The sequence below is a fragment of the Marmota monax genome, unplaced genomic scaffold (assembly GCF_021218885.2).
Source record: "Marmota monax isolate L192 unplaced genomic scaffold, Marmota_monax_Labrador192_F-V1.1 WCK01_AAM20220418_F8-fsc00279, whole genome shotgun sequence".
Lineage (NCBI taxonomy): Eukaryota > Metazoa > Chordata > Mammalia > Rodentia > Sciuridae > Marmota > Marmota monax.
Genome location: NW_026693587.1, coordinates 597,117 through 669,205, shown reverse-complemented (window position 1 = coordinate 669,205; position 72,089 = coordinate 597,117).

Genomic DNA, 72,089 nt, shown 5'->3' with positions numbered 1-72,089 from the left:
CATGAGAAGCAGGTACCTTTGCTTACTATCTCAGAACATGTGTCTATAATTCCCTTACATGACTCCTGGGTCACTGAGGTCACTTACTACTGCTTGCTATCTCTATATGAAATAAGCTGTCTTAATTGAAATAGATCTCATCTTTTCCTTACTGGTCAAATCTGTCAATTTCTCCTTGACAAGCATTCAGCACAAGAACATGATGATACTCCAGCTATTCTTATTAATTTCAGTTGTAACAATCCTTTGTCTCTGAGCTAAAGACTTGTTTCTTTTGCTAGCATCCATGAAAATGTATCAGGTACATTCATTGTCTTGCAAGTTGTATAAAATATTAGGTCTTTCCGAGTTCATAATCATGACATTGGTTAGAATTATGTCAAACATGTACATCCAGCTGGAAAATGGTGAGGAAAAGTGTGGTATCTATATCTTGGCTTCTCAAACAATAGTGCCTATCATTAATAGCTAAATACCTGAAACATAAAGGAGATAACTGTAAAGCCCTCATTTTAATTTAGCAAATTTATAGCTTTTACCATAATCTTTCCCTATCTCTTTACCTGTCACAACAACAACAACAACAACAAAAAGAAACCCTATATCAATTACATAAACAGTTGGCTATTTTCCATGAACATAATCTAGAGGGGATCCATAAATATGGTTCAGAACATTTGGTTTCTTCTGTGCTTAGGAAGTCATTCTCTGTCGAAGTTGGGAGTACTTAAACTGTTTTGAGACTTTAAAATACAGATGTTAAAAAAGTTATTAGTTTAAAAAATGATCCTTTTAGGAGTTGAATGTACTTCAGTGCTAATTATAACTTTTAATGATTGTAAAATGTCCTGGGAGACTTTAATGCAAAAGACTACGTTTTCACTGTAAATTTTCCTTTCCCATACACACTGTAAGGATAAGGAAAATGTGTTTGAAAACCCAAAGGACAGAGCTAATTGTGTAAAGTTCACTAAATGCTAACAGTTTCTCAGTGACCCAGGAGTCATGTAAGGGAATTACAGACACATGTTCTGAGAAATCTTTGGCAGTATTAGTTCTCTAGAGTTAAAAAAAAAATGCACTGAGAAAAATTTCAACACTAATATTGCTTGCCTAGCCTATAATAGATGTTAAGTCAAAAAGAATGGGAAAAATATCCTATAATTTGCAATTCTAATAGGGGAACTTCCTGATTGTTTCTAATTGACTTGTTGAAAACTGTGTGGTTTGCCAGAAACTTACCTCTAAATTAAAATTGCTCACAAATTCTAAGAAGTCAGGGTCATTGGCACTGTAAGTTGTGAGTTACATAATTAGTGGTTAAAGTAATGCTCACTAAAAACATTATTTCTCATTCTAGACTTGAAATACTTTATCAGAATTGCTTCATACAATAGTTCATTTGTACTCAATAATTTAACATTTCTTTCTCTAATTCTTTGCTCTCTTGTGGTTGCTGCAGTTCAAGGGGCTTAGTGGTGCCACTTTTCCTAATTATTGTCAGATGTGTGAGCATCATGTTATTGCTACAAGAATGAATGAAACAGGGCAAGGACCTTTTAAAAGTAAGTTATCTCTTCCACAGAATCCAATGCTTGTCAAAATTAGGTAATTTATCTCCAAAATAATTACTTCTGATAATTAGTATGTCTTTCCTCCCTTGTTTAACCATTTATCCTTAAGACATAAGAGTCTTGATGTATGTCCCAAAGAATTTCTTATGGACTTTTTCTGATTTTTTTTATTTTACATGTATAAAATGAAGATTAGGGAAGTGACTCAGTGGTAGAGAGCTTGATTACTATGCTCATGGACCTAGGTTCAGTTCCCAGCCCTGCAAAAATAAATAAATAAACAACAATTCAATAAAACCTATAAAATGATATGGGGCAAATGTATAGATGAATCTTGACAGAAATTAAAGTCCTAACTGAATTATAAGATGGTCAGTAAAATTTTTGAAATACATGAATTTGTCACTACCAGGGGCCCTTGCCTATGTTCTTGTAAGAGTTTACAGAATTAAGTATATTAACTGCTACAATTTAACAAAAAATTCAACTCCGAGAAACTTTCTAAAGTTCATTTATTGATGTTAGGGTTCTAAGAATTAGGCCAGATTTATGAATTGATGATTAAATTCAGGTTTTCTACAATTCCTACATTAGTGGTAAAGTACAAAAAAACCTTTTCTATAACTCAAATAATCCATTTCATAGAATTAATTTGAAAAAACTAATTAATGAATCAATGTTTTGATAAAATAATGCAATGGCTCTTCAAGGATGACATATCCTAAGATAATCTCAATCCTGAATATTTGTTCAATGGTACCATGGATTTTCATAAAAACAAAAATCAATCTAATACAATAAAAATCAGGATTAAGGTGTAATAATAGTTTTATGATTCTTCACTTCTCTTTTCTCTTCAGGTTTTCTTTCTTTTTAAAATTTGCTTTTCTGAGGATATATGTGAAAAAAAACTGTGTCTGTTGGTTTATGATAAATGTCTATATCTTATTTTTGCAGGGATGTGTAGGAGCTATGTTTTAAAAAGGGAGACTGACATCAAAATTTGAACAAAGCCCAAATATATTATGCCAAATAAACACATTTGGCTCAAATTTTTCTTAATTATATATTTATTAATGTATAAGATTTAGATAGATTAGGAAAGGTATCACTTTTGCTTCATAGTCCTCTTGAAATTTGGCTTTGATGACCATCTGTATTGCTTTATTTAAACCTATTTGTTGTGGTGAAGGTTTTTAACGCAAACATGTTGGTACACCTATCAGATTTCAAGATATCAAGTCATAGATAACAATGGAACAGACACACACACACAAACACACACAAAATTGAGATAATAAATTCAAAAGATGTGGAATGGAACCATCACATAACACAGATACCCCATTCCAAGGTATTTATTTAAAAGAATTAAGGCCAACAATCTATAGAGATTCAGATATGCCCATGCTTAAAGAAGCGTAATTCACAATAGCAAAGTAATAGAACCAGACTAGTGTCCATCAATAGATAAATGGATAAAGAAAATTTGGCATATATGTGTACATATATTCATATATATATATATATATATATATATATATATATATATACACACACATATATGTGTATACATATATACACATATATGTGAAAATGAAATTTTATTCAACCACAAAGAAGAATGAAATTGCCCCTTGTAGAAAAATGGATGAAACTTGAGAACATACTGTTAAGCAAAATAAACTAAACTCAGAAAGCCAAGAGTTGAATGTTTTCTCTTGATATATGGAAATTGGAGAGGAAAAAAAAAAGATATCATGAAAATAAACGAGAGGCCAGTATGATAGAGGAAGGAGACCAAGGGGTGGTAGAAGGAGAGGGCAAGGAGAGGTACTAAGGATTGGCATTTATCAAATATGTTATTTAGAGTGAATATATGCCAAAATGGAGCAAATTATTCTATAAAATTATTATGTATCAATAAAAATATTCAGAATATATAAAGAACTTAATAAACTTTAGAAAGAACATATAATCCAAATAAAAATTTCACACTAGTGATGCATGAGGTGAATGCTTAGTCTTGTATTGAAGCTTTCAGAGATGGGTGGGTATTAATATCTTCTGATTAGAAATAACTTGATTGAAGGGATTAGCAAGTGGTCTAGTTCTTATTACATAAAAGGGGAAGAATGAAGGTTTTGTGGGCTGAAGTTTGCAGGCTTTGAACTTCCATCCCTGTTTAAGTGAAGGAGAGAGAAAGCAGGCATCCTTATCTGCCTCCCTTATCTGCTTCTCCATGTGTGGGGCAAAGGAAAGGGTAGAGAGCAGGGCCAAAAAGTGTCATCACTCCTACATAAAACAGAGTAAGACAAAAAAGATAGATAAGGAAATACTATTCTATTTGAAGACAGAAATATTGGGAATTAAATTAAAAGTTGAGCTCTATACTACTGTTTTCATTCTGGTCATGAACTCTAAAAAAAAAAAAAACTTTTATAAAATGATCCCCTTCTCCAGATCCAAGTGAGGTATACCTACACATCCTCCACAATCACTGCAAATGACAAATGTTTTCTATTCTAAAATAACCTACCTTGAGTGTCCAAATGGAATTTGATTTTTTTCTGCTATGTTTCTTTAGTGACTTTTTATATTTGTCATAACATTTTCAATTTTGTGTAATTGTTTGTTATAGGTTGTTGAATTCCACTTTTTTACTTTCCAGATTGTTGGATGAAAGCTTAAAGCTAAGAAAAAAAGCATTCCTAAGAATTGTGTTGGATATCTCTCATTTGTCCCCTTCACCTTCTTCATCTTTCTCTATTCTTCTCTCTACCCCATGGAAACACAGTGGATTCTCTTACCCTCTGGCTCTTGTTCAGTTTTGCTCAGTGGGGACACTAGCAGATATAGAAGGGAATAGAGTGAGGTCAGATCATTTATTCATCTGGTTCCATCTCTATGGTTCACCTAGGGGTCACTATAGCCTTCATGAAAGTTCACAACTCCCCTTCAGGGGATCTCTCTGAACTTTCTTCTCCAGTTTCTGAGAAATGCTTCCTCTTCTCATTTATCAGAGGCCTAGCGTGCTACACCAGCATTTATGATTCCCTTCACTCTGCACATCTATGTCTATAGTCCTATTATCAAGATGGTCTTAAAAAGTCTTGAATATACCACTTATTAGCTTTTGAAGATATGTATAAACACATTCCCAAATTATTGAAAAGTCCTCTACACACTTATACAGGGATGAGCAAGGGATGGAATAATTGGAATTGGAAACTTCATCTTTATTATTCTGTCAGACTTCTTAAAAGGGTACCAGAAATTCAGAAGAAGATTCATACATTAATTTCATAAGAACAGAAAGAGTTTGCCATTTGTCTCTACTTTCCAAAATATAGGTATATAACTTGATTACAAAAAGGGAAAAGCCTGGCAATTCAGTTTTGAGTAACAAAATTGTTATGTTGCAGAGCTTCTCAAACCGTCTCCACATAGCCTCTTGAGTATGGTGTTATGTACTTATTTTCTATTTCTGCTGTAGCAAATTAACACAAACTGTGTGCCTTCAAAAATGCATTTTTATTATGCATTTTTTGAAGCTTAGTCAGGAGTTTAGACATCCAACAAGAATTCCACAGGGCTAAAATCAAGGTATCTCCAGAACATCCCTCTTTATAGAGGTTTTTAGAAACCGCTTGCATTCTTTTCAGTCTTCATAATTCTTAGTTTTACAAATTCCTCAGAAAACAAAGTGCTTACAAAAAAATAACTTTCTTTCCAATATTCATCATTCATCGAAGAGAACATTGGTGAATTACTAATTTAAAATACACCTTTTCATGCGCTAAAGGATGAAGAGCGGGAAACAGAGACCTGATCTATCACACTAAGATGACTAAAAGGAATTTCTGTTCTTTTTGGATTTAGAACCTATAAAATATACAGGTAGATAAAAAGAGACTTGCTAACCTGTCTAGTTTTATTTTATTTTATTTAAAAATTATTTTGGTTTGATAGGCCAAAAGCCATATATAACTATTTTTTTTTCAATATCCATTGCCTTAAAATATGCACACTCTGATTTTCTATCCCAATCTCTGAGCTTGTTTAGGCTGAAAAATGGTGCCTCAAATATATCTATGTCTTAATTTTAAGACCCTGTGATTATGTTGCCTTATGTGGAGAAGAGATTTTGCAGACATGATTAAGGATCTTGAACAGATTATACTTATTCAGTGTAATATTGTTTCTTTTAAAGAGTCAGTGAAGGAGAAGAGGATATGATAATGAAAGCAGAGGTCAGAATGTTGCCTGTCAGGTGCCATCAGTAGCTTAGAGAGAAATTGTCTTAAAACTCCTTTCTTTAAAAAGATAAACAATGAAATAAAAGTTAATGTGTTAAATTGAAGAAAACTGCTGAAGAAGCACTGGGATTTTGTTGTTCATCTTTTACATGTTCAAGAGACTGAAAGACATTTTTGTCATTGCATTGAGAATCAAAATTATAATTCTATTTATTCATTCTATGTTTTCACACATGAAATACTTAATCAACCTTCATATATCTGGGTTGTTGCTCTCACGCAAGATTATACCACCTACTTGCTACCCAATCATTCTGTGCTCTGAATTAGGTGTCTAAAATTGCCTTTTATCTTGTTTTCAACATAATGTTTAAATTCTCTGCTAAGCATGCCCACATCTTCTCTGCTAATTGCTTTCTGGCTTTATAGTAAGTTCGGGATCATTGTGAATGCAAAGACTAAGCAATCTTGATTCTTAAATAATGTACTAATTTCACAGGAAAGGAGTCAAGGAAGGAATCAAGATCTTTGTATGTGTAGACTTCTCTCTAAAATTAAATGACTGGCAATTTTGAAAGCTATAGAGTGAAGCATAGTAATTTTCTTCCTCTTGGTCAGAGCAATCTTGGGCCTCCTACTTCCAATACTGACCCTTTCCCTACTCCAGATCACCTTCAGTCCTCCTTCAGGTCTCTTTTATGTGACCTTGTGCTGACTATGATTGCTACATTCTTTATACTTCAGTGGTCTGAAAGGTTAGATTTTGTACAGAGGGAAAATGATATTTTGATCTTCTCATACCTTGCACCAATATGAAATGATAGCCTCCCTTACTAGATTGCTTTTCAGACCAATGAAAGCCATTTGCTCCTTTGCTCTTTTTCTTCATTTTCCTCATTTTTAATATGAGAATAACAGTCTTGTTTTATCTATATCTCAGCATAGTCTTATTTAGTTCTACTAGTCAATACTGTTATAGTGTTGTGAAGCCTTTAAAGATTCTATCATGTTGATGTTTATTTTGTTATCATAAGTTCCACAAATATATATAATTCATTCCTTTTTTCTGCATATAAGATATCTTATGGGAGTTATAAATTAGTGCTTGTCTTCTCATTCTATTCTGTATTAGATTATGATACTCAGTTCTTATCAATGGTAAGCAATGAGATCTGAATATTACGTCTCATTCGTGTTTGAAAATGAGCATCCTGTTTAGAGAATACCAGTGAACATAAATCACATTGCTGTACACATAGGTCAAAGGAATAATAAGAAAACTAGAAAATGTACTTTATGAAAGCTAAAGGATGAGGATTAAACCTTGAGGACAGTTATCTCTAATTCAAAAGCACACAGAATCTGCACAATATATATGCAGCATGTATTTAAATATAAAAACATTTGTAAATGGTAGCAAAGGTCTTTCTTTACAAAGTTTTTGTTTAGTAATATGATTAAGTGGTGATATGAATCAAAATATCCTACCAATTCTTCTATTGAATAAGAGAATGCTTTTTATACAAAATTTAAAAATCCATGTTTAAATAGTTTAAACAGCAATTCCCAGGATTTGAGGATTTTGCCTCTCATCCCTATTTTATTATAATATCTAATATTTTAAAAAAACCCTATTAGCTTTTCCTATTTTATAAGTTGAAGTGAATAAAAATATTTCAGATATCTAACAAGTTCTCTTTATGTAACTGTGGATATCTGAGTTCCAATATGTAACTGAACAACATAAAATATAAAACCCTGGAAGTTCAAAGTTGAAATTATTTCTGCTTCTTTCAAATTTTTTTCAAGTCGCTACTTTTACTTTGTTTTTTGTTTGTTTTATTTTTCAAATGCACTATTTGTGCTGATCCAGCAATTGTGAAGGTGGCCTTTACAGACAGTAGCTTAAAGAAACTATAATATCAGGAAGTTTAAAAATCCAGCCGAGCAGAAAACACTCCATTAATTCTCATAGAGAAGCAAAACAACAACAGCAAACTTTAGTGAGAGAAGTTTCTTGTTTAAGAAGCCATTAGGAATGCTGTGCTTTCTGATGAGTTTTTTTTCTAATACACAAGTGGTTTTTAAAAAATTAACCTGATATAATATCAGTCAAAAACATTAAAATAAAAATTACTATCCTATGATTGGAAAAAAAAAATAGTTTCTAAAAACATGAATTATAGTTTTTAAAATACCACATATATATAAATATATAGAATTTTATCTTACTAATACACACTGTAAATGTACTTAATGTAGTGCCATTGCTTTTTTATGGTCTTTATCATGAAACTGCCTTGAACTGGAATGAATGCTTCATATATTTAGGCAGTTAAATAGATGGGCTGCTTTATCCTGACCTTTGGAGAGTCTATATTGAGTTGGGGGCTCATTTCACTGCTTTTACATTTACAACTCTGTCTTCCAATGGCAAGGGTATTTCAAATGTTTTCTAATCAAGCATGCACCTTTACTAAAAGGTCAGCGTACTAAAATGCTATATATCAGGGATTAAAATTATGATTCATCTCTCCCATGCAAGAAAGTATAATTAGAAATGCAGTACATTCATTCTCTTGGGTCAAAGTTGTCCTTGAATATCACAACTCTACATTGAGGGTTATGGCATTCTCTTGATCAGGAGGCAACATATTCTCTAAACCTTTGTTGACAATATCATTTCTCTTAGTATTTTGTACTTTCTCTTGTGAACTTTGAAATGCCCTTTCAGATTGTTCGTCAGAGGGTCTTTACTGAAAGGCTAAAACAGCAGCAAACCAAAAGAGTATCATGCATTATTTTGTAAGGAACTCATTTCCCTAAAGGAATACATCATTTTACAGTTTTACTCAATTCCACAAACAACAACAATAACAACAACAACAAATTGAGCAATACATGTGCTAAAAGCAAAGAAACACAAGCCACAACCCTACTGGAGAGAGGCAAGCAGATGAAATGTTGGATGTCATAATGATGTTAATACTCAACAAAATAAGAAGCTTCTGTACAATCATAGGGAACAAAGATTTTAATAGTTACATTTTATGGACTGAACTTTCTTACTTAAGATATATTATGTAGGTAATTCTATAAATTACATATAGAGCTGTCACACTCTTTTTTAGATTCTTAAAAGTATTGAATTGTGTGGCTCTACCACAGTTTACTTATTCTCACCCTTCCCAAGAGGCCTGTGTTATTTAAGACTTTCAATATTATTTTTAAAAGTGAGAGTAAATGTTGTAATGTGTGTTTATTTAAATGTTTACTTACATGCACTTGTATTTGGGTAGACAAATTTTCAGAAATAGATTTATTATCTCAACAACAATATAATCTGAAAATATTGCCACATATTACCAAATCCCCTCCCAATAATGCTAAATAATGGGTTTCCATTTATAATTAATGAATGTTCATTTCTTTTGCCTTGGCCACTTATTGTTACCTTTATTCATTTTATTTTTGTCAGGACCTTATTAGAAAATTGTTCAAATGCCATTTATAATGCATAAACATGCGTAGTATACCCACACTGCACATTGTTCTTTGTAAAAACACGAGTTTATATTTCAATAGAAAACTATGCATTGCCTATAGTGTACCCATCCAGGTTATCAGTCTCTAGCCCTGTTCATTATCTTTGGGCTGCTGTGCAATTTTTTGTAAGTCTTAATAATTAAGAGGTATGTAACTTCTGTCTTCTCTCTTAATAATTTAATTGACTTGCCATTCCCAAAAGTCAGTTTTGCCTCCATGGCAATTCATCTTGATATTCTTTTACTCTATATAAATATGGGCTCTTTTGACTTTTCCTTTGAAACTAATTAAATATTCTGCCTGGTTCTGCAACATCATTCAATGCAACAAATTCTTTAATAGAGTTCACTTTTATATATTCATATGAATCATGATTATACCTTTTTTGGAAAATGTCTGATACATATATATAAGAATATATATATATATATATATATATATATATATATATATATATATATATATCAGACATATTATACTTATATTGAATTATCTGCATTTTAATTATTTTTGTCAAAGAAATGATATATCAGATGGAGTTAAACTTGCAAAGAAGATTTTATTCAAGACTAGTGCAATGGAGATTCATCATAGAGACTGAACTCTATTGAGTCAAGTGAATCAAAACTGGTTCGGTTTTATGTGCTATAATGAATAGTGTAAAAGTACTAGAGCATGTTGGGGGCAGGGTCAGTGTGTTTAGACCATTTTGGTTTGCTTAACACTTGGCTCCTATCCTCCTGTAGAGACTGCCATATAGAATCCTATGTTATAAATGGACAGCTTTCAGTTTCTTCAAAAAAAGGCATCCTGGGTTGTGAAACTTGTGGGATGCTGAAAGAAGATAAGCTTTTCAAAGGGAAAGTTAAAAACTTTACATTTTAAAGTTTTATAAAGCAAGTACTCTAATCAAAGAGAGATATAGGTGCTGGGATCAGAAGGAAGCCTGTCTAAAATTTAATTAAACCGAGGGAAACATTAATGCCATCTTGGTCATTGGCCCTTTGTACCATTCAGCAAACTAGTAATAGAATCATAATTCCAAACTAACTTGCAGATCATTTTTCAGTCCTGACTGCTGCTGTTGACATCATTCGTTTCACTGACCAACATCTGATCTCCAGTTCAACATTGGTGATTCTATACTTTCCATCATTAAAACTTATGGTCCCAGTTCTTTTCTCTCTTAGTCAGTCTTCCACATTTGTAAGACTTAGTACATTATAAATGCTTGACAAATCCCTTATGCCTATCCCATGATCGAAGTAACAACTTAGGTGGAGAAGCAGAGGATTTCTTTCTCTTTTTTTTTTTTTTTATTAGTTGTTCAAAACATTACAAAGCTCTGAATCAGTCCTAAGAGGCAGCAACAGGAACCATGTCTAACTGTGAGTAGGCATGGTATGGTGGCAGAAGAAGATCAGCTTTGTTGCTTAGTGTCTGGGAGGTGGTGCAACACATCAGGGCTGAACTCAAGGATGATTTGATGTTACTTTAGCAATTTTCCTAGCAACCTATCCTTTAAAGTTGATTCTTTGGTTCTGCTAAATATTGGTGATTCAGATTTCCCCTTCAAAAATTTATGTGTGTTTAAATTAGCTAGAGTAAGTTTCTAATACTTGCAGTTATGAAACCAACACTACTCTGCATAGCAACTGCATTCACAACAAAAAGGAAGATAAAAACTTCTTTTTCACGAAGGAATAAGAAAACATCTACATAGTTTTCCTTAAGGGATTTATGACCTTAAGGGAGGCAAATCTATACATGAATTCCAAAACAATTTTTTTTTATTTATGTAACATATTTAATTTTTATAATCATTTTGCCTGTCTAGATTTAAAAACAAAAATGATTTACAGGTAACTTCTATAATTGTATTTTTTAAGAAAGTAACACAATATCAGGATAACAACTTGAATAGCCAATGTTGCATTTAGTAATCAATTTGCTGGTTTATTTTTAAAGCACAAAGAACACAACAGACTTCTACTAGAAAGCAAATTATTCACAGTGTTGGCTCTTGGTAAATAAATCCTTCATGTGAAATCTTATAAGCAATCTTCAAAGTTGTAAATATGGGCAATTCTCCTGATGACTCAGCCATTCAGCAGTTACTGGGTTTTCTAAAAAGCCAGTAGAGAGACTATTTGAAATGAAACCACCTCTTGGAAGCTTAATTCTATTTTAATTACCTAAGGACCTGAGAGGCTTCAAAACATTGACCCATCTATATTCCACCAGCTTTGAACTCTGTGCCATTATAAATGCTTATCTTTGCAGTATTTGATATTTGTTGTTTGAATATTTTAAAAAAATAAATTTCTATAAATATGTAACATAGAATTTAACCTTTACCATTTGTAAGTATACCATTCATCTCCATGAATTAAATCCATATGTTTGTACAACCATTGATATCATCTGGAGTTTTTCATCTTACAAAATTGAAATGTATCCATTAAATCATGACTCCCCATTTTCCTCCCCTTAGTCCAACATTTCATTTTCTCTCTCTTACAGTTTGGCTATACTATCTGTATAAGAAGAATCTTATATAAGATTTTTATGTATGCAGAAATATATAGTGTTTGCCCTTTTGTAACTCATACATTTAAATTAGCACATTGAAAGGATGATAAAGTTTTACTCTTTAATATATATATATATATATATATATATATGTGTGTGTATCACAAATATGGATATATACATATTATATATACACATATATACATGAAAAATAATCAAAATTCAAGTTTTAATAATATTTTTCTATGTGTATAATGCATTTTGCTTATCCTTTTGTTCATGGAGGGATACTTGGGTTGGTTTCAATTGTCAATTGTGATTAATGCTGCTATAATCATGAGCATACAGATATTTTTTTCATGTCCCTCCTTTCAGTTTTTTGGGGTACACACAAGAAATGGAATTTAGGTATCATATGGCAGTTATGTTTTAAAGTTTTTGAGAAACAACCTTACTGTTTTCTATAGCCACTGTACCATTCATTGTACATTCCCACCACGGTGTACAAGGTGTCCTAATATCTATATTCTTACCAACACTTATTGTTTTTCCTCTCTCTCTCTCTCTCTCTCTCTCTCTCTCTCTCTTATAGCCATCACAGTTGGTATAAAGTGGAATCTCATTGTTTTCCATTTACATTTCTCTAAGGCTTACTGATACTTTTCATAGACAATTGGTATATCTTCTTTGAATAAATGGTTATTTCCATTTTCTGATTGTGTTTTAATAGGGTAGCTTCTTTATTTTGGTTTTGATTTTGAGTTTTAGAGATTCTTTGTATATTCTGTATATTGATCTGTAATCAGATATGCAAGTTATAAACATCTTTTCCCATTCTGTGGGTTGCCTTTTCACTTTATTGATAGTATCCTTGAAGGATAAAAAGCTTTAATTCTGATGAAGTGAAATTTCTCTATTTTCTTCTTTAGTTGCTTGTGTTTTTCATGTGCTATCTTAGAAATCATCAAATACAAGTCAAGAACTTTTCAGCTGTTTCTTTCTAAGAGATGTTTTGTTGTAGCTCTTGAGTTCAGGATTTTGACCCAATTTAAATTATTTTCAAAGATCCTATTAGGTAAAGTTCCAACTCATTCTGCATTCTGCATGTGAGTATCCAGTTTTTCAGCTCCATTTGTTGAAAAGACTATGCTTTATCCATTTAATAGTGTTGGTACAATTTTTGCATATTATTTGATACACACTATGGTATATTTTCAGTTCTCTGTTTCATTTTCTTTGGTGTTTATCCATCTCATTATGCCTATAACCACACAGCTTTAATTAATATAGCTTCATAGGAAGTTTCTGTATTGCAAATATAAACAATCCTATTTGAAATTCTTTTTCCAAATTATTTGGTTATTCAGGGTTCTTGTTGAAGAACAAATTTTAGACATGGTATTTTTGTTTCTGTAAAATATCATTTTGATAGAAATTTTATTGAATCTGTAGCTCAAGGAGTTCTACAATACAGTATTGACATCTTCCCAATAGGAAGTCTTCCATTTAATGGACATGGTATGGATTTGTATTTACTTCTGTATTCCTTAAAGTCTTTTAGCATTTTTGAAGAGTTTTTTCTTCAAGTCCCTTACGACTCTGGTTACTGTAACTCCTAACATGAATGCTGTCTGGTTCATGAACTCCTAAGTTTTTGCTGTATATTATGAAATCAGACTAAATACAAGTTTATGAATTTCACTATGAATTTAATAGATGTCTCTGTAGTTCAGCAACTCTAATGCAACATAGAAAAATAGAGACATGACACAAAAATTGAAGTTCAAGTTTTCTAAACTGTAAACCACTATGTCTCCATTGAGAAAATCCTTAATATTTTGGGGTGGTATATTCAGGAATTATTTCATTCTTAGTTTAATTTTTTGTTATTTTTGGGGAGACAGAAGCCCAGTGGAGGTGGATTTGGGCAGAGAACGTGGATTTCCCCAGAACGTGATTGTAGAGGGCTGGTGTGAGTTCGGGAATAAAGAGTTGCTGTTTGAATCTACAAGCTGTGTGGTGGCTCGTGATTGTGTGCCCAGCCAGACTTCGGCATTTGTGCCCAGCAAGACTGCGGCATTTGGCAGCCCGTGCGGGGAACTTCCGAAGCTTAGAGGTAAGTGAAATTGCTCGCCCCTGAGGAAGAGCGAAAGAATGGGTGACCAATTCAAAAAACAATGTGTTATTGTTTTGATTTATCTTGTTTTTGTTTCAAGCTGCCTATCCCTAGAAATTTCTCAGGCAAATTGGAAAAAATGGTTGACTAAAGGTTTGAAGTTTGTCAGCCCTGAGGAAAAGAAAATTGATACAACGATTTTTTATTCCATTTTTGTTTCATTCAGTTTTGGCTTTGTTTTGTGTTATCTTATTGGGTTGCGTTATCTTTATAGTAGATTAGAAATTAGTAAAAAACAAACCAAAAAGATGTTAAGTAAATTGTTAGAGGTTCAGACCATGGAGAAAGACATTTTAGATCAAGCAAAAGAGAAGGTCTCTCGAGCTAGTCAGACAGAGGAAGAAAATTTAAAGGAAAAGGGGTTGTTAGGAAAAAGGCCACAACAGGAGGCTGTTACTAACTCCGTTTTATCACAAGAGGGCGTAATTCAACCAACAGCCTCACCGATGGAGACAGCTGAGTGGCCCTCAAACCCCGTAGTTGATAAATGGGATCCTGAAACAGGACCTCAAAGATTAGCATGCCCTGTACTTGAACAGGCAGGAGGGCAGCGAATTCACCATGCTTTAGATTTTAAAACAGTGAAGCAGTTAAAGGAGGCTGTAACAACCTATGGTCCCCAAGCTCCCTTCACAGTAAGCATGGTCGAGTCCATTACTAACTTGGACATGACGCCAGCAGATTGGGCTAGCATGTGTAAATCTGTACTAAATGGAGGACAATATTTGTTATGGAAGGTTGCCAATGAGGAATTTTGTGCGGAGACAGCTAGGCGAAATGCAGCAGCCGGTTACCCTCAAAGAAATCTAGATATGTTGTTAGGAAAAGGACCTTATGAGGGTCAACGGCAACAAATTGAATATGATCCTGCTATATATGCACAAATTGCTGCAGACGCAGTTAGGGCATGGAAGACTTTACAAGGACATGGAGATTTACAAGGTCAGCTATCTAAGGTAATACAGAGAGCTAATGAACCTTACGCTGACTTTGTAGATAGGCTAATTGAAACGGCTGCCAAAATTTTTGGGGATACAGAACAAGCAATGCCATTAATAAAACAACTGGCTTATGACCAAGCAAATTGTTGCTGCAGAGAGGTTATTAGACCATGGAGACATGAAGATTTAAACACATATATTAAATTATGTAGAGATATTAATGAACAAGGGCAAGTCTTGCAGCTGCAGTACAACAGGCTTTAGATGCCAGGCCAAAAACATGCTATGATTGTGAACAAACAGGACATTTTAAAAGGAATTGCCCCATAGGAGGAGGGTTTAACAAAAGTAGGTATCAAAGGAGTAGAATACTGGGTATTTGCCCACGATGCCTTAGAGGGAGACATTGGGCTAATGAACGCCATTCTCAAACCACCATAGAGGGTACTCCCTTATCAAAAAAATGGACAAAGACCAGGTATTTGTCCACGATATCGTGGAGAAAGGTATCAGGCTCCATTGCCAAAAAACGGACAGGGGGGCCCAATGCTCCGGGGCCCACAACCACAAATCTACGGGGCAGTGGAGGAACCCAGCAACACCATCAGGGTAGTGCCCAGGACACATTGTCCATTAAATCCCTCATCAGACAAACCCGAGGGAGCGCAGGGTTGGACATCTGCGCCTCTGCCAGAGCAGTATTAACTCCAGAGATGGGAGTTCAAATCATTCCCACAGGAGTAAAAGGATCTCTTCCCCAAGGAACAGTAGGCTTATTATTGGGAAGTAGTTCATCTACATTAAAAGGACTTATGATAAGTCCTGGGGTAATTGATCCCGATTATGTAGGTGAAATAAAAATTATAGCTAGTTCTCCAAGAGGTATATCAGTAATTTCACCTGGAGATAGAATAGCACAGTTGTTAATAATACCCAGCCTACATAATAAATTTCCTAGTCATAGTGTAGAAAGAGGTTCCAGGGGATTAGGCTCCACAGGTGTAGATTGGGCTATGTTGTCTTTAAATTTAGATTCTCGCCCAATGCTAAAACAAAATATTCAAGGTCATGAGTTTAATGGGCTACTGGACACATGAGCTGACCTTAGCATCATATCTCGTCAAGAATGGCCAAAACATTGGCCATTTCAACAAGCCACTCAAACGCTTTGAGGCCTAGGAGTGGAGACTAATCCCCATAGAAGTTCTATGATATTAGATTAGAAGGATCCTGAAGGATGTGAAGGAACTATACAGCCATATGTATTGGATCATCTTCCTATAAATTTATGGGGAAGAGATGTCCTAGATCAATTAGGTTTGACATTAACAAATAATATCAATCCTAATGCGCCCACTACTAGAGGTAGAAAAGGCTTTAGGAAAGAAAAAAGATTAGGAAAACAAGGGCAAGGTATAGCAACACCAATACAAATAGATCAAGGAACAGACAGACATGGGTTGGATTTTCAGAAAGGGCCACTGAGACAATCAAAATTACTTGGAAATCAGAAAGACCAGTGTGGGTTCCTCAGTGGCCCCTGACTAAAGAAAAGATACAAGTAGCCCATGATCTGGTCAAACAACAATTAGCGGAAGGACATATACAACCTTCCATATCTCCCCATAATACTCCCATTTTTGTCATCAAAAAGATATCTGGTAAATGGAGATTATTGCAAGATTTAAGAGCCATTAATAATGAGATGGTTATTATGGGACCTGCTCAATCAGGGATTCCTCAATTGTCTGCTTTGCCAAAAACCTGGCATGTTTTAGCTATAGATATAAAAGATTGTTTTTTTTCAATTCCAATTCATCCCGAGGATAGTCCACGTTTTGCATTTACTATCCCTGCATTAAATCATGAAGGTCCTGATCAGAGATATGAATGGAAAGTACTCCCTCAAGGGATGGCTAACAGTCCAACTATGTGTCAAATATATGTTAACAAAGCAATCCAGCCACTTAGAAATCAAAATCCTGAACTACAAATATTTCACTATATGGATGATGTATTATTGGCACATAAAGATAAAAACATATTGCTGGAATGTTATGCCACACTTACAAACTTATTAAAAATTATAATCTAGAGATAGCAATAGATAAAGTACAATTAAATTTTCCAATTAATTATTTAGGAGTTCTATTATCCTCAACCATGGTCCGTCCACCAAAAATTCAAATACGAATAGATCAACTCAAATCACTTAACGACTTTCAAAAGTTATTGGGAGACATAAATTGGATAAGGCCTTATCTAGGTATACCAACAGGAGAGTTGGGACCTTTATTTGATATTCTAAAAGGTCCATCAGATCCAAATTCACCCCGCATGTTAACTCCTAAAGCAAGAAAGGCATTAAAAATTATTGAAACATATATGGAAAATATACATTTGGATAGAATTGATATGTTTCCCTTTATTATTTATTGTACTACCAACAAAAAATATTCCTACAGGAGTATTTTGGCAAGAAGGTCCATTATTGTGGATACATTTATCTTATTCTCCTAACACTATTCTTACTAGGTATCCTGAGGCTGTAGGACAATTAATACTCAAAGGAATAAGAGCAGCAAAGGGAGTGTTTGGAATTTCTCCCAATAAAATTATTACTCCATATACTATGGATCAAATTGATGAGTTAGCTAATGAGTTAAATACTTGGGCAATAATCATGTGTAAATCTAATGTTTCATTTGATAATCCTTTACCATCTAATCCTTTGTTGTCTTTTTGGTCTAAGCATCCTGTAGTTTTTCCTAAGATGACAAGAAAAACACCTATCATGAATGGTCCAAATATATTCACTGATGGGTCTAATAATCGTACAGCAGCAGTAGTTACCCCAGATCGAACTTTTACATTTTTAGTACCCAAACAATCAGCTCAAAAGGTAGAGCTTAATGCAGTTTTACAAGCTTTTTTGATGTTTAAAGATTCTGTATTTAATTTATTTTCTGATAGTCAGTATGTAGTTAATGCTATAGTATCTCTTGAAGATGCTGGTAGGATTTCCCCTTCTTCTACTGTTTTCTCTTTGTTTTCCACTATACAAAGTCTAATCTGGGACAGAAAAGATCCATTCTTTATAGGACATATTAGGGCACATACAGGATTGCCTGGAGCCCTTAGTTTAGGCAATGATTTAGCAGATAAAACTACACATGACATACATATTTTCTCTACATTTGAAGAAGCTACAAATTTTCATAAAAGGTTTCATGTTAATGCTAATACTTTACAAAAGCGTTTTAAAATAACTAAGGAACAAGCCAGACATATAATAAAACAATGTCAAAATTGTGTGACATTTTTACCACAAGTTAATCTTGGAGTCAATCCTAGAGGACTGATACCTAACCATATTTGGCAGATGGACGTCACACACTTGCCAGAATTTGGAAAATTAAAATATTTACATGTTACAGTCGATACTTCTTCTGGATTTTTGATGGGCTCCCTTCATGCCGGAGAAAAAACTAAAGATGTTATAGCTCATTGCTTACAAAATTTTGCCACTGTGGGCGTTCCTAAACAGTTAAAAACAAATAATGGTCCTGGCTATACCTCTACCTCTTTTAAACAATTTTTCTCATCATTTGGTATTACTCATATAACAGGAATCCCATACAATTCACAGGGTCAAGGCATAGTTGAAAGAGCTCATCAAACTATTAAAACATACTTATTAAAGCAAAAAGAGGGAATTGGAAGGGGGTATATATCCCCCAAAGATAAACTTAAAATAACGCTTTTTACTCTAAACTTTTTAAATTTGGATTCATCAGGACTTAGTGCTGCGGAAAGGCATATGTATCCAAAAAATGTACATAAGCCTAAAGTACTTTGGAAAGATATTCTACCAGGACAATGGAAAGGTCCTGACCCAGTGATTGTTTGGAGTCGGGGCTCTGTTTGTGTTTTTCCACAGGGAGAACAGCAGCCCATTTGGATTCCAGAGAGATTAACTAAAACAATTTCTACAGATCTAAAAGAAGATGATTTGACTCAAATCCATAACAGCTGATATCCAGAACTCCAGCTTGGCCATTCTTACATCTGCGACAGTGATTAACCAGGATGCTTTTTTCAATATCTATTTTATTATTGCATTTTTCCACATCATAAGGTTCTATTTTTATTTTTTGAGCTCATACAAACCTAGGTTAATGTTTTTCTGATCAGTTTTATTTTTTGACTGTGGAGTTTTTAAACATTGCAATGGAGATTTCACCCAGGTAAAGCTACAAGGCCTTTACTATTTTCTTATGTGTTGTACGTTTGTGTGCACTCTTGTGTTTTGTGTTGTATGTCTGTATGTGCGTATGTCCATATTTCTTATATGAGGAGCGCTCATGAAAAAATGGATCCGAATTATTATTATTATTTTATTCACGTGATTTAAATGGTTTAATTTAAATTAGGTAAACAGCTGTTAAGGATTGTTTTTAAAGGTGGTTAACAGATCTGTTTGTTTACTAATTTAAATTAGGTAAACAGCTGTTAAGGATTGTTTTTAAAGTAGGTTAACAGATCTGTTTGTTTACTTTCACCTTTCCTTTTCATTATATTTAATAATTCTTTTCAGGATAATGTCTTTTTAGCATCATTGCCAGAATTCCTATCTTCATCCCAGTGCCGGTGAAGACAAAGATAAAACCAAACTACAGCTTCTATAATAGCTATCACAGTAAGCTGTATAAACTGATGCATCAATGAATATAACTCAACAAGTAATGCTCAATCAAGGAGTCAACTTATTTTGGGAGGAAACGGATTTTGGGAGGAAATGGACATATTGATAGATTCCTCCGCTTTGAACTGCTTGCAAAACTTGCCTGGACTATGTAACTATCGTTTGGTGCAGCGAATTGTGGTAATGCTGGCATATCTTTGCTGATGGTGTCACCAGTGATGCAATTTTTATTTCCTTGCCAGCGCACCCCATGTTAATTGTGGTAGTGCTGACATATCTTTGCTGATGGTGTCACCAGTGATGCAATTTTTCCCAAGGAGCCGTCAATTGGCTTGGTGTTGTGGCATTTCTGTATCCTCCTCCCTTCTGCTAGTGATGGTCTAAAATTTGGGGGCCAATGGCTGTATGCTGGACCTGTAGTCAGTGACGGGTATGATCCAATTGCAGTGGTATCAACCTAAGACAGGAGGCTGACGCCTAAAGGTCAGTTTTCCGATGACGGGTAAGAACCATATTTTGAATTGGACAACCTACCAGGCACGGTCCTTAAGCCATATTGCTTGTTGTTTAATTAATTAGAAGGGGGGAGATGCTGGGAGCCATTAGCCAAGTAGGTATGACAATTTCCTTGCCAGCGTACCCCATGTTGCTGACATTTTGCAGTGACATTGAATGTAGGTGACCTTGCTCAAGGACCAGGGCTGATTAGGGTGTTCCAGGTTTAAGATAATCGTGTTTAGGGCGTTCCCAGTTTAGGTTCCAGGTTTAAGGTTTAAGATTATTCCTGCTGGGAATAGGGCGTATCCTGCTGCCTGAGTTCCCCTTGAGTTCTCACGGGATTCAGACAGTATTTTTTGGGAGACAGAAGCCCAGTGGAGGTGGATTTGGGCAGAGAACGTGGATTTCCCCAGAACATGATTGTAGACGGCTGGTGTGAGTTCGGGAATAAAGAGGTGCTGTTTGAATCTACAAGCTGTGTGGTGGCTAGTGATTGTGTGCCCAGCCAGACTGCGGCATTTGTGCCCAGCCAGACTGCGGCAGTTATTATTGGAATACAAACAATGCTACTACAAAATTTCAATTACATTACAATATAATTGATTTTACTTATCTCTGTACTAAAATGAATAACATATAGCACAATGGGCAATTTAGAAGTAACATTTTTCAAATGCTCCAGAACATATTAGAAATAAGTAAAATGTGTTTTAACAGTTATTAATTTAAAAATAAATGCAAATCTTTTGTCACCTACAAAATTGTCAAATACATCTGTAAATGATCATATGCCATGTTTGCTATTGTTTGCTGAGTTTTTGTCAGTAAAGCCAGTGAAAATTAAAAGTTTGCAAACTGTGCTAATATTAACACGGAAATATGAGTCAAGAGACTTCATAAAATCCAATAACTCTGAGAAACACAACATTTAGAAATATTGAAAAACTGATTTTCTGAACTAACTGCCTTTTATGGGAAACATAATGGTTTCTGTTTTGGAATAACATAAATTGGGAACCCAGAATTTGAAAGAGATTATGCAGTTATTAAAATGATGGTGTTTAAAGAATCGGCAGGGGGAAAATGACGAATTTATAATTAGGCAAAAAAAATAGAATACATACAGATTATTCTATTTTGTAAAAGAAGTTAAAGTAAACATACTACGCTATATGAACATAGAAACCCATGTACTGAGGGAAAAGACCTGGAAATTGAATGTGAACAGGATGACAGGTATATTTAAAACATAAAATTATATTATCTTTTTATATTGTGTCTATAGTTCATGCTAATTTTAGGTTAGTCTAATACATTTTAGAAATCTATTGAAATAATTATATCCTATGTACATATCTGAAAATTTTATATGTAAATTTTTATTTCATAAGTAAATCTTTTTATATTTAATCAAATTAAATTCATCTCAGATAATCCTAAAATCCTTTCATATATTACGCAGAATCTCCTTATAGGAGGTTTTACTCTAAATCAATACATAAAATGTATAGTTTGGAAACTAAGAATACATTTATTTCCCATAAATATAAAATACAACATGGTGAATCTTTAGTTCTTGACTTTCCCCAATATTATTTTGATGTTAATTCAAAGATTTTATTAAAGAATAGTTTTCTACATTAGTTATTACTCTTTTCATACTTTTTCCTCTTAAATATCTAATTGCTAAGAGATATGCAGACATCATGCTATTTATTTTTTCATACTAATACATTTGTTCCTACTTAATAGTTGGCTGATTGTGGTTTTCTCTAAGGAGGAATCTTACAATTTCCCTGAAGGGTTTTAACAGCAGTCCTAGGATTCAGTATTTTTAAATTGAGGTTTCTGTGCCAGCCCATGCAGAGTAGAAATTCTGAATATTTAATAAGAAGAGCTGATTAGTTGCAAATTGTAGTAAGCTTTAAAATACCTTTAGAGTCTTTTATAATATATAATTAATTATCTTTCCTTACATTGCATTTAAATTTAAAGTCAACTTAAGAAAAATATAGTATTTTAGACACTTCTATATATGAGGAGAAGGGAGACAACAATAAAGAAGCAAGTAATTCCTTTTAAAAGAGTTAGATTTTCTCCAGTACAATTGTGTGTGATTGAATGAGAAGGCCTCACTTAGGTGAGGCATTTTTAACTAAAAGACAAAGAGAAAACCAGACATGAAAGGGATGATCACATGCTAGATTCTGAATTAGCTGGCATCCTCAAAGTTCCAATTTTAGTACTTCAAAAACTTTGTCATTCTGTATAGACAGGGACAAAGTCATGATACGTGAGAAATGGAGCAGAGCTCAGGCAGTGTGCATTTCACGTACTTTGTCCTATAGATGAGCCAACTGAAGTTCCAGAAAATAAAATAGCTTGCATTCTTTAGTATTAGTGTTCTAAAGAAAAACAAAGCTTTATTTGCAATTTAGTTTTGAAGTTTAGTGGTAAACCTAGGGAAGCAATTTATGAACATGGTCATTTTAGGCACCAAGCATTTCTATCTTATTTGATGCAGTTGAGATATATTCAGTGAAAACACTCTTGCTTCTGTGCAGTTTTATCTCCACATCCTACTGAAAAGAAAACTTACAAATGATTCTAATTGAGAAAAGGAGTACTGATCTGAGCAGCTTTTGAAAGACAAAATATAAAAAGTAACAATGACTTGACCATACACATAATCAGAACTCTGACCCACATCCAGCTGCACCAGTTACGGAGATCAAGTCATGAAGCCTCTAAGTGGTGAGGACTTGGTGTGTAACCCATAACTACCAACTTCCCTAATCCCAACCTCCACTTCTTTCTATTTAGGACCAACCAGGGAAAGTCAAATAGACTTGGCTAACCAGTCTCATAGGTATTTGTTCCTGTTCTGTTTACCTCATTCTTCCCCAGCCAACAACCCTCAGTCAAAGCGGGACTGAAGTCTTTCCCATTTATTTCCACTTTAAAATTTTTAAACTCCCCTGCTACCTTTGTATCGCTCCTGAATGCAAATGACAGTGATTGCTCCTTTGCTATAATTAACAATCTCTTCTTATTTTCATTAAGGTGGTCTTCATTTATTTCCACATTATTTTTAAATGACCAGATAGTTGTCAAATTCTGACCAGTGATGACAGTAAATAAAGAATGTTATTCATAATGACATTGGGACAGTAGGTGTAACCTTGGAGAATCTAAATTACGTAGGTTGGTTTGTCTGACCTAGGTAACAACCAGAAGCTTGAGGCAGATCCACATTGTGTTTGATTACATGGGGTTAATCATAGAAGTTTTAGAGTGAATAAATTTCTCCACATGCACAGATTTTCTGGTTGGCAATCTTATGACTGTGTGTCTTATACCCACACGTGTATCCTCTTTCATTTGCCAATGCATGTTTGTTGCCTGAACAAGTCTCTTGAATACCTTCCTCTTGGTGTCTCTCTTTTCTTTTCTCTTTTACCTACACCATCCTTTCTCAGTTTGTTTCCTTCCTCCTCCCTGCTAGCCTTCTTTTCTTTAGCAATATTATGTATACTTTAAAAACAGTCTACTGTTTTTATTGAATAAAATTAAATACTCTATTGTGGAATTAAAATATATTTGTACTAAGTATTTTATTAATAATGGTATGAATTTTTAACAACAATAAGTATTTGCATTTACATTTTTGCAAATAAGAGTCAGTAGAATCCAATCAAATAATGAAAGAGAAACTGAAAGAGAGAGGAAGACAGAGATGAAGAGAGAAAACTCACTATACTATGAAATAGTAATGTAAGCATCGTCTGTTCTGTGAATGCACATACCACGTTCCTTCTACACTCTGAATTCAGGGTAATATTATGTTTCTACTCTTTTGCTTTGCTTTTTTTTCTATAATCATTTTAGGCTATAGTGAAGAAAAGTACGGACAAACAATTCTGCCATACTGCTTGTCCATGAGTCCACTTCCACTTCTTGTGATAAAAAAAAATACTAGCTATGCATTATAGCTGCTTATAGCAATGCTTACATTAATGAGAGGGTTATTACAGTCTAACTCTTCTGTAGAGTCCTATTCAATACAAAGGTCATCAGCACATTCTGACACTCTAATTAGTTTAGAGGACTGAAGTTTACAAAAGCACTAGGGTCAGCAGGAGAACTTCCAGGGCTTGGCTTTGCAAAAGTAACTCCCCTTAATTAATCACCATCTGTTACAGAAATAAAATGTTGGGAGATGGAAAAGGAAATGATTAAGTGAAGTAGGGTCACGTGGTATACAATTGAATTAGGATCTATTTTCAGACCAACTCAATCAAGGGTTCTAGTTTATTTTATCATCTCTGAAAAAAAAATGTTTATCTCTTCAGACCATTACAGGATTTTCAGAAGATGTTATCAAGAAATACATGTGAAAGAGCTGCCACCAAGAAGCAATTCATATTTTTTGCTTCTGGCAGTGTTTCAAAATGTCAATTATTCTGTGGGAAATAAAAGTCAAGTTTCAAATACTTCTATTCAACTTACTTTGACAATTATTTAATTCTGAAAGTAATATATCTTCTCTATATAATTTTCTTGTTTTCATAAATAACATAAGCTTTAAACTCTAATTGGATAAGTGAATTACATAAAAGAAAGTTTGCTTTTTATTATTATTGTCAAGCAATACTTAATAAGAGAAAAAAATGAACATTTCATAGTAATTTTATTTCTCAAAACTGTTATAGAATTGTTACGAAGATGGTATACCAGATATTACCACGTGAGTAGGATGATTTTTGATTTGTAGGGGAATGATCAATTTATGTAAAAATTAGAAATTAAATACTGAAGGGTAATATCTGTCAGGCACTCATCTTAAGTAGAGATATTCTTCAAAATTATTATTATACTACTGAACCCTGCTGTATTTCTTCATAAATGCTGGAGAAATACAAATAATTCCTAAGTCTTTATTTATTGTATTATTGGGATATGCAGAAATATGTAAGATTCTGCCCCAAGTTTTGAATTACTGCAAAGCTGTTTTTTCCATATACAAAAACAAATATATTTTACATGTAATGTGAGTATTAGGTCAACCTTTCAGATTCTTTTTTCATATGGAATTTATGAAATATTTTCAAAGTTAAAAAATGGAAATTACAGATGAAAGCATGCAGTGAATGCCAAGTTTTATCCTCTTCTTTAATCTGGCACAACTCCCATAATGTGGAATTGCTTTTGCAGTCAATACTTAATGCATTTTAGACCAGCTTCTCTTTTAAATCATGCCATGAGTAAATCACATTAACTCTTCAGAACTGTTCAGTTAATTCAAGGTCAAGAACTCATGGTATTTACTGTCTAATACACCAGGGTCTCAGGCACACTGCCAGGCACACCAACCAGTGTATTGTGGGTCAATTGAAAGAGAGTTTAGAACATAATGCTTTATCTCCCACTCCCTGTCCTATTCTCCTGGGAGATCTAAACTTCTGTAATATGATTTTGGAGGATCCTAGAAAGTCTCTAAATGGACTCAGCCTACATATATTTTATGAAGTAAGTAACATTGATTTTTAATAAAAGAAATGACCTTTCTTCTCTAATGTACCTGAGATCATTTAAGATTTTCATCCTCAAAAGAGCCAGATGTACTTCAAGGAGACATTTGGTTCAGCCTGTTTCAAAAACTGAAAACTTGCTCTCAAATGGATGTTCTCATGACCTAGAGTTCATATGTACATTTTTCAGACCATGTAATTTGATAAAGCTATGATTTTGTTATTTATTGAATACTCTAAGTAGCTAAAAGGACTTTGTGGCCTTTCAAAAGATTTGGAAGCTATTCATTTATTACTTTAAATAAGAAATGAAAAACAAACTATGGTTTAAAGTAGAATTTTCAAAAATTACTTGTTAGCTAATTTTATTTATAAATCAGAGCTTTAAACATATATATAATTTATGAATATATATTATATATGAACAATATTTGGTTGTGACTTCATTTTCTATTCATTGTATTATTATTTATAACATAAAGCAATATTTATTTATTAATTCATTAGGCTAAGAAATAAAAAAGGGATGTATGAATTAAAGAAAATCTATTTTTTTTTCCTTTCATGCATCAATTTTTTCTTTCATTTTATTTTGTAAACCATAGTTGGAAAAATATATCAGACATATGTTATGGTTTAGATATGAAGTGTCACTCAAAAGTTCATGTGTGAGACAGTTCAAGAATTTTGAGAGCTTGCATAATCAGATGATTAGATAATTGGAGGTGTAACCAAATCAGTGAATTGATCCACTGATATGGATTAGCTGGGTGATAACTGTAGGATGAGTCTAGATGCAAAAGCTGACTAAAACAACATACATAGATATGTTATTCCATTATATGTCAAATATGCAGGAAATATCCAGTATAATTTATATTTTATCCTAATATGCTATAAGCTTTTAAAATCTAGTTATTTCACCTGCTCATTGTAGTGCCATCATCTACTACAAGTTAGACAGAGACTTTGCAAATGAGGCCCTTCCCTTTGCAGGGAGGAGGATAGAGAGGGGAATATACTATGGAAGCCTAATTCATAGAAATTGGAGATTAAAAGACTAAGATTTTATTGTCTTCCCAATGGACACGGTGATGAGAAAGCATATCATTCCTGTGGTGTTTCTTGAAATTTATAGCATATCCATGTTTACTATTTTTGTTGATTTGTATTCAGTAGGAAAAAAATTATTAAAAATTCTAATTGACTACATAATTGTAGTGATAAAGATATATTTCATTCAGCAACTGGGTTCTGCTCAGAAACAAGGTAGTATTATGAGGTTTTTTTGAATGCTATTTAAATGCAATCTATTGGTTTGGTTTTTGTTTGTTTCATAGAGTTACAGTGTGATATATTATCATATGATTATAGTACATCAAATATACTTTCATATTTTAGTCTATAATGAGGTCTAATTATATTAATGTAATATACTTGAATTAATGAAGAAAGATTGAAAGTAAAATGATAGGTAAATGATACCTATATACTATGGAAGGTGTTAAGACTTAGATGTGAGGTGTCTCCCAAAAGTTCAGGTGTGAGGTAATGCAATAAAGTTCAGAGGTGAAATGATTGGGTAATGAGAGCATTAATCCTCTTGAGCAGATTAACTGGGAGATAACTGTAGCCAGATAGGTTGTGGCTAAAGGAGATGTGTCATTGCTGGTGTGCCTTTCTAGGTTCATATTTGTCCCTGGTGAGCAAAGCACTCTCTGCTTCCTGTTAGCCATATCCTGAGCTGCTTCCCTCTGCTACACTCTACCATCATGGTCTTCTCCCTCATTTGGGGACCAGATCAATGGAGCTGGACATCTATGGACTGAGACTTCTGAAACCGTGAGCAACAAATATAATTTTCCTCCTCTAAAATTATTCTTGTCATATGTTTTGGTCACAGCAATAAAAAAGTTGACTAAAACAGAAGCTAAATTGTTTGGTCATACAATTAATTTTCAACACCTGTAATTCTAGTGGCTTGGTAGGCTAAGGCAGAAGAATTGAGGGTTCAAAGCTATCCTCAGAAATTTAGCAGGGCCCTAAGCAATTCAGTGAAATCCTGTCTCTAAATAAAACACAAACTGATTAAAACAAATAAAAAAATTAAAATAAATAAATAAAATACAAAAAGGGCTGAGGAAGTGGCTTTATGGTTAAAAAATCAACTCTCATGGCAAATTAAATTTGTAAAGTTGAATTTTACCTATTTATAGTTTTATTTCATGTGCTGACTTGTTTTAATTTTACCACTGTCAATGATTCTTTAATTATAAAATTAGCTTAGGTAATATTTTACATGTACAAATAATAATATGATACTATCCACATAATATATTTGGATTATATTTTTCTTTTTGATTGAGGATGCTACTGAAGTACTCTAAAAATAGATTAAATAGGAAAAAAATTACAGAAATACTCCAAAAGATAAAGTGGACACTCTTTACTACCACAAAAGAAGAAAACAGTGGGGATCTTAGGCTTATTATAAAGGAATAGTAGCACAGAGAATTGATTTGATCTTCAGAGGGGTCCCTGTAGAAGATATCACTTTATTTTTGAAAAACACTTAAAAATTTATCCACAATCTACTGCTTACTTTTTAATTATTAGAAAATGAAAAAGTTACTCATTAGTAGTCTTAAAAATTGGGGAAATTAAATTTCCATCATTTTACTGTGAGAAAATCCTAGTGATTCTCTGAAATAGAAGGTCAGCATAAGAGATAAAATCTCAGGAAAAACAACGAAACAATGACAGTTTTCAGGAAGTGATTTGAAGTTTATGCTCAGTTTTGTTGCTTTCTTCTTTAACTTGTATCATCCTGCAGTTGCCTCTGAAGCCAGTTACCAAGAAATAAAACAAACTTCATTGGCCCAAGGTATAGTTCTCAAAAGTTTGACTTCCTTTCAGACAACTGCTAAATTATTTTGGTCATGCCTACGTTTTCATATGGCTACAAATTTGGGGTTCCTGCTTTCCACTCAAATTTAATAATTTGCCAGGAGACCTAACATAACAAAGGAAAAATTTGTACTTAATAATACATTTGTAAAATAGACTTTAATTTTAAGCAATTTTGCATTCACATCAAAATTGAGCAGAAAGTGCAGAAATTTCCCATATGCCAGATGTTCTTCACCTACATACAACCTTCCTCATTATCAAAATCCTGCACCATAGTGCTTCATTTGTTATGACTGATGAATCTTCATTGAGCTAATGTTATCACCCAAAGCCTATACTTACTTTTAGGATTCATTCTTGGTATTATACATTGTATGGGTTTTGAAAAATGCATAAGGAGATGTATCCATCATCATAGTATCATACAGAGAAGTTTCACATCTATAAAACTTTCTATCCTCCACTTATTCATTCTTTGTTGTAACATACAACCACTGATATTTTCATTGTCTGCATGATTTTAAATTTTCAGAATATAATTTTAAATTATAGTTGCAACAGTACAATATTGTAGTCTTTTCAGATTAGCTATTTTGACTTATAAATATGTATTTAGGAGTTTTCAAAATGTTTTTATATATCTTGATAGATTAATTTTTGCATTAAGTAATGTTTCATTGTATGTATGAAATTTAGTTTTCTTTATCTCCTCCTTCTTTTTCTTCTTCATCTTCTTCTTATAACTCATTTACCTACTGAAGGACATCTTGGTTTACTTCCCAGTTTGGGAAATTATATATAAGTCTGTTTTAAATATTCATGTACAGGTTTTCGTGTGTACACAATTTTCTAACTTCTTTGGTAAACACTAAGACGTATGATTGCTGGATATAATTGAAGATTACGTTTAATTTTGTAATAAACCACCAAAATTGCCTGTATAAGGGAATGTACTATTTTGCATGCCCATCAGTCTATCTTTGTCAGATTGTATGACCTCTGTTTGTAAGTCAAAGAACGATTGAGCATGTTTATGGGAATCTGTTTGGGCTCTTTATTCTGCTACATCATCCTATTTGTTTATTGTTTCTCCAATATCATGCTATCATGATTACTGTGGCTTCTTACCAATTTTTGAAGTTATGTAGTATCAATTCTCTGATCTTGTTTTTCTTCAAAATTGGTTTATCTATACTGGGTCTTTTGCCCTCCATGATAATTTAAGATTGGTTTGTTGATATCTATAAAATACAATTGTTTCCCTTTTCTGTGATTTTTACTTTTCATGGCTTAAGCTATCAACAATGAAACACAGTCCAAAAATATTAAATGAAAAATTCAAAAATCAGCTATTCATAATTCTTAAATTACATTATTTGTAATCATGAAATTTCTCAAAATCAGGCTGCATCCCACCTGGGACAGGAATTTCCCATTTGACTGGGGTATCCACATTGTATAAGCTGTCTCCCCATTAGTCAGTTTAGTTCCCAACTTCATAGCAGATTAATTATAGAGATATTGCAGTGTTTGTGTTCAAGCAGCCTTTATTTTACAGATTAATGGCTCCAAAGTACAAGAGTAGTGATTTTGGCAATTTGAAGTTACCAAATAGTTAAGGTACATCCTTTAAGTGAAAGTACAGAGATACTTTAATAGAGAGAGGGAATGGGAGAGAGAGTTATAACATTAATACAACTTTTATTACATTGTAGTGTTATAACTTTTAAATTTTATTATAAGCTATTGCTACTAGTTTTTTATTGTGCTTAATTTAGTAATTAAATGCCATCATAGGTATGTATGTTTAGGAAAAAAATCAGTATATATAGTATACTATATATACTATATATAGGACTTGGATTCACGCATCCACTGGGGAATCTTGAAACCTATCAAGGATAAGGGGAGACTACTGTAACTTGCCAGGTTTTTATTGGGATTACATTGCATTTTTACATGTTGAGAAGAATTGACACCTTCACAGTAAGTTTCCTGATAAGTGTTTCCTGAGAACATGAAATATCTCTATTTTTATTGGGCTCTTTGATTATTTGATTTTCATCAGAGTTATAGTTTTGCTCAGATAATTGAGAAACATATATTGTTAGATTAAACTTAAATATTTGGCTTTTAGGTTAGTGAAGAAGTGGTAGTTTGGTCTTCATTTTCAAATTTCACTTTTGCATTGCTGATACATAGGAAACCAATTGACTTTTGCATATTAATTTTCTATACTTCAATTTTGCTATAATCAATATTTTATTCTTAGAATCTTCTTATTGATTTTTAACATGCTTAAAATTTATTGTATATAATAATTATATATAATAGTAGGATTCTGTGATATATTTATACATGCACATAATATAATTTGGTCAATTTCATCTCCCACTACATCCTTTTTCCCTTCTTTTCTCCTCCTTCCCCAGACCATCTTCCTCTTCTTTACTGGTCTCCCTTTGATTTTTGTAACATCCTCACCCACCTTTTTTTCCCTTTCTTTCTAGTTTCACTTATGAGAGGAAGCATATATGACTCTTCTGAGTCTGACTTATTTCACTTAACAAGATACCAATGTCTTCTTAGTGGTTTTTTTTGTACATAGTTTTTTGTCTTCTGCAAAGAATAATAATTTTCTTCCCCTCCCTCCCATGCTCCCTCCCTCTCTTTCTTTCTTTTCAATCAATATACCTTTTATTAAATCCTTGACATATTGTGTTAGCTAGGACTCCTAAAAAGATGTTGAAGAGCGGTAAGAGGGAACTTTCTCATTCCTTGCTCTTGAGTTTATAGTAAAGGCTGAAAGTTTTTCAGCTTAATTATTCTATTGGCTTTAAGCTTTTTTGTAGATATTATTTATCAAATTAAGGAAGTTCCCCGATTACTGTTAGATTGCTGAATTTTTTTAATCATGAAAGGTTATTGGATTTTCTCAAATTATTTTCAGTATCAATTGATATAATCATGTGATCTTTTCATGTCCATCTTATAGATATGATGGGATATATTAATTAATTGAATATTAAACCTTTATCTTTCTTACCCAGGATAAATCTAAATTGGTTGTAATATGTATTTTTTAAAATAAATTGTTGGATTATTTGTTAATATTTTGCTGAAAAATTTTTAATTTATGCTAATAAGGCATGTTGTTGATTTGTAGCTTTATTGATTTTAGTATTGGGATTATGCTGGACATAAAATGTACTAGAATATATCCTTTGCTTCTGTTTTTTGGAAGGATTATAGAAAATAAAATGATTTCTTCTACAAATATTTGGTAGAATTCACCAATGAACCCATCTGGACCTGGTGCTTTCTATTTCATTAGGCTATTAATTATTTATTCAATTTATTTTATGGACATAAAACTATTCAGGTCATCCATTTCTTCATACTCTTCTGGTTCTGATATTAGTATATTTAAATCTTTTCTCTTTTTGTTCCTCAGATAGTATTTATAGAGGCTTCCTGATATTATTGAACATTTTAAGGAAAGAGTTTTTTTTTTTTTTTATTTTGTTGATTCTTATTGATTACTTCTTTCAATTTTATTTATTTTCACTCTTAATTTTTATTTTTTTCTGTTTATTTTAGAATTATTTTAATATTTTTCTAGCTTCCTAATATAGAAACTTTATTATTAATTTTAAATGTTTTTTATATAGTCTATGGTATAAATTCCCCTCTTAGTGCTGCTTTTGATGTGTTCCACACATTTTTTTTTTCAGGAAGTTTGGATTTTTTTTTTCTTTTTTAATTTATATATGACAGAAGAATGCATTACAATTCTTATTACATATATAAAGCATGATTTTTCATATTTCTTGTTGTATACATAGTATATTCACACCAATTCTTGTCTTTGTACTTGTACTTTGGATAATAATGATCATCACATTCCACCATCATTAATTACCTCATGTCTGGGTGTTGGAGGGGAAGAGAGGGGGCATAGGGTAATTAATATTCCACACATTTTGATAGGTTCTCTTTTCATTTTTATTTAGTTCAATTTTTTTCCCTTGAGATTTTTATATTTGACCTTTTTGTTTTGTTTTGTTTTGTTGTTATTGTTGTTTGTTTGTTTGTTTGGAGTGAGTTGTTTAATATCTAGATGTTTGGCAAATTTTATATCTATACTTCTGATTTCTAGTTTAATTTTCACTGTGGTATGAGAGAAGATGTTGCATATTTTTTTAGTTCGTTAAGGTATGTATTATGCCCCAGAATAAAGCCTACCTTTGAAAGGGTAAAATTTCTAAGCTGCAAAGCCTGAGTTAAAATGTAAAGGACCAGGCATTGTAAACCTGCTTCTAAACTGCAAAGCATGGGTTAAATTCCTGAGGCCATTAAGACAATGCCCTACTGGCCATTTAGTTGATTTATAGCCTAAGATCCTGTGCAGCTTGTCACGTAGACATTCAGGGCCCGAACCAATCAGTTTAAATGTAACCCCCTCCTTAGGAATGACCTATCACTCCAGCCAGCCCTGTTCCCCCCAATGAATGTACTAATCAAGTCTAGGTGTTGTTGTTTGATTTTCCCGTGGTGTAAGGTGATTTGTTAAAGGAGACTGTGATGTATGCAAAGCCCCTGCCCTCCCCAAAAAGTGTACTTAAGCATTGTTCAACCCCTGCTCTGGGCTCTGGGCTGCTCTCCCTTCCTGAGTGAGCCTGGAGCCTCAGCGCTGAATCGGATCCTCAATAAAAATCCCCTTCTGCTTATTGCATGAAGTCAGTCTCTTGGTGGTCTCTTCCTCCAACATTTCGCCGGTCCCTTACACCTTGATGAATATTACAAATAAATTGTGATTGGGTGAAGTAGTCAACAGGCCTCAATTGTATCCATTTGATTTATAGTGCTGTTGATTCCATTCTTATTCCAGCTTTCCATAATCCCCACAGACCATGGTGTTATTACCTAGCCCAAATACCAAACCTTCTAATCATATTGTTGGCATTGCTGGCATGAGAGTCCCAGATTTGACTCTTCCAGTTAGCACTAACTACACAAGGGCTCACCAGGACCATTTTGGCATAAACCATCAGGGCCCACCATGAATAACAAAAATGCTCTTATTACCAAAGGAATTACAAGGACTGAGAGGTAACCTTGTAGTTATTACAAACAACAATATAATCTAATAACAACATTCTAACAGATATTTGTGTAATCCTTACTGCAAAATTAAAATACTAAATAAATAAATAAATAAATAAATAAATAACCGAGACAGTAACATTAGTGCAGCAAAGAAAACTGTTCAAGAGGTAGTTCTGGTACTTAGGTGGGTGAAGTAATGAAATAAAGTGGATAATATAGCCAGAAATTTATAAAGTTAAGGGTAGTCACTAAAAGTGTACAAAAATGGGTATATGAAATATTTGAGTACTGGAAAGGGCAGAATAAATAGAGATGATCAAAAGACAAGCAAGAAATAATTAATTTATTTTATACAGGCTTATTGAGATTGAGGACTTGATTTGAATCATACTGAATGGTCATCACATATAGTAAAATAGAATAAATTTAATTAAGGTTTTTTTTTGTTTGTTTCTCTTACTCATTCTGTATGATCAACAGAACATCATCCCCTTCCGTTTTTATTCCAGAGAAATTTTCTTATTTATTATAAGCTTGTTGGAAAATATAATTAAACAAATAATATGACATCTGCACTTGAGATATCCCAAAAGTTGAAATTGGTATAGGGACATTAAAGCAACTATTTTAACCCTGCCTGACTAACTAAGGGGGTAAAAACTATTATTTTTGCAATAATAAACAGAATATCTCAGCAGAAAATGAAATTAAAGGTTAAGGGCCAAGCAAAAAATATATAAATTAAAAACATAATATCTGAATTTAAAAAGATGGGCAAAAACACAGATGAAGCAGAGAAAAATTACCTATGCAGAGGAAACCAAGTGAGACTGACATCAGAAATAATGTAAGACAGCATCTTTAAAGTGATGAAAGTAATATACATGTGTCAAACTGTGGTTCTGTATCCAGGGAAATATATATGAAGAAAAAAGGTAAAGGAAAACACTCTCACATATGCCAAAACAAAGATTTTGAAGTCCACATTACTGTGATATAAAAAGTGGTTATTGGATCAGGCAAAAGTAAGAACAGGTAGAAATTCACATCTTCCTGTAAGAATGAAGATTCCAGAAATGCCTTTTTTTTTCTTTAAAAATATCATTTTTTAAATACATGACAGCAGAATGCATAACAATTCTTACTACACATATATACCACAATTTTTCATATCTGTGTTTGTACATAAAGTATGTTGACACCCAATTCAAGTCTTCATATATGTACTTTGATAATGATGTCCATCACATTCCATGGTCCTTGCTAATCCCCTGCCCCTCCCTTTGCCTCCCACACCTCTTCCCTATCTAGAATAAAATCAACAAAACTAAAAATAAAAAAAAAAAAAATTAAAAAGTTACATGGTGGCCAGTAGGGAGTGGAGGTGTTACAAAGAAGCCAAAGAAAACTTCTGGAGGGAAGAGAACTGCTCTGTATATCTTGATTGTAGTGGTAGTTACATGACTATGTGTATTGGTGTAAAATAATACCAGGGGCAAAGACAGAAAGCTATTGTTTGATGGATACAGAGTTTATGTCTGAGATGATGAAAAAGTTCTGAAATGGTGATACTGTGAAACATGATAAATGTAAATTAATGTACACTTAAAGACAATTAAATTAGTAAGTTTTATTATGTAGATTTTACCTAAATAAAAAAATAATGAATAAAACACTGGAAGAATTAAAAAATATAATTTTTACCTTTATATTTAACCATAAACAAACAATTTTTTAGGTATTCAAAAGTAATATGTATGTAGATAAAACAAGATAAAGATATTCTTATCTATATAGGGTGAGAGGGTCAGTTTGATGATTTTCATGCCACTCCCACACAGAAGGTCTGTTGTATGAATATTACTTTCTTCTCCTCTTGCATTTTCTTCTTCTATTTAAAAAAAAATACCCTTTAAGGTCTGAGATTGTGGCTCAGCAGTAGAGTGCTCGCCTTGCATGGACAGGACCCAGGTTCGATCCTCAGCACCACATAAAAATAAAGGCATTGTGTTGTGTCCATCTACACCTAAAAAAGTAAATATTAAAAAAATACCCTTTAAAACATGTAGAGACTAATCTTAGCCTGAAGCCCTACAAAAATATATCACAGACCATAACATGTGGGTTATAATTTATGATTTAAAAATATTTAATTGATTATTTTATTTAAAAAAAACATGACAGTGGAATGCATTACAATTGTTATTACACATATAGAGCACAATTTTTTATATCTCTATAAAGTATTTTCACACCAATTCATGTCTTCATCCCCAACTTTGGATAATGATGTCTATCACATTCCACCACCATTGCTAATCCTCTGCCCCCTCCCTTCCCTTCCCACCCCTCTGCCCTATCTAGAGTTACTCTATTCCTCCAATGCTCCCCCTTCCTACCCCATTATGGTAAGCCTTCTTATATCAGAGAAAACATTCAACATTTGTTTTTTTTTAGGATTTGCTAACTTCACTTAGCATTATCTTCTCTAATGCAATACATTTATCTGCAAATGCCATGATTTTATTCTCTTTTTTTGCTAAGAAATATTCCATTGTTAATATATGCCACATTTTTAATCCATTCATCTACTGAGGGACATCTAGGTTGGTTTCACAGCTTAGCTATTGTGAATTGTGCTGCTATAAACATTGGTGTGACTGTGTGCCACAGTCCAGCTGCAGCAAAATAACCGGGGGTTGACGAGGAACTTGTGTAGATTGATACAGCAGGAGTGGGAGCCCTTTATTGTAGGAAAGGAGGGGTATATATACATTACACACAGCTTATCTTAATTAACATAAACTAGATACAACAGTCAACCAATAAGGAATCTCCACACTTAATGGCTCTCTGGTGTTACTTCACAAACCACTCCCCCTGGCAAAATGCCAGGCGCCATCTTGACTTGTTTACAGACCCTAACAGTTCCCCCTTTTGTTTAATTTAAATAACGACCATAGTGGATTTTACACAAACACCATAAATAATCTGCTACAAGCAGAAGGGGACAATACAAAATGCCACAATACCAAGCCAATTGATGGCTCCATGCAAGAAGCCCTTGGAAAAATTATACCAGCAATGACACCATTAGCAAAGATACCAAGTTAGTTACAATTTGTTGAAGATTACAGTTTGTTGTCTCAGTCCAGATAAAACAGTGTCACAATAGATTAACTCACAGTCCAGGTAAATCACAGTCCAGGTAAGTTCTGCAGGCAGCTAGCTTGATCCTAAGTCTCGTCCAGTTCTCAGAAACACTGGAAATTCTTCCACCCTCTTCCTCACCGGCACTGGGATGAAGGGAGGAACTCCAGCAATGATGCTAAAGAAAATCCTGTAGTATTCCACTAATAAAACAACCTTCTGAACAATTTAGTACATTATCTCAAGGTTTTTTACATTTGAAATAAGCCTTAAGAGTGCTCATTACTCATTAGCTTCCAGGTGTGGGAGAACCATTGTAGTTTAGTTATTGGCATTGAAAATGACCAAACATCAAGGAGTAGTTTGTGAAGTAACTTGCCAGCGAGCCATTAAGTGTGGAGATTCCTTATTGGTTGACTGCTGTATCTAGTTTATGTTAATTAAGATAAGCTGTGTGTAATGTATATATACCCCTCCTGTCCTACAATAAAGGGCTCCCACTCCTGCTGGATCAATCTACACAAGTTCCTCCTCACCCCCCATTATTTTGCTGCAGCCGGACTGTGGCAACTGTGTCCCTGTAGTATGATGTTTTTAAATCCTTTGGGTATAGACTCAGGCATGGGATAGATGGGACAAATGAACATTACATTCCCAGTTTTCCAAGGAATCTCCATACTGCTTTCCATATTGGCTGTACCAATTTGCAGTCCCACCAGCAATGTATGAATGTACTTTTTTCCCCACATCCTAGCCAACACTTATTGTTGTTTGTCTTCATAATAGCTGCCTTTCTGACTGAAGTGAGATAATATATTAGAGAAGTTTTGACTTGCATTTCTCTAGTTGTCAGAGATGAGGAACATTTTTTTTCAAATATTTGTTAATTGATTATATATTCTCTTCCAAAAATTGTCTGTTCATGTCCTTGGCCCATTTATTGATTGGGTTATTTTTTAATTTCTACTTATTTATTTGTTTATTTTTGGTGCTTAGCTTTTTGAGTTCTTTATATACCCTAGAGATTAGTGCTCTATCTGATGTGTGAGGGGTTGAAAATTTGTTTCCAAGATGTAGGCTCTCTATTTACCTCACGGATTGTTTATTTTGCTGAGAAGAAACTTTTTAGTTTGAGTCCATCCCATTTATTGATTCTTGGTTTTAATTCTTGCACTATAGGAGTCTTATTAAGGAAGTTGGGGACTAATTCCACATGGTGAAGATTAGGGCCTATTTTTTCTTCTATTAGATGCAGAGCGTCTGGTTTAATTCCTAGGTCCTTGATCCACTTTGATTTGAGTTTTTTGCATGGTGAGTGATAGAGATTTAATTTTATTTTGTTGCATATCGATTTCCCATTTTCCCAGCACCATTTGTTGAAGAAACTATCTTTTCTCCAATGAATGTTTTTGGCACCTTTGTCTAATATAAGATAATTGTAATTTTTTAGGTTAGTCTCTGTGTCCTCTATTCTGTACCATTGGCTTCCAGTCTGTTTTGGTGACAATACCATGCTGTTTTTGTTACTATTGTTCTGTAGTATAGTTTAAGGTCTGGTATAGTGATGCCACCTCCTCAATTTTCCTGGTAAGGATTCCTTTATCTATCTGGGTCTCTTATTTTTCCAGATGAACTTCATGATTGCTTTCACTGTTTCTATGAAGAATGCCATTGGAATTTTGATTGAAATTGCATTAAATCTCAATAGTGCTTTTGGTAGTATGGTCATTTTGATAATACTAATTCTGCCTATCCAAGAGCAAGATAGGTATTTCTATCTTCTAAGGTCTTCTTTGATTTCTTTCTTTAGGGTTCTGTAGTTTTTATTGTATAGATCTTTCTTTTGTTAAGTTGATTTCCAAGTATTTTTTTTAGGTTGTTGTAAATGGCGTAGTTTTTGTTATTTCCCTTGCTGAGGATTTGTCACTGATATAGAGGATTGTCTTTGATTTTATATCCTGCTACTTTGATAAATTCACTTACTAGTTCTGGAAGTTTTCTGCTGGAGACTTTTGATTCTTCTAGGTATAGAATCATATCATCAGCAAATAGTGCTAATTTAACTTCTTTTCCTATGCATATTCCTTTAATTTCTTTTGTCTGTCTAATTGCTCTGGCCAGTGTTTTAAGAACTATGTTAAGTAGAAATGTTAAAAAAAAAGGCATCCCTGACTTGTTTCAGTTTTTAGAGGGAATGCCTTAAATTTTTCTCCATTTATAATAATGTTGGCCTGGGGGTTAGCATAGATAGCCTTTACGATGTTGAAATATGTTCCTATAATCCCTTGTGTTTTCAAGTGTTTTGAACATGAAGATGTGCTGTATTTTGTCCAGTGCTTTTTATGCATCTATTGAGATGATCATATGATTCTTATCTTTGCATCTATTGGTGTGATGAATTACATTTATTGATTTCCTTATGTTGAACCAACCTTGCATCCCTGGGATGATTTCCACTTGACATGGTGCATGATCTTTTTGATATGTTTTTGTGTTTGATTTGCCAGAATTTTATTGAGAATTTTTGAATCTATGTTCATTAGAGATATTGGTCTAAAGTCTTATGTAGAAAAATGAAAGTAAGGGAGTGCACTAGAGGAAAACCAAGACCTTTTATCATAAATCCCAAGAAAACACCTAGTTATGAGGATGAACAGATTAAAAGTCATCTATGATTAAAACTAGAAAAGACCAATAAGATAATAAAAGTTGGAGTAAACTCTAAGTGAGATAGGATATTTCAAGTAAATTGTAGTTGTCAAAATATCATGATTTGAAGGGTCTTACTTGATTTCTCTTCCAACTTTTATCTTGCTACAATCTAGATATACCACTTGAAAATCATCCTTACTCTGTCTGTTCTGTTAGTGAAAATATAATGTAAAAAATACAGAAATTGTTTTCTGGTAAAATTGCTGTTATTTTCTCATGTTAATTTTATCAGAAACATGAAAATTCTAAGAAAATGGACGTTATTTTTTTTAAATAAATGAGAAACTATATTTTAGTAAATGCTTACTCAACTCCACATTAAGCTCCACTTCTGTAATATCTCATTTTCTCCAATTTGTAAGTTTGAAATCACATCTCCTTTAATAACCCACACAAAAACATTGAAACTTCAATTATTTTTGAACTTGAGAGTTCAAAATTGAAAGAGATGTTTTGACAGATTCTTCTTAGTAAAATTTTTTTGTTGTTAAAATATTTTAAAATTTGTGTTTGAGGCATTGTCAATTTAATTGTACTGTATTGTTCAAGTACATGCATATATCAGTATTTGGGGGGTAAGAGAATGCAATTTGGACTATAATACTTTTGAAAATAAGAATAGATCTTTAATTTATTTCCAATATTAAGCAGTTGGATGGAGATGTGGCTCAATGTTAGAGGATTTGCCTAGTTTGTGTGAATCCTCAAGTTTAATCCCTAATACCCTACCTTTCAAGTCACACATTAAGCCATTGGAAATCTAATCATATAATGTTATATGTCTTGGAGAAAATGAGAAGTAAACTCACTACCTTTAAGTTTTTGCTGTCCTAAGTATCTTAAAAAAATACATAAATAAATATGTATGTATGTATACATATATGTGTATATCTGTACATATATGGATATCTGTACATATATCGGTATACATACATTTAAGAAAACATATGAAACACTATTATGCTAGAGTCTGGCTGGGCACAAATCATGAGCCACTTGAAGATTCAAGAAGGAACTAACTTTATTGTTAGAACCCACACCACACTCCCCCCACTGGAACTCTCCAGGAACTCCCCAAGCTCCACCGGAACTTCGGGAACTTTTCAAGCACTCAACTGGAACTCATGTGAACTCTACCCATGTGAACTCTCTAGGAGCTCTGAGAGAGCTCAAAAATAGCGGGCACCCAAGGCAGCAGGAAAAGCTCCTTCTGGCAAAATGCCAGGCACCATCTTGACCTGGCCGTGGCTCTCAACATCTCCCCCCTTTTGTTTAATTTAACAACAAGTATGTGGCTTAGGGACCGTGCCTCTCTTCGATTGTCCAATACTACATATGGTCCTTACCCGTCATCGGATGAGCTGACCTCAAGGCGTCAGCCTCCTGTCTTAGGTTGGTACCACTGCAATTGGATCTTACCTGTCATTGACTACTGCCCAGCATTTAGCCACACTTGTGGATAGTGGTTTTTACACAAACACCATGAACAACCTGCTAAAAGTAGAAAGGGGAGGATACAAAACACCATGACACAAAGCCAATTGACGGCCCCTTTTGGAAAAATTGTACCACCGATGACATCATCAGCAAAGATACCCCAGCACTACTACAATTCACTGCACCAACAGATAGTTCACAATGCATACAAGTGATACAAATCCAGGCAAGTTATGCAAGCATTTCAAAGCAGAGGAATCCATTAATATGTCCTTTTCCTCCCAAAGTAAATTGACTCCTTGATTGAGCATCACATGTTGAATTACATTATTCATTGATGCATCAATTTATACAGTTTGTTGTGATAGCTATCACAGAAGCTGTAGTTTGGTTTTATCTTTGTCTTCACCCCCACTGGGATGCAGATAGGAATTCTGGCAGTGATGGCTAAAAAAAAAAAAAAAAAAAATTATGTAATATTCCAGCAGACACTAAAAAAAAGCAATTTTATAAACAATTTAGTATCCTGAATAGAATTAGATATAATGAAAAGGAAAGGTGAAAGTAAACAAACAGATCTGTTAACCTCCTTTTTTGTTCACATTTTAAAACAATCCTCAACAGCTGTTTACCCAATTTAAATTAAACCATTTAAATCATGTGAATAATAATAAAAAATATTTGGATCCATTTTTTCATGAGCGCTCCTCATATATGATATATGGACATATGCACATACAGACATGCAACACAAAACACAAGTGTGCACACATAACACAATACATACAACACATAACATAATAGTAAAGACCTTGTAGCTTTTTATAGGTGAAATCCCCATTGCAATGCTCAAAAACTCCAGTCAAAAAATAAAACTGATCAGAAAAACATTAACCTAGGTCTGTATGAGCTCAAAAAACAAAACAAAACTTCATGATATGGGAAAGGGCAATAATAAAATAGATATTGAAAAAAGCATCCTGGTTACCACCTGTGTTTGACTCTTCTTTTGATATCCCATCCTTTTTCCTGTAACTTGCATATGGGTCTGAAGGTATTCCCACAAGCAAGCCCCAAGGTTTCTTACATTTGAAATAGGCCTGAATGGTCTTCATTATTCATTAGCCTTCTAGTGTGGGAGAACCACTGTTGCAGATGTAAGGATAGACAAACTGGAGTTCTGGATATCAGCTGTTATGGATTTGAGCCAAATCATCTTCTTTTTGATCTGTAGAAATCACTTTAGTTAGTCTCTCTGGAATCCAAATTGGCTGCTGTTCTCCCTGTGGAAACACACAAACAGACCCCCAACTTCAGACAATCACTGGGTCAGGACCTTTCCATTGTCCTGTTAGAATATCCTTCCAAAGTACCTTGGGCTTATGTACATTTTTTGGACACATGTGCCTTCCCTCAGCACTAAGCCCTGATGAATCCAAATTTTAAAAGTTTAGAGTAAAAAGGGTTATTTTAAGTTTATCTTTGGGGGATATATATCCCTTCCCAATTCCCTCTTTTTGCTTTAATAAGTACATTTTAATAGTTTGATGAGCTCTTTCAACTATGCCTTGTCCCTGTGGATTGTATGGGATTCCTGTTATATGAGTAATGCCAAATGATGAGCAAAATTGTTTAAAAGAGGTAGAAGTATAGCCAGGGCCATTATCTGTTTTTAACTGTTTTGGAATGCCCACAGTGGCAAAATTTTGTAAGCAATGAGCTATAATATCTTTAGTTTTTCCTCCAGCATGAGGGAGCCCATCAAAAATCTGGAAGAAGTATCAACTGTAACATGTAAATATTTTAATTTTCCAAATTCTGGCAAGTGTGTGATGTCCATCTGCCAAATATGGTTAGGTATCAGTCCTCTAGGATTGACTCCAAGATTAACTTGTGGTAAAAATGTCACACAATTTTGACATTGTTTTAATATTTGTCTAGCTTGTTCCTTAGTTATTTTAAAATGCTTTTTAAAAGTATTTGCATTAACATGGAAGGATTTATGATAATTTGTAGCTTCTTCTAGCATAGAAAAAATATGTATGTCACGTGTAGTTTTGTCTGCTAAATCATTGCCCAAATTAAGGGCTCCAGGCAATACTGCATGTGCCCTTATATGTCCTATAAAGAATGGATCTTTTCTGTCCCAGATTAGACTTTGTATAGTTGAAAACAAAGAGAAAACAGTAGAGGAAAGGGAAATCCTACCAGCATCTTCAAGGTATATAGCATTAACTATATACTGACTAACAGAAAATAAATTAAATACAGAATCTTTAAACATCACAAAAGCTTGTAATACTGCATTAAGCTCTACCTTTTGAGCTGATTGTTTGGGTACTAAAAATGTAAAACTTTGATCAGGGGTAACTACTGCTGCTGTACCATTATTTGACCCATCAGTGAATATATTTGGACCATTCATGATAGGTGTTTTTCTTGTCATTTTTTGGGAAAACTACAGGATGCGATGAGCAAAAGGACAATAAACGATTAGATGGTAAGTGGTTATCAAATGAAACATTAGATTTGCACATGATTATTGCCCAAGTATTTAATTCATTAGCTAACTCATCAATTTGATTCATAGTATATGGAGTAATAATTTTATTGGGAGAAATTCCAAACACTCCCTTTGCTGCTTTTATTCCTTTGAGTATATTAATTGTCCTACAGCCTCAGGATACCTAGTAAGAATAGTGTTAGGAGAATAAGATAAATGTATCCATAATAATGGACCTTCTTGCCAAAATACTCCTGTAGGAATATTTTTTGTTGGTAGTACAATAAATAATAAAGGGAAACATATCAATTCTATCCAAATGCATATTTTCCATATATGTTTCAATGATTTTTAATGTATTTTTTGCTTCAGGCATTAATATGCGGGGTGAATTTGGATCTGATGGACCTTTTAGGATATCAAATAAAGGTCCCAACTCTCCTGTTGGTATGCCTAGAAAAGGCCTTATCCAATTTATGTCTCTTAATATCTTTTGAAAGTCGTTAAGTGATTTGAGTTGATCTACTCGTATTTGAATTTTTGGTGGACGGACCATAGTCGAGGATAATAGAACTACTAAATAACTAATTGGAAAATTTAATTGTACTTTATCTATTGCTATATCTAGATTATAATTTTTTAATGAGTTTGTAAGTGTGGCATAACATTCTAGCAATGTGTTTTTATCTTTGTGTGCTAATAATACATCGTCCATATAGTGAAATATTTGTGGTTCAGGATTTTGATTTCTAAGTTGCTGGATTGCTTTGTTAACATAAATTTGACACATAGTTGGGCCGTTAGCCATCCTTTGAGGGAGTACTTTCCATTCATATCTCTGATCAGGACCTTCATGATTCAGCACAGGTATAGTAAATGCAAAACGTGGACTATCCTCAGGATGAATTGGAATTGAAAAAAAAAAAAAACAATCTTTAATATCTGTAACTAAAACATACCAGGTTTTTGGAAAAGGAGACAATTGGGGAATCCCCGATTGAGCAGGTCCCATAATACCATGTCATTATTAATGTCTCTTAAATCTTGCAATAATCTCCATTTACCAGATTTATTTTGATGACAAAAATGGGTGTATTATGGGGAAATACGGAAGGTTGTGTATGTCTCTCCGTGAATTGTTGTTTGACCAGGTCATGGGCTGCTTGTATCTTTTCTTTAGTCAGGGGCCACTGAGGAACCCATACTGGCCTTTCTGATTTCCAAGCAATTTTTATTGTCTCAGTGACCCCTCCTGAAATCCCAATATATGTCTATCTGTTTTTTGATCTATTTATATTGGTGCCACTATACATAGTCCTTGTTTTCCCTAATCCTTTTTCTTTTTTAAAAACTGTCTAGCCATAATAGTGGGCGCATTTGAATTGATGTTATTTGTTAATGTTAGACCTAATTGATCTAGAACATCTCGTCCCCATAAATTTATAGGAAGATGACCCGATACATATGGCTGTATAGTTCCTTCCCATCCTTCAGGATCTTCCAATCTAATACCATTGCACTTCTTTGGGGATTAGTTGCCACTCCTAGGCCTCAAAGTGTTTGAGTGGCTTGTTGTAATGGCCAATGTTTTGGCCATTCTTGACAAGAGATAATGCTAAGGTCTGTACCTGTATCCAGTAGCCCATTAAATTCATGTCCTTGAATACTTAGTTTTAGCATGGGGCGAGAATCTAAATTTAAAGAAAGCATAGCCCAATCTACACCTGTGGAGCCTAATCCCCTGGAATCTCTTTCTATAGTACAACTGGAAAATTTATCATGTAGGCTGGGTATTATTAATAAGTGTGCTATTCTATCTCCTGGTGAAATTACTGATTATAATTTTTATTTCACTTTCATAATCAGGATCAATTACCCCAGGACTTATCATAAGTCCTTTTAGAGTAGAAGAACTGCATCCCAATAATAAGCCTACTGTTCCTTGGGGAAGAGGCCCTTTTACCCCTGTGGGAATGATTTGAACTCCCATCTCTGGAGTTAGTACTGCTCTGGCAGAGGCGCAGATGTCCAATCCTGTGCTCCCTCTGGTTTTTCTAATGAGGGATCTAATGGATAATGTGTCATGGGCACTACCCTGATGGTGTTGCTGGGTTCCTCAGGTGCTCCGTATATTTGTGATCGTGGGCCCTGGAGCATGGGCCCCCCTTGTCTGTTTTTTGATAAGGAGCCCAATGTTTTTCTCCATGATATCATGGGTAAACACCTGGTCCTTGTCTATTTTTTGATAATGGAGTACCCTCTATAGTGGTTTGAGAACAACATTCATTAGCCCAATGTCTCCCTCTATGGCATCATGGGCAAATACCCAGTATTCTACCCCTTTGATACCTAGTTTTGTTAAACCCTCCTCCTATGGGGAAACTCCTTTTAAAATGTCCTGTTTGTTCACAATTGTAGCATGTTTCTGGCCTGGCACCTAAAGCCTGTTGTACTGCAGCTGCCAAGACTTGCCCTTGTTCATTAATGTCTCTACATAATTTAATATATGTGTTTAAATATCCATGTTTACATGGTCTAATGGCCTCTCTGCATCATCTATTTGCTTGTCCGTAGGCTAGTTGCTTTATTAATGGCATATCGTTTGTTCTATATCTCCAATGATTCTGGTAGCTGTTTGTATAAACCTATCTACAAATTTAGCATAAGTTTCTTTAGCTCCTTGTATTACCTTAGATAATTGACCTTGTAAATCTCCATGTCCTTTTAAAGCCTTCCATGCCCTAACCGCATCTGCAGCAATATGTCAGTATATGGCAGGATCATATCCAATTTGTTGCTGCTGACCCTCATAAGGTCCCTTTCCTAACAACATATCTAGATTTCTCTGAGGATAACAAGCCACTGCATTTCACCTAGCCATCTCTGTGCAAAATTCCTGATTGGCAACCTTCCATAACAGATATTGTCCTCCATTTAGCACAGCTTTGCACATACTAGCCCAATCTGCTGGCATCATATTCAAGTTGGTAATGGATTCGACCATACTTACAGTGAACGGTGCTTGAGGACCATAGGTTGTTACAGCCTCTTTCAGCTGCTTCACTGTTTTGAAATCTAAAGCATGGTGAATTCGCTGCCCTCCTGCTGCCTCAAATACAAGGCATGCTAATCTTTGAGGTCCTGTCTCAGGATCCCATCTATCAACTACAGGGGTTGAGGGCCACTCAGCATATGTTGTCTCCATAGGTGGAGCTGTTGGTTGAACACTCACGCCCCCCTGGTGATAGAAAGGGGTTAGTAGCAACCTCCCGTTGTAATTTCTCCCCTGATAGCCCTTCCTCCTCTAAACTTTTTTCCTTTGTCTGACTAACTCGAGAGACTTTCTCTTTTACTTGATGTAAGATGTCTTCTCCTAGACTAAGCAAACAAGATTGTACCAACATCCATAATGGTAATGTGCCAACTGGCAGAGTTCCTGGGCTTTCCTTTTGTATCTTTTTAAAATCTTCACCATGATGGTTCCATTGTGATATATTTAACAACCCTTCTTTAATGAACCATGGGCTACATCTTTGTATCATCTTAACATATGCCCTAACTGTTCTTGATTTTACTGAGATGCCTCCTTCCTCTAGCTCTTTACTTAACTTCCTTTCGGTTTGGTTCTTATTAATTTTTAATTCCATATTTCTGTGATGAAGATACCCCTCACTAAGATAATGCAAAAGAAAACCGAGACAAAATGAAACAAAAATGGAACAAAAATTCATTATACCAGCTTTTCTATCCTCCCGAAATGTCCATCCGTCCTTTCTCCCTATCTGTTCCCCAGACGCAAATAGTTTTTCCTCAGATGTAAGTGGTTTTTCTTCCATCCCACCTATCTCCAGGGGCAGGCAACTTAAAACAAAAGTGAAACAAAACGAAAGAAGAATCTTTAAATGGTTACCCATCCTCTGGCACTGCCCTCAGGGGTGAGCAGTTTACCTTATCACTTACCCTCAGGCGTTCCCCCTATGGCCACCATATGCAGCAGTCTGTCTGGGCACAAATCATGAGCCACTTGAAGATTCAAGCAGGAATGAACTTTATTTTTAAAACCCATGCTGCACACCGCCCACACGAAGTCTCCAGGAACTCCCCGAGCTCCAAGGAACTTCGGGAACTTTGCGAGCACTCAACCGGAACTCATGCGAACTATACCCACGCGAACTCTCTAGGAGCTCCGCGAGAGCTCAAAAATAGTGGGCACCCGAGGCAGCAGGAACTGCTCCTTCTGGCAAAATGCCAGGCACCATCTTGACCTGGCCATGGATCTCAACACTATTACTCAAGAAACAGAGTAGAAAACTTATTATTTCATAGTATAATTATTTGTATAATAATTATATAGTCATTATTTCATAGTATAATCTTGAAAAATAAATAACTTTCCTTACAAAGACTATTTCCATTCTCCTCTATTTAATACAGTTTAGCCATGCTGACATATTTTATATGTTTGTCAGCTTGAACATGGGATACAGAGAGCAGCGGCAGATTGGAGACCTCCATATATCCTAAATGCTGATTTAAAAAAAAAAAAAAAGAAAAAGAAAGAAAGGAAAAAGAAAAGAAAAGAAAAAGGAACAACAAACTAAGTTTGAGGCATTCTTCCCTCTTAAAATTTCTTTAAGAATACAACATGGATTTTTTATTCTAGCAAAGATTTGGAAGTGTTCTTTTTTCACTAGACCATAATGTAATGGTAATGGGGTTCTTAATCTAAACTATAGATGATAGTATAAAGGACCATCCTCTGATTTCAGGCTCTTTAAGCTGAATTTCTTTGCTAGTTTTACTCATATTTATTAGCAAGTTTTGTACTTTTTTTGGTGTAAGAATGGAGATTTTTGACAAGTTCTTACCATTTTGGTGTTTTAAAGTTGAATCCTATTAATCACCTGTCTTTTAACAAATTTTGTTCAGACATTTGCATGCTTAATTGTTAAAAATAATTGGAAACAGGAGAGAATGTTTTGTTAGCATGCACAATTCAAGCACACTTACACGGGGAGGCAGAGAGACAAAGCCCTCCGTTAAGGTGAACTGTGGAAATGTGGGTGCCCTCACCATGGGCTTGTGGGAGGCAAAGATCCTATGGGAAGAGAGCAGGGATTGCTACAAGAACATGTTCATGGACATGATAAAAAGACTAGAAAACTACACCCATAAAGTATGCAGGAAGCAAGGTTGGAAAGGCAACTGAGAATAGAGCTAAGGACTAGCCACATGAATAATCTGGATGGTAAAGTCCCCTGTGTCTGCCACTCCTAAAGAACTGTCAGTGCGGGCAGCACCCTCACCTGGATTCTTATTACTGCCCTCAATAGTAACACAACCAACCCTGCATCTGAGCTAGTAGACCTGACCCTCCACTGGTGTGCTATTCCATGGGGAGAAATGGAACAGGAGGAACTGTACTTCCTTCAGTTTTAGACTCTTGTTAATACTATCACAACTTGTGATTAAAGGTTTAATTTTTTCATCTATGGCTTAGTGTTTTAATTTGTAACAGCCACACTTGGCAGCTTAGTTGTCTGTCTCCCAGCTAACCTGAGCTTCTTACAGTTGTAGTTTTAGTTACAATCACTTCCAAATACATTTTAATTTCCTTTTGGTTTATTCTTTACCATAAGATCTCTTCAGAAATGTATTATTTGGTTTTCAAATTCTTAGAAAATATTTACTTATCTTTCTCGTATTGACTTCTCACTTCAATATATACCTAGAGGCTTTAGAAAATATTTTATATAATTTAAATTATTTTAAATTTATTGAAAAAATTTATGGTCCAGAATATCATCTATCTTAGAAAATGTTCCAAGAACACTACAGAGAATGTCTATTCCACTGTTATTGAGTGGAATGTTCTTAAGTGTCAGATAAGTTCCTTGGATTATCATATTCAAATCTGTATTCTTATTGATGATGTCTCTTTACTGAGAGAGACTTTTTGTGACCTACAACAATTATAGAATTTTCAATTCATCCTTGAAGTTCTATGTCGCAAACTCCAAATCACGTATATTTTTATCTAAGAAGAAATGTTTAAAGAGGTTTAAAAAAATAAGGAACAATTCTTAGGCAGTCACCCAAGGGGCTAGTGTCCTCAGTGCTCTTCATTCTTTTGCATAGATCCACCTTTCCATCTGTTCTCAGTTGAGTTCTTTTGAAAGAAGTCAACATTTTTTAAATGAAAACCTGAGAATAATTCTTTCAGACTTTCTATATGAGAAAATGCCTTTATTTATTTTTTATCTTGAAATATATTTTGAATGAGTATTGTAGGTTGACAGTTATCTCTCAAGCACTTTAAAGATGTGTCTCATGACTAGTTTTCATGGGGCAAGGTAGAGGAACCTGTTGCAGTACTTATGGTTTTTCCTCTGCATCTTCTTTCTCATTGATTTTTTAAGGTTTTTTTTTAATCTTTATTTTTAGGCTTGAAAATTTATATTTTGGTGTGTTTCATGTTGTATATTTCATGTTTTTGTCCTTGTTGATCATTTGTTAATATTTGAATCTGAATAATTGTAGTTTTTGTCAAATTTGGAATCATTATTGTATCAGTGCTTTTTTTTCTTTCTTTCTTTTTTTTTTTTTTTCCTGGTGCTGGGGATTAGAACCCAGGGCCTTGTGCATGCAAGGCAAGCACCCTACCAACTAAACTATAACTCCAGGCCCTCAATACTTTTCCTTTTAAGCCCTTCCCTTTTTTTCAGAGTCTCTGTACCTCAAACCTCTTGAATTATATTTTCCACATTTTGATCTCTGAAGGTTCTCATGTCTAATCTCTTCTGTGTTTAATCTGCTATAAAGGCTGTGTAGCATATTGTTCATCTCTGACACTGCAGTTTTATCTCTAGAAATTAATTTGGGTGTCTTTTTTATATTTCCCATGTCTCTCCTCAATTTTTGGACATATGGAATACAATTATAATAAATCTATTTAAGTCCTTCCTTGCTAATTCTAACACCTGTGTTAGTTCTCAGTTGGTTTAAATTGATTGATTTTTCTCCTCATTATAAACCAAGTTTCCTCTCTATTTTGTAAGCTTGATTAACTTCACTATGATCAACATAGAAAATTTTACCTTTTTGGATGCTGGATATTTATGAATTCCTAATAACAATTCTTCCACTTTATTCTGAAATACAGTTGCAGTTGAAACAGACTGATCCTTTTGGTCTTGCTTTTTGATTTATTGGCCAAGTCCAAATTGCTGCTCAGTCTAAGGATAATTATTTCCCAGTAATGAGGCAAGATCTTCTCAAGTGCTCTATGGAATGTCTTATGGATATCTTCAGTCTGGTTGGTGGGATCATGTTGTATTTCTGGCCTGGTGTGAGAGCCTGGCATTATTCTGCAGTATTTTGAGATATTTTTCCATGGTCCTTTCTTTGCACTATTAAATGATCAGTACTCAACTCTCTTCATTGAACTCTAGGATCTCTTTATGCTCATCTATCTTTACTAATTATTGCATATTAATTTTTCGGAACAGTGAGTTTTGCTGTGGCATACTTTGTAATGCAGTAACAATTCAATTAACATTACTTCTCAAAAGCCCCTTTTCCCCCTCTTTTCCTTTCCACTGCTCCAACCTATTGAGTTCCTTTCTACTTTCATGACATCCCTCTAGCTTCCACATATAAGAAAAATCATATGTTTCTTGTCTTTCTGTGACTGGCTCACTTGGTTTAACATGATGGTTTCCAGTTCCATTTATTTTCCTGCAAATGACATAATTACATTCTTATTTATGGATGAATAAAACTTCATGGTGTGAATTTTGATTTAGTCTTCATCTGTTAACCAGAAGAAAAAGTTCTAGAAACTTCATATGAATATCATATTTTCTTAGCACTTGGGAAGAGACTGAATTATAAAATTAAGAAAAGCCAATTTGTTTTTTATTGATTCATATTAATGATGCAGAATAGTGGGTTTGATTGTGGAATATTCATAAATGCATACACATAATCTAATCCATTTTACTCACTGATTCCTCCCTTTACTCTTCTCTCCTCCCTGCCCTGATTCCCTTCCTCTGTCCTAAGTTCTCCCTTCTACTTTCATTTGATTGCTCTTTTTTTTTCATTTTCTCTTTTTCCCTATAGCTTCCATAAATGAAAGAAAACATGTGACACTTATTTTTCTAAGTCTCTTATTTTGCTTCACATTATTCTCTCTACTTCTGTACAATTTCCTGAAAATGGTGATTTCATTTCTCATTATGGCTTAATAAAACTATATTTTGTATATATACATTTCCTTTATCAGTTTAGATGCTGACAGACACCTATGCTGATTCCATAGCTTGACTATTGTAAATCATGCTGCAATAGATGTGGATATGCAGGTATCACTAAAAGTGTGCTATTTTTTTTTTTATAAATACTGGCATAGCTGGGTCATATGATAGATTGATATTTAGTTTTTTGAGGTATACCCATGCTGATATTCATAGTGGTTGTACTAATTTACCTTCCCTCCAACAGTGTATAAAAGTTCCATTTTATATCTATTTTTGCAGCATTTATTGTTTGTATTCTTGATGATTACCATTCTGACTGTAGTGAGATGGAATATCAGTGTAGTTTTGATTTGAATTTCCCTGATGGCTAAAGATGTTGAAATTTTTCGTGTAATTTTTGACCATTTGTTTTTCTTCTCTTGAGAATTGCCTGGTTAGTTCATTTTGCCTATTTATTGAATGTATTAATTGCTTTTTGGCATTGAGTTTTTCAAGTTCTTTGTGCATTCTGAATATTAATCCTAGGTCAGACAAGTAACTGTTAAAGATTTTCCCCAGTTCTATAGGTTGTCTATTCATAGTTTTGCAGAAGATTTTTAGTTTGATGACATCCATTTACTGACCCTTTTTCTTCCTGAGCTATAGGAGTATTATTTAGAAATTCTTTTTATACTTTATGTTGAAGGGTTTCCCCTATGGTTTCTTATAACTGTTGTATATTTTCTGGTCTTATACCTAGATATTTTTTCCATTTTGAGTTGATTTTTTTTTTTTTTTTAGTTGTTGATAGACCTTTATTTTATTTATTTATTTATTTATGGTGCTGAGAATTGATCCCAGTGCCTCACACATGCTAGACAGGTGTGCTACCACTGAGCCATAGTCCCAGCCAGAAATGACTTTTGTCTGCTACTTTATAACACTGTTCTACACGTTTGTTTTTATGCTAGAATGATGTTGTTTTTGTTACTGTGGGTTTGTGGTGTAATATGAAGTCAGGCAAGAATGACGCCCCCAGTTTGCTACTTTTGCTCAAAAGTTTGGTTATTCTGGGTCTTTCACTGTTTTATGTGAATTTAAGGATTTTTTTCTAGCACTATGAAGAATATCATTGGTATTTTATAGGAATTACATTGAATATGTAGATTGCTTTTGGTAATATGATCATTTTAACAATAATTATTCTTCCTATTTTTATCTTCTAATAGCTTCCTTGATTGCTCTTTTAGTGTTCTAATTCTTCTTTTAGAAGTCTGTCACCTGTTTGGTTAGATTTATATCTAAGTATTTTGTTTTTTGAAGCTATTAGGAGTAAAATTCTTTTCCTGATTTTTTAAGCAGTGAATTCTTTATTGGTTTTCCAAAAAGTTATTGATTTTTGTATGTTGATTTTATATCCTGCTACTTTACTGAATTTGTTTATCATCAGTTCTTTTTAAAGTATTCTTGCTGTGGGCTCTATCCGTCTTTTTCTCTTTGGATCCTGAATATCATTTGCTTATTTCAGATTGTTCTTTCCAGATCTGCCTTGGTTTTCTGTCTCTTTGCTTGAGAGAGGAAACTCACTCAAGAAACAGTCATAGAGCTCCTTATTCCTATTCCACATCTCACAAGGATCACTATGTTTATTATCTCATGTCCAGTATCATTAAAGTTTATACATATATATATATATATATACACACACATATAAATATAATATGTATAATATATATATTATGAATTATATATAGTTTATATATTTATAGTTTAAGTATGTCATTTGTATATTGTTTATATATGTATTTTATAAATATATAAACTATATATAATATATATATATATATATATATATATATATATATATATATATATATATTATTGTTTTAGTTGTTTCAGCCATAGGGTAAATGCTCTCCTTGTTATTAAATCTTATAATAAGGCAGAATTTTCATTCAAATTGTTTTAACATCTAAAAATGTATAAGGATATAGCATAAACACTCATTTGTGCATTTTAAATTCTGTGAATTAAGTGAAATATCATTAATGCTGTAAAATCTATGTGATAAAGTTGATATACATACAAACATATATACATATAAATATATACACATATAATACATACCCACACGCGCGCGCGTATATATATATATATATATATATATATATATATATATATATATATATATAAACTGTGTGCCTCATCTGCTTCCATGAATATATACAAAGATATATAAATACATATACAAAGATATACATGTATTCATGAATACACAAACATTTATCTACAGGAGAGAAAAAATGATACTTAATATTAGACAAGAGTGTTGATATTGTTAAATGAGAGAACAAATGTGTTTTTAGAATACAGTAGAAAGGAAGGATGTTTAGAAGGCATATTAATAGCCATAATCAACAACAGATTGAGTTAATTATACTGCTCCATTGGGAGGACAATTTTATAGTGGACAATTGCTTAGGCTGTACTCTCTAAATTGGCAGGTAAATATGAGAATAGTAAAGGAAAGAATTTGAACAGTGTCAGGTCTTACCTAACATTTATTTGAATTCATTTGACTAAATAGCACCCTTCAAAATGAGAGATATACTAATTTAGGAAAGTGTTTGATGGGATATTGGAGATTTGGTTAGTGACAATTTGTTCTTACTTTAATGGTTACTCCTGGGAAAAAAAAATTAAAACAAGTATTAAAATAAATTATTAAAGACTTGTTATAAAAGCATTAGTAGTTCATTTATTGGGGTTAGGTATTAATAATGTTCAGGCCTTTAGGTATGTGATGCTAATTCACAGACATTTGATCCTCTTCTGCTTTCAATCAACCCAAGAACACACTTCCTTGAACACTTGTGGTTTCACATAGACCGGTGACTAGTTATCACCAGTATGGCAAGTTGATGTGAAATGTGTCACATCTTATTCAAAGAACAGAATTTTCAGTGTGAGAGCTTCCAACTCTGTCATTTTTGTCATGAAAATTGTGATCGTATCCTTGTATGAGAAAGAAGTCAAATCTTGAACCATCATAAGTCACTGAGTATGCACAGTGATAATTGCCTTACAAGAATTTCTTCAACCCAGAATAGATTTTATAGGGTTGAAAAACATTTATGTTTTGTTATGCCACTGAACTATTTGATTTTACAGCAGCATCTAGCTAATTATATCCAATGGAGAATATTTTGTTATAGGTTTCTGATATGATCATGATTAAAATAATATGACTAATATGTAAATGTTTTGAATATATTGTTATAGTTGGGGTAAATAAAATATTCAGAATTATTAATTAACTTTAATAGTATGCAAAACTAGAAATGCATGTTTTGTATTTCTGAATAATGGATAAAACAATTAAGAAATATATGATGTGAATCTAATCTTTAGTTCACACTTTTCTAGTATTTAATACTAACACATGTGATTCCATGACATTATTTACATTTTTAGTGAATGTGTCAATACAGCCATATAACTGTCACTGGTAAGTCGTGGGGATTCAATTCATGTTTGTTAATTGAAAAGGTGAAGATGTTACTGCTCCAGAGAGAGGTTTTAATTAATCTAGGATATAAATATTAATATTTATAACAATTGGGCTTAAATTTAGATGTATGTAACACAAAATGCTAGAGTAGTTTAAAATAGAATGTGTTTATATTTTTACACATAGCAAGGAGTTTGCAATTATTCAATTGCAAAAGATTTACTGATGCATGGATTGGCATCTCTCTGACGACATTGACCATTTGAATTTTATGAGTAGAATTCTGCCAGATGAAAATTAAGGCATGGTTCAAGACAACAAGAATGGAAATAAGTGTATGTACAATGGAAACAAATATTTATGACTCTTCGTATCAGTAATTTTCTCTAATTCTTTATGTTTTCCCCACCCCCAACCTTTCCTATACAATGTTACCCAGAACATTACCAAATATCTACTTCCAGGTACCATAAGGTAAGACATACTATTTACACCATATGGAGTCCTTTAGAGTCACATAAGGGAAAAGTCGGTTGGGAAATATTTTCTTATCAGTCAAAATAAAGTATCTACTGTAGCTTTTGTTCAAATATTCATATGTGTCAGTCCCTGTGCCAGACACCATTTAATCTGCTAGAAATAATGTATTGTGCAAAGCATTATCCACTTTCACAAAGCATTTTGAGGCTTAAAGAATTTCTAGTTTTTGTTCAAAATAATCATAAGTGTAGCCTAAGTATAATGATGAAGAGATTCTAAACTCCAATGCTAAAATAGTGTTTCAGACTTTAATTCTATTATGAATCTTAGCCATATTTGAAGGCATTTTTATATTCACTTACCAACTAAAACTCAGTGAATTATTGAAGTAGATTTTTATGAATATTCTATGATAATTCAAGTGGGCTTATCATCAAATCAAGTTAAACATTAAAACCCACAACATTACTGACACAGAAAACTCAGATTCTCTCCATATTGTTCTTAGGGGAAGTTTATTTTCTGGCCTTTGGCATAGTAATAATATACTGTCTTCAGGTTTTATTTTTTTTAATTTAATTTTGTAGTATTGGGAACTGAACTCAGAGCCCCTTTAAAACTGAAACCCACACTTACCCCTTTTTATTTTACTTTTGAGACATAGTATTGCTAAGTTGCTGAGGCTATCCTCCAACATGTGTTATTCTAGCTTCAACTTCCTGAATAGCTAGAATTATAAGCATGCACCATATGCCCAACTAGGCTTTTTTACTCTATCATAATCAAAGCACAACAACATTTCATTTAGGTCTATATCTGATTGTGATTCCTTTATTTGTCTCCTGTATTAGTTTCTCAAAACTTCAATTTGCTTACACATCTAAAGTTGCACCCCCTACATTGCTAAGTGTCCCTTCTTTGTTCTTACAAGAACTGCTATATACTATCACATAATTTAGGGTTTCCCTTGAGTCCAACCCAACAGACATGCATTTTAATCGTCTTTGGAGTCAATAGTATCTTAACAAAAGCTACTTCTTCTGAGAACCACAATCTCAAGTGGTAAATCATTTTATGTGGCCTATTTATTCATTAGACAGTGGTGAAAATAGGGAAAAAAATGTGATTCTTTTACAAAATGATTTATGGACAAAATGAAATACTGTTTAAACTAATCAAATATCTCTTGTGATACTTTCTCCGTAGCTTGATCAATACTTATAGACATTAGTCTCTTGTTTTAGGCCAAATGATGATGTTCATAAGTCTATAAGAGAATATATATATATATATATATATATATATATATATATACATACATACATACATTCTGAACAATTAACATGTGCCGCTGGCTGGGCAAACTAACTGGGGGGGGTGACGAGGAACTTGTGTAGATTGATACAGCAGGAGCCGTTTATTGTAGGACCGGAGGGGTATATATACATTACACACAGCTTATCTTAATTAACGTAAACTAGATACAGCAGTCAACCAATAAGGAATCTCCACACTTAATGGCTCCCTGGCATTACTTCACAAACCACCCCCCCCTGGCAAAATTCCAGGCGCCATCTTGACTTGTTTACAGACTCTAACAAACATGTGCATAAAAAAGTTTCTAACAGGTGTACAAGATCCAACCTCTAAGCTGCAATTATAACTTTTGTTTCTGGATCTTCATTACATCTCCTTTAAAGCCTCAATACAAACTTAATGCATTTATTTTGCCTACATTAACTTTATTTTATTTTATCATTTCCATGGATCCATTGGATTCTTTCTCCTTAATGTATTATTGCCTGGTTTGAATATGATTCATCTCTACTAAAACTCATGCTGAGGCTTGATTATGAGTGTGGCAAGATTCAGTGGTCATGGGACTTTTCAGAACTAATGACTTCAGGGAGACTTCACTCTCATGAAGTTATTTACTGTAGAATCCAAGAAAATTGATGATTTGTACCCTGGTACCTCTGTTCTCTATTTTTCCATGTGATGTCTTCTGTACTCTAACTTGCCCTTCCACCTTTTCTGCCATGCATGAATAGTACAATAATTAGCTCTCAAAAGAAGTTAGCTAAACAGATATTAGTGCCATGTTTTGGACCCTCTAGATATATGAGCTAAATAAACCTTTGTTTTTCTTTATAAAGTATCCAGAATGATATTTTACTATAGCATCAGAAAATGTACCAAGATAATAATCAGCAATATTTATTGAATGTATAGTTTTTGCCAGTTACTGTGTCATGATTTAAGTATAGAAAAATGAATGAAGGTATATAGGAACATTCATGCAATGGAGGAAAGTAGGTTAAGCTCAGTTAAGTGACAGGTGCTATCAGATGGTTGCATGAGGTGTCAGTGGAATAGAAGAATGGTGTGCTGAAATCATGTTGGAGAACAAGTTGTATGAATGTGACACTTGATCTGTGGGTGATTCTTGAGGAAGATGAAAACTAAAACACTTCTCAATTAGAAGTTGTAGCATGGTAACAAGATATGATATGTGAAACTCCTCTTTGAAGATGATACTAAAAATGTGATAGGTCCTTAAGATTGACAAAGCTGTATTCATAAAAAAATTTTTGGCATTTATAGATATGCCAATATAATTATAGCATATATTTTCAACAACAGATAATTTGTTTTTTGTCAAAAGGCTGAAAAACTGATGGAAAATAGCTTTAAAATTTACCTTTTATATTTTAAAGCATTTTAATATTTATATGGTGCATTTCTTAATGTTCAATGTTTGACTAAATATTTTATTTCATTTTAAGAAAATTTGATTTTATTTAATATGAATGCCAATACTTGCAACTGGCTTTATTTTCATGACACTTTCAGACACACAAAGAAAGTTTTGATCCCACTGAAGTATTATTGCATTTAGCTGGAACAGTCACCATGCTCAGACCACAGTGATTCAAACCTTGGGTACTAATATTAATATTGAGCTGTTTTCCATGTTGTTCCTATGCCTTGAATATTTAACCCTGGGATTCTGTAAGATTTATTCTTTCAGAGTCAGATCTCAGCTTGTTAAATATTTCAGATCAATTCCCTAGCCATCTGATCATGCATAGCTCTGAAATTTCCCAGTCATCTTCTATCACTTATTCTTGTTTGATTGCCTTCAGAGCACACCACTATCTCAGATTAATTAAGTTGTTTTCACATATGAGTTTAATTTTTTTTTTATCTTCTAATTAGAATGCAAGACTCATAAAGAAAAGCCTATAGCTTCCTTATTCACTGCTGTGACTTCAAAGACCAGAATAAGGTCTACCCTGATAAGCTCTTCCCAGCTCCAATTCACCTTCATCCCTGAACAAAACTGCTGCTTGGGCTTATGCCAGCTACCACCAGTGAGGCCTCGGCTCTGAAGGAGATCCAGTGGGAGACCTCATGTTTTGCTTTCACTGCTGAGTTGGTGTCAGCATCAGAACAACAAGATAGAGCCCTAAAGCATAAGAAATGAGATAATTCTATATAGAAAAGACCATCAATTTGGGGGGTGGGACATCCAAGGGTAACTTTATTTTTGCATAAATAGGTCTGTTATCACTGTCCACATACATATGAAAAGAATGATACTATTTTCCAAGTCCTTCTGTTCCTGAAGCTCAGAAAATATCAGAAGAGTCAAGGAACAGAAGAAGTTTTTCTTTTAGGCAACTAAGCAGAGGCTGCCAATTTCTACCCACCAGGCAACTCAGGGAGCAAGTGCATTATTTTCCACCCAACATGGTGCTCTTTGTTAACTCTGTGTCAACTGTTAGCAGGAGTGTTGTGTTAACAAAGGCACAGTATAGTCATTAAAGATTCACTTCTAATATGTGAGAGAAACAATAAAGTAAGGACAGTAGTAAAGAACTACATCTAATACACAAAGCAGAACAAAACCAACTGAGGATAAAATTGGAGAAAGATTTAGTAACAATAAAAGTATGACATCAGTAGGTGATAGGAAATTTTTAGCTTCATTATAACTTAAAGAAGTGCTACAGATGTGGCTCAGTGGTAAAGAGGCCCTGGGTTAATCTCCAGTATCAAAATAAATAAATAAATAAAGTCATTACACTATATATAACTGCATTGCATTGTTTGTGGGATGTGTGTGTGTGTGTGTGTGTGTGTGTGTGTGTGTGTGTATAAAGGAGGAGAAAGAGGGAGACAGAAGATACAAAACATTTAAGTTTAATATATTATAAGCCATATTCTTTAATCATAATCAAATAAGATTACAAACATAATTTATTGACCAACTAATATATTTAGTACTGGAAAAATTAAGAAATACAAGAAGTTGAAATTGGAACCAACACAAAATTTAAATGGAAATTATAAAGTAACTGGAAAGAAGTTAGATTTGTGATGATAGGAGAGACTTCCTTTCTTGACAGGCAACCACTTTGTCACTCAGGTGTTTCACATATACTCACTAATCTCAAAATTTGTCATTTAAAATAATTCCTCCGAAAAACTACAGATTTCTGTATGTTAAAAGCTTTTGTAATTGCTAGCAAAGAGTCAAAACAAAGACTGCTAAATTTCTTAACTTCCTGATATCTAGTGAAGGTCAAGGTATTTGCACCTGAGCAAGCTGTTGTTGAGAGGTTCAAAGTATGACTTATGGGATGCCTAACCCCATGGCCACCTAATTTCTGCTGTCTAAGCTGTTCCCCACCATGGACCTTGCAAGAAAATTGTGCATGATGTGAATAAACATAGGTAGTCATTTCTCAGGACCCTGTTTGTTATTGATAAGTATATGTGATAATATACAAATGGGTTAATGTATTACTTTTAAGTCAATATATTTGCATTTTAATAAAGAACTTTCTGCAACAAATTAATACAAAATCCGCCCCCCCAAAAAAAAAACAAATACAGACAGATTTGGCCAAAGAAATAATATATTTCTTACAAATAGATTTTGGGGAAACTTCAAATTATTATTAATGGGCAAAGGCTGAATCTACCTATTCACCATGTCTACTCCTTAAAATCTATCTCACAGGAGCTTTAGAAGAGTTTAGATGGTAAAAGTTGAAGGAACTGAAATCTTCTGATGAATGCTGTTATAAATATGCACTCTTTCTGTGATGTAAATTTTGCAATCTAGATTAGAAATTGAGGGAAATATTAAATAGTTGTTAAAATTAATGTTGAGTCTTGGCTCTGATTTTTAGCAAGTGGTTTAAGTTCCCAAATGCTTTCTTGATAATAGTCCTTTATGTTTTGGTTAGTCTATATTGTTTCAGAGGCAGAAAATGGAAAATAGTGAAGGACAAAAGAGAAAATGAGTCACTAAGGAAGCTGACATCTCATTAGATTTAAAAAATGCAGCCTGCTTTTCCATGAATATCATTAAAGCCCTGAGAAGACTAAAAGGTCCTATCAAATTCCAGGCAGTGGAAGCAAGCAAAATAGCTCAACTAACTCAAAAAATGCATACCCTACCAGAGCTGAATCAAAATTAATTTAACAACCTAGTAGGCCACACCATATTTTTAAGAGAAATTGTTCCTTCACATATTTAAGTGTTTTGACCTCCTTAATGTCATGAAAATGTTCCAAGTAAAACTGTTTGAACACATAAAATTGATATATAAGAATAGCACTTTCATCAGACATTAATCCAGCAAGCTTCTATTATAGACCTACTGTATGCAGAAAAGCATAAGAGAAATATATATGCATATGAAAAAACACAAATAAGAGAAATTAGAGGTAGTTAATGTTGGTTGAGGAAATGAGTTGTGTGCACATAAAACAAACAGTGAATATAGAAAAATACCAAATAGTAGAAAAAAGTGTACATAAATGTAACTCAAAACTAGATAATACAACAAAGAAAACAATTAGTACAATAACACGAGAAGTGGAATTAAGAAATTAAGAAAACAGGATTCAACTTAATTATCTTTTACTTATTTGGTGGGTGACCTTGGTCAAGCCAAGTGTCTTTCAATCTGTCATTCACAAGCTTAGAGTAAATACTAAAATTTATCTCAAAGGTTTGATGTAGGGATTAAATGAGGCAATGAATATGGATGAGCTTTAACAATTATAAGTTACTAAGACAGTTTGGTCAGGGAGAGTCATTTAGTTTGGGCAGGATATTGCTGCTCTCCTCATGAAAGTAGTTACACAAGATAACTGGAAGGGGTCTTTGGCAACCTCAATTTCTACAGCTTCATTTTAAAGATAATTAAACTGTGGCTCACAATAGTTGAAATAAAATTTAAGTCTCCTTTTTTTTTTTTAAAAAAAAAGAAAGTTACATTCTGGAATGTTGAAATAAGTAAACACACAAAGCTATTATTATTTATCCAGTTTACTAAGCAGGGTTTCATGGAATGGATACTTAACCTCTTTTTGATTTTAGAGATGTAGAGATGGACAATTTGTGGTCATGCTACTCAAGAAGCTCAAATTCTACAGGGAAGACAATTATTTATATTCATCCCCACAAAACTCTATAAGGATAATATATTTGAATACTTGTGGTAGAGGACATATGAGATGAATGTTCACTTAATTTATAAATGTACTATACGTCCAAACACATTCTAAGTGTATATGTACACCCCATCCTTTTCAGTTAGATAAAATTTAAGCTAGAGTCCCCTTGCCACTAAAATCATAGCCATCTATCTTGTCTTTCACCGCTTACTCATGAGCAGAAACCACTTAAAGTAAATTGCATTATGGAAAAATAATGTTCATAATTTTATTCTAATTTGCTGATCATATTTGCTTAAAAGATCACACTTGTCCACTATTATTAATAATAGCCAGACTCTAATAGTCATAGATTAGATTGCTTTAATTATATTACTAGGAAATCTTACAAAGTCATGTGAAGAGAAGGTTTTCATAACTAGTTAATCATATAAGTTTGCCACAGTCAAAGGTTACAAGTCCTATTAATTTCATTCAAAATGACAGTAATTCCTTAATGACTATACATGAATTATTATGACTTATATTTTAGTGTATATTAAAGATTGGGACATGTAAAAAGTTCTTAACATATTGAATTCACTACTACCATGGCCTTATGTTTGTATAAACATGCTCTGTATTTACCTTTCAGGAAAATTCAAATATCCAATTCATCTCTGACTGGCTCACATGTAATTATCAACCTTGCTGTATCAATTGCACTATCTGTAAAAACAGTAAAGTGCCAACATGTTTAGGATTTAAAACAATTAAAGAAAATGGGAAGGGGTAAGAATTATAGGAAAATTTTCAATGTTCTTGAAAGCAATCTGGTATATAATTATAGGTAAGATATAGAAGGAAGATATATAAGGTATAGAAGGAAATACTGCTATTAACAGAGACATTTTAGAGACATGATTAGAAGCTTTGAAAATGATGAATGTAATATGAAATAGCATGATTGGCATTATATAAATTAACATTTCACTGAAAAATTTAAATGTGATGTTATAACCTAAACCCAAGAGTCAGACTATACTATAATTTTTGTTTTAAATTTTTTTTTTAAAAAAAGTAATAGTTTTCACCCATGCCATATTTATTTTTTAAACCTAAATAACTACTCTCAAAATGATTTCAACTGTTACAGAAACACTGATGATACTCAGGGAAACAACATACGGTATAAATTTTTGTACGTAATGGGCCATAGGTCACTACCTTTTACTGTGTTGGGTTTTTGCTGCTTTCTTAGCCTTAAGTGGGAAGATATAGGTATACGTGCGGGAGTAGCTATGGAATAAAATGCGGGGCAACCAGGGATAGTAGTGTAATGATGACTTTTAGGACTAGGTTTTAAGTTTGCTACAGCCTTCCTTTTCCATTTACTCTTCAAAAGCATTTGTCCACTCCTTTTTCATTGGAGGTCAGTGAAAAAGTTCTCACACTGTGGTATGAAAGGGCAATAATAAATGGATGCTAAATCACTAGGGGGAAGAAGGGGTGATATAATTAGTTGGATGCATGAGAGCTCAGTCTGCACTTATAAACCCCCTGCCCCCTCCTCCTCAACCTTTGTCTGACAACAGAAATTTCCTGAGATTGCCTCTTCCTAATGCTGTTAATTTCTTAAAGTTTAAAGGTGAATTCCTCACTAGAATCTTTGCGTGTTTTAATTGTTGTATTGTTGATATCTATAATGATATTTTTAAATACAAAAGTTATTTGATTTATGATATATCCATGCTTATCTTCTTTAAGATGGGCCAAATGTGAATTTATGTCTCTCCCTCATATATATCAGCAAACTGTGCAGGCAATACTTCGAGGGCAACATGTACACACGTGTTAAAGTAGGGATACATTGACAAGTACAAACATAAAAACAATTATAAGTGTTTGGACAACATATCATTTATAAACATGCAACAATGTTTTAATATATGTGTAAATCAGGAAATATCTACCACTGCTGCCATGGCAGGAGGACCAATAGTAAAAATTCCTTGTTGGCACAAGAAGTAGAAAACCAACCCAAACACATGGGGAAAAAAAACTGTATTTAAACTATGAACAAAAGGCAACTCAAGATGATAATTGTTAAGGAAAGAGAAACTGGTAAGATGAGCTCTATAATCACCGTTTTCTTTTTTTTCCACTGTGTCATAGGAAGGAGAAACCCATGCAAAAGTAAAAGTTTTGCTGAGAATAGGAAACAAAGATCAGACTGTCAGTAGGTTCAGGAGGCAGGAACTTGTACTCTGGAAGGAGATGCACAGATTAAGAGTTCCATAAATCTCTATGGATGTCCTTCTGAGTCTATCATTGACCAATAAGTTCTATATGTACAGGGAGAAATGACCTGGGCCCAAGCAAGAACAACCACCAAACTGCAAATTGAAAAATTATCAGAACACATACATGACTGTGAGAAACTAAATTTCTGACCAACAAGAGCAGAGACTTCATTATACACTTAGAATATTCTGTAGACACTCTAGGAAGACCCTGCACATTAAAGCTAGGGAAAAGTTACTCCTAGAGTAAGAACTACTTAATAGCCAACCTGGACCAGCTTAAAGCAGCTTTCAAAATAGGAAGTTGATCCAAATATAACTTAATTGTCCATAGAAAGACAAATACTACTCCACTCAAAAAAATAATAAAGTTAGGAAGCTCAAAAGCAAGAAAATCACAATGCCTAGGAATGAATAAGAAAAAAATATTAGATTCAAATAAAACATAAAAAATATAACTTTCAACCTAGAGGAAAAATCAGAAAATAGAAACAGAACTAGAAATAATTGCAATGATAAGATTGGTAGGACTTAAAAGTTTAACTATTATAAATTTGTCAGATTTTAAAAAGGAAATATGGGCATAATAAAAAAATACATGAAAATTGTAAATGAAGCCTCTAGACTAGAAAATAAAATATCAATATCATGTGCATAAAAGGAATGTGGTTACTTCAGAGAAAGTATCAATAAACATGAAACAATAGGACTAAAATGGTAAATAATCTAACATACATGTATATGTGTGTGTGTGTGTATGTATATATATATATACACACACACAAAAATTTTTTGAATTAAAGATTAAAAGTATGAACAGAGTACCAGTGACTTTTGGGCAACATCAAATAGTCTAACATAACTGGGATCTTTGGGGAAAATTAAGAGTGGCAGAAAAAAATTAGGAATTAACAGTCAAAAATTTTATACAAAACCAATATAAGAGAGATGAAAGATATTTAACAATCTCTAAGCAAGAAAAATAAAAATGTATATTTTATATATTTTCTATAGAAGTGTAATGCAGACAACCGGATATGTAGATCAGTATTTCACAGCAAATTTCTGTACTGTAAATATTATTTTGGATCACAATTTTATACAAATAATTGAAGCTCTGTATGACAGTCTCTCAGAAAAAGAATAAGAGAATGAGAAGAGGTGGTCTAGCATAGTATCTTGAAATCCATAATAGGTTACTACTTGATAGCAAAACAACTGCAAATGAGACAGAAGAACAACAAAGAGAAAAAAATAGGAAAACATTGACAATCTTTATATAAAGCCAGAATTTCACAAAATATTCTTAAGACAAATTTGGCTGAGTTTTTCATATTCCCCAGGTTAAGGACTATCGTTGTATAGAAGAGACCATCTGATTGATGGATGGATATATCATACTATTTCCTATCTTTCCTCTTGCCCTAACTTGAAGAAGAAATCACTCAGATGGCCACATATTAAGGACGATATGCAGGCACCTAGGCTATAGCAATACACTTAAGTAGCTTTGTCCATTTCTGTAGTGTTAAACTTTCAAGAATCATTAATTTACATACATGTCATTCCCAGTCATATTTCTGAAGTTACCTCTTTGAGCTGCCCTGATAACCCATTTTAAGTTACTCATCACTTTCTACTAATTTTCCCATATTTTTCTCCCATGGTTTTTGTGGGACTGTGCTCATCTGTGCTGTTGCTTAACAGAAATTCCTGTTTTCTCAGCACTTGCTCGTCAAGTCATTCATGGTAACATCTTCATGGCGTGACCAGAGTTCCCAATGATTCTCTGGACATTCTGTCCACACACCGCCACATTTTCAGTATCCTTGCTGTGAGTACTGATGTGTCTGCATTTTGGATTGACAGGAACTACACCACAAGTAAAATATTACAGAATCAATTAAATGTGTATTTATATATATTATTTGAGTCCCTGTTAAGAGATCATATTGAATATGTGATTAAACACAACTTTAAAACAAACTATGTTTTCTACATAAGCTCTTATCCATTTGGTGAGATTTTTCTAATGAGTTTTACTTCATATAACAATAGACTGTTACTCTGGAGATATTTTATAATACAGAATCTGTATTTTACAAATGTGTTTTGTAGTACAAATTCCTGCATGATGGTTGCAAAAGGTGAAACGATGTGGCAATGCATTAAGTAAAAAGCTCATCATCTGCCATGATAGCCCACGCTCTCCATTCCACCACTCTGATTTAACCAATGGTGTATAAAATATACAGATATTTTTAAGTGAACTCCAAAGAAAGAAAGTTGCTTTTTTGTCTTTACCAAAGTATGTGTAATCACAGTATCATCAATACTCTATAAATTTACTCATTTTATATAATAAGACAAATATATTCCTAATTTAAAGATCTGAAACTAGCATTTTATTAATTAATTTATATAAATTTCTATTATTCCTCCTATCTAAGTAATTCAATTAACAAGATGGTTTATCTATATATTCCTTACTTTTCGCAATAATCATATAATCACACAAACATACTAACATTTATAAAATAGGAAATTGGGGTTTATTGAATCATGAAACAAGATCTTTTAGTTGAATTTTCTACAATACTTGTTTTTTCTCAATCAGCAATACCTAATGGAAATTCCTCCAATACAACTAATATAATTTTAATTACACAACTTTACATTGAGCTGGTAGAATATCAATTAATGAGAAATCACTCTAAATTTTTCTCATTTTGAACATTGTTTTGAATACATATTTTTAATTACTGACACTTTTGTTTCTATGAAAACGGTCTTTGGTGCAATATTTATCAACCAAAGAGTACAAAGAGTTTAATTTTAGTAGATGTTGCCAAAGAACTTTCCAAAGAAATTATTATTTTCATATTTTCACAAATAATATAAAAAAGCCCTTCCTTACCTTCACAGTAAGAATTTATCCTCTGGGCATGAAAGTGTTCAATTCACATGCAGAGTCATGTCTTGTTTAAGTCTATAGAGCATATTGAGTGACAGGGTTAGGACTCAGCCCCAGGTTTCTGGTCACACATGCAGAATTTTTCATACCACAGTGCTAGAGAAGCATTCCACCAAATATTCCAAACAGCATCAGTGTCTAGAGCTAAGAAAAACTCTATTTTTTTAAAAGTAGTGAATATTCAAGATCAATGAATGTGTTTGGTTTAAGTTTAGGTTTAACTGATTTCTTTGAGGAACAACTTCTTGGTCTTTTTTTATTTATTAGTACATTATAGTTATACATAATAGTGGGGTTCATTTTGATATGATTTTACAAGCTTGGCAAGTGTGCATGATGAAAACACTTGTAGACATTATTCAATAAACTTGTTTGGCCAGAAACCCTCACCTTTTATTAATGTTACAGAAAACACAGCCTTCATTAACTTCAGTTTTGTAAATATTGCCCTATGAAATAATTTACCCAAAATTCTAAAAAGAAAAAGGAAAAAAATACTGCCTCTGTATTGTGGTGTTCTTTTCTTCTCGTAAAATAAACAACATAAATTTAGTTTAGGAATTCCAGAAATCTCAAAGAACATAAGCACAATTGTATGCTATACCCATCAAAATTCAACCTCAGAAGAAGGATAAAACATTTTCTGACCTGGAAAGCTTTCCCCAAATCCAGCTTGAGCCCTACAGGCTAATGATTACATAACAAATTCCTAACCTTTGTGGTAGTCATAGTTGTTATACAGGGCAGCTGGGTTAACTTTATAAAGAATAACTTAAACCTGATCTCCAGCTTAAAGAATAAGAATACCAGAAAATGGGAATTCTCAAGTAAATCCATTTCCTATTCCAATTCATGGGACATCAGGCTATTCCATTAAATTCATTGATTATTTCATTCATAAATTTTTCAGGTTTTCGTCCATTTTTCAAGAGACATTAGTTCTACTTTTTGTACTGGTTATTGGGCTAGGAGTAAAATGATGCATGTGTTGTGTTAAAAATAATGTGTTTGCAGTATTCCCTACAGGTGAAGGAACAAACTTGATTTCTTCTCACATATGTAAGCCGCAGACATATGACAAAGTAAAAATTGTTAGTAATATAAGAGGCAAAACACAATTCTTTTGAAGCCACAAGACATAGTTTTAAGCTCTAAGTATGCAATGGCCATGTGTCTACCTCTCTATGCCTACTGGTTTCTTCATTCGAGAAATGTTGAAAATAATACTGGCTCTGAAACATGAAAGGGTTGCTTTGGAACTTAAATACAACATGCTCAAGACAAAGCAGAAAGCAGTATAACTTTCAAAATGCCATGAAATATGTTTTTAATTTCAGATTTACTTTGTGATATCACAACAGAGAATTTTTGAAAAGTTGCCTCAAGTGAGTAAAATATACTCATGTGGTATATGATTTGTATCTACTCATAATGGCTTAAGCACCATGAAAGTTCATAAAATGGGAAATGAATCTTGATTAGAATATATATTCTTTAAAGAGTTGTAAAATTTTTTTATAAATGTTCCTTAGCATAAACATGAATTGTTTTGCTTTAGCATTTCATTTTCTTTCATTCCAGCCCACTAGTATCTTGATCATTTGAAAAAATTCATTGGTGAAGCTTGCCCTTTCTTTCTTGCCTGAACAACTATTTATCTGAAAAAAATTATTTTTCAATCACTATCTAATCCTGGATCGCACAACAGTAGGTTCCAAATCATAAACATCTCATGTGGAGTGAGTCATTTTCTAGGTGTTGGAATTTCCTTTCAAAGTACAATTTTCATGACAAATTCAAAATCCAATCTACTGGAAAAACAGCCACTTCCAAGAGAAAAAGCAAGGCATTTTTATAAATCATGCATTAGTTCTACAGTAGATTCAAAGTTACATAACCTGCAATATCATCACTTTAAAGCAACATTTTCTGAACATAAGCTATGTAATATATATATATATATATATATATATATATATATATATATATATATATATAAATATATTGGATTTTTCTATTAGATAAGTGTGTGTGTGTGTGTGTGTGTGTGTGTGTAAAACCAAAACTGTAATGTAGAAATATGACTGTTTCAATGCACAGTAGAAATTTTATTGCAACTAAATTTAATCTGTAATATTTGTACAATGTCTCTAACAATGCAACAGCATTAAAGACAATTTAAAATAAAATTATAGAAAACTACCTCACAAATTTCTAATGCAGTTAAATTCTAGTTGATAGGCAATTATAACATTTGAATGAGTCAAAGATAACAGGACATTTTTATTGTCAATAGTTTCTAAGTTATCATCCCATTAACAACTATTTGTATTTTAGAAATATTTCTGCTAATGTACAATATTAGAAAATTGTTAGAAACAAAATATATAAGATTCATTTTACAAACCAGAATAAATTAATAATATCACATCTAAATACTCTTAAACACATTGAAACAAGTGGCATCAGAAAAATGCAGGACAGGTCATTTCTATCATTATTTCCCCCACATAACCATCAATTAAGATAGCTATCCTTGGACACGAGTACCTCTGGGGAAGATCAAGAGTCAGCATAAAAGTTCCAAAAATCTAAGAAAAGGTACATTACAGAAATTAAGAGGAACAGTTTATTTTTATCCATGTCACCCTTCATCAAAGGCAGCACAACTGAGTGCAGAGAGAGACAAGGTATTCTAGCAATTTCTCCCAGGGGAAAATGAGAGCATAGTAAGTGAGCACCCAGAAACCCAGCCCCTCAAATCACTACCCACTAGGTGCATTTCTGTTTTGCCCTCAAGGATATTGAGGTAATTGGCAGAGCTGAGTGGTTTCAAAAACTGTGAATAGGGAAGAAAAGCTGGGGGAGTCACTGACTACTTTTTTTCACTTTTATCAGAAACCCTGCCCATGAGCAACACAGGATGTATCACATGAATTGCATCCTCCCCAGCTGGTCCACAGATACTACAAATTCTTAACACATCTCTTATCTCTTTTCCTCAGACTGGTTCTACAAGCATGCCCTTGCTGATTCTGAATACAAGCATCTTGACAAGTGATTCAGCTCCTCCAGGACAAGGGAAAGATTCACAAAGGTGAGCTTTCAGTACACTAACCTAGGGAAAACAAATGGAAGGCTCTCTCTTCCTTCTCTGTCTTTTTTAGATGAAGAAAAAACATGAAATCTTAACAATTCACTCAAGAGGTTTTGAGCATCACGTCCATAAGATCAGTGTGAGATAACCTTGGAATCTTGAACCAAGCTGATAGGTAAAGTAACTTATCTCTTAAATCCAGTCAGTAAACACTGGAGAAGGTGAATGTTTTTTCAGATATGAAAACAACAAAATACATAAAAAAATAGGAAGAATCTTGACAACATGTTGCCACTGAAAGAACATGCTAATAAATACAGTAACCAATCCAAGGAAATAGAAATTTATAGTTGTTTATAAAAGAATTCAAACTATGGAAACTCAATAGTTAACCAGAAAATGGAGACACACAACTCAAAATTTGAAAAAAAACCCACAAAAATAAAATGAAAATTTCAATAAAAAGAAATGAAAAGCCAGATGTGGTGGCACATGCCTGTAATCCCTCCCAGCCATTTGGGAGGCTGAGGCAGGATTATCATGAATGCAAAGCTAACCTCAGCAAGAATAAGGCACAGTGAGACCCTGTCTCAAAATAAATTCAAAAAAGGGCTGGGGATGTGGCTCAGTGGTCAAGTGTGCCTGAGTTCAATACCTGGTACCAAAAAAAAAAAAAAAAAAAGAAAAGAAAAGAAGAAAGAAATGAAAAAGAATCAAACAGAATTCCAAGGAATTGAAAAATATGACAAATGAAATAAAAATTATCAACAGTAGGTGTGATCAACCAAAAAATTAATAATATTTGAAATTAAAGAAATGACATTTATAAATATTGAGTCATAAGTCATATGAGGAAAAAAAGAATGAAAAATAATGAGGAAAGCCACAAATTTTACAGTACACAATCAAAAGAACTAAATATCATATTATGGGTGTTATAGATAGACAAGACACAGAAACAGGGAGACAAAAGCTCATTTTAAGAAATAATGACTGAAAATTTTCCCAGTGTGTTGAGAAATATGGAACTCCAGGTACATTAAGTTCAAATATTTCATGAATTTAAGCTAAAGAAAATGTTACCAAGACATTAAACTGTCAAAAATCAGAGACAGAGATAATTTTGAAGACAAAATAAAAAAAATTCATCTCATAGCCTACCAACACACTTAGGGGCAGAAATCTTCAAATAAGAAGAAAGTAGAAAAATATATTCAATATGCTGTTGATAAAAACCTGATAACTGAGAATATTTTATCCTAAAAGCTTCAGAAATTGAGACATTAAAGACTTTTCCAGACAAACAAATGCTGAGGGACTTCATTTTTAACATTAACATGTTAAAGAATGCTAAGAATATAAGTAATAATAAATGTTGGCAAGGAGGTGGGGGAGAAGGTACTCTTCATACATTGTTGGTGGGACTGCAAATAGTGCAACCACTG